Raw genomic sequence first — 70743 nt, forward strand, 5'->3', positions numbered from 1 at the left:
AAGCAGGCGCCGGCGGCGCGGCGCTCCTCATGGCACTGCTCCCGCTGCTGCTTGATCCCCTGCAAAACGCGGCAGTTCTGCACGTCATGGGTGGAGTTGCTGTGGATGGGGCAGTGGGGCTCGTCGCCCTGCTTCTCGCCAGACCCACCACCCGGCGAGGCCTTCTTCGCGGGTCTCGCGGCAGGAGCCCCTGAGTCCGCAACGAGGACTTGCTTCCCGCTGCGCTTGCGGGAACCTTTCTTCTGCGAGCCCTCGCCAGGGCTCGCGGCAGCCTTAGCGGCGAGCTCGGGCGCTAGGCGCTCTTCCTCGGCCATGGCGCATTTGTGCGCCAGGGCGTACAAGTCTTGCGTCACCCGGATCCGATGCGTGCTCAGCTTCTCGCGCATCTTGGGATCGCGGACGTTGATGGCGAAGGTGTTGATGATGGCGGCCGCCTTCGCCTCTGGGATGGAATAGGAGAGGTTAGAGAAGCGGTTGACGAAGGCCCGCAACGTCTCTCCCTGCTTCTGCACAATAGTGTGCAGCTCCTCCATGGTTCCCGGACGCTTATAGCCGCCCTGGAACGCGCTCACGAACTGCTCGCGCAGGTCCGCCCAAGTGGCGATGGACCCGGTGGGCAGGTTGAGTAACCAGGTTCGCGCTGATCCTTTTAGGACCATCGGGAACCAGTTTGCCCTAACCTTGTCGTCGGCATTGATGGCATGCGTGCCCAGCGTGTAGGTCAGGAGGAAATTCTTGTGGTTGGCGGTCCCGTCGTACGTACCAAGCACGGGCGCTCGGAACTTGCGGGGCCACGTCACCCGCCGCAACTCGCGTGTGAACGCGGTGCAGCCATCCTCGGGGCCCAGGGGAGCGTCTTCCTGCTCCGGTGGGCGCGGGCGCTCTACCTCATGCCTGCGCCGGCGCTCCAAGCGCGGGCGCATATCCTCCTACTGGCGGGCATTCAAGATGCCACGTGCATCGCTCCCCGGAACAGTGGGCGATGAGTTTGAGGACCCCTCCGGGCCCCCGTCTCCTTTGCCACCCTGCGGAGGGGGAGGGTTCTCCCCCTGTCGTGAGGCGGGTGGCGCGTCTCCGCGCTCCGGGTTCTGCCCGTGGCCGGAGCCTACCAGGGCCCTACTAGGCCGGCACGATGAAATGCTAGGGGTGCGTGCTAATTCAATAACAAACACACGCACATTTTTACCCAGGTTCGGGCCACCCGGAGGTGTAAAACCCTACGTCCTGCTTGTCTGCGCTGGTATTAGTTTAGAATCGAGTGTTTACAAGTTGCCGGGCAAGTTTCCGGGCTCTCTCTCACTAGCTAGGTATCCCTTACTACTCTTTGCTAGTGCTAGAAGCTAACTATGAGCTGGTCAAACTCAGCCAAACTGTCTACTGGAGCCAACTAATCTCCTGCGGAACCCTTGGACCGCTGGCGAGGGTCCTCCTTTTATACTCAAGGGGATGCCACAGGTGCCATGGTGCATGAGCTACAAGTGTCGGGCGGGGAGGCATACAACTCCCCCCGGTGAGCTGGTAGCGCGCATGGATGCCACCTCCGCCGCTAGGGGTCTAAAACCCCTAGAGTAGGTTTGGACAGCCACTGTTCCTTTGATCGGACGGGTAACGCCCCGTCGGTCGGCTCATTTAATGAGCCGTGCGCCTTACTCCTTGCCCTGGTGGGACCGCGCATCCCACGCCCGCCACACGTCCTCGTGGCACTGTAGATCTGGCTACTGGGCCCCGCGCCTGAGGAGGGGGCATGCGCCCAGGAACCCCCTTTCCCGGCAAGTCAACCCCAGGAAGCGCCCGGGCCCAACGCACCCGGGAACCGCCCCCCCCCCCCCCCCCCGGGAAGCCGCTTCCCGGGAGGTGCCCAGGCGGTGCCACTGGTGCGACACTTGGCCTATGGATATCATTCGTTACCTCAAGGATGGGACCCTTCCGGGTGCCGTAGCATGGGGCCCCGACACCGGGGATGCGTGGGCACCCCCTTTTAGGTTCGGCAGTGGGCGACGGGGATCGCTCCGGCGATCGCCGGCGAGGCCGATGCGAAGCATAAGAACACACGCAGAACGCATGCACACTCTTTTTACCCAGGTTCGGGCCACCTTGCGGTGTAAAACCCTACGTCCTGCTTGTTTGAGCTTGTATTACCAGGAGATTGTGCATTTACAAGTTGTCGGGGAAGGGTCCTCGGGTGCTCTCTATTTGGCTACGTGCTCCTTGCTATTCTGGGCTAGCGGCAGTGAACTGTGACTCAGTCCACCGAAAAGCGAATGAGCAAACCAAGCTAAGACCGAACTAACTAGAAAACCAACCGAAAAAAGAACCCTTTGACCATTGGCGGGGGTCCTCCTTTTATAGCCAAGGGGATACCACAGGTGCCACGGTGCATGGATTACAAGTGGCGAGCAAGGAGCTTGGCCAACTCCTCCTCGGTGCGCTGGCGTGCATGCGTGAGCGCCAACCCCGCGGCTAGGGGTCTAAGGCCTAACAGCTAGCCTTGGGCAGCCATTGTTTTCCCGACTAGACGAATAACACCCCTCCTGTCGGCTCATTGAATGCGCCGTGCGCCTCACTCCTTGTCCTGACGAAACTGGACACTGGGCGGCTGCCGCGCGCCCACGTGGCGCTGCTGCTCTATTTGCTCGGCCCCGCCCTCGCGGCGGAAACCTGTGCCCAGGAACGGTTCCTCCCGGCAAGCGCCTTCCCGGGAGGTGCCCAGGCAGGATTATTCCCCGAAGCCCCGCTAGCCCTGCCGGGCTGGTAGCTTGTCGGGCAGCCTGCACGTTGCCGCCCGGGGTGAGATCCTTCCGGGAACCCAGCGATGCGACCCACGCATCATGCAGCGGTGGACCCCCGGGTGCCACTGGTGCGACAGTAGCCCCGGGGCATGGGCCGGCAAAACCTGTTCCCGGGCGATCCCTTCCCTGGTCGATTGCCGTGCTACGCCCCAACCGACGCGTGGGTCCCAACTCGCCTCGGGCCCGCGTCTCTTCGCCGTCCCAAGGACCCCGCCATTACGGACGGAATAGTGGGTGCGAGATTTCCGCCGTAACCTCCCCCTTAAACAGGGAAGTTAAGGCCACTCTTCGCATTATCCCTCTGATTAGCAATTGCCCCAGCGCACCCACCGGGTGCGGAAACAGCCGTTACCGAACGGCCGAGTGTTATAAAGCTTTTACTGCTACGCTGAGGGGGAAACACTTAGGCCAACTTTTCCTCCAACTTTTCGCATCTTGCGCCCAAGAGCCTTGCTAGCTTCCGCCCTCGGTCCCCATGGCGCCCCCCACCACCAAGAAGGGAAAGGAAGGGAAGGCCCCAAAGAAACTGGCGGCCAGCAAGAGCGAGGCGGCCACCAAGCCCGCCGTAGACAAAGACCAGAAGAAGCAGGCGATGAGGGCCATGCTCGCCTTCTAACGGCCCGGCTACAATGGCGAGGCGCTGGCCAAGATCCGGCACGCCGTTGCCTTCGGGTTCAACGGGCATGGGGAGACCCTGGTCTTTCCCGCGGGCGCCGACCACCAGGAAAACGACTTCCGGGTGTTCGGGCGCTTCATCCTCACCGGGTTGGTGCCGCCGTTCTCCCTGTTCCTCCACGCGCTCATGGAGTCGTACCAGCTGTGGTGACGCAGCTCCACCCCATGTCCCTCTATCTCCTCGCCACCTTCCAGTTCCTCTGTGAAGCGTTCGTCGGGGTAATGCCATCGGTGGCACTGTTCCGGCACTATTTCTACCTCCCGATCGATAATGCGAATGCGATGTCGTCAGGGGTGGTCCGAGTTCATCGTCCGGTCAGAAAAGAAGATTGAGAAGGAACGGGGCGACTGGTGCTGGGTCCGGGTGGAAGACCCCGAGGAGTTCATCCTCTCGCCCACCGAGTTGCCGCAACCCAACGGCGGCTGGCGGCACCATTACCACCGTGACGCCGTCCTCCTCCGCATCATGGAGAAGATCAAAGCCTTGCGGCTAGCGGGGCTCACCGACGTTGATGTGGGGCGCACCTTCATCCGCCGGCGCGTCGCGCCGCTCCAACTACGCTCCCGCCCCGCGTGGATGTACACGGGTCCCGGGGACAGGGCACGCCTCCACCGCGAGGGCATGGACCGGGAATCTCTCCAGGTGTGGGTGAAGGGGATCTCTGGCGAAGACGTCCCCGCCACGGGGTTCCACGCCAGCGTTCCGGGGTTGAGTGACATCATCGCCTCCTTCCCGCCCTGCAACGAGTGGGGGCTGATGGACGACTCCCACACTCGGACCCCGCACGCTCCTCCACCTGCACCTCGCGGGAAGCAGGTGCTTGAAGAGAGCGGGGGCGAGTCGGAAGTCAGCTGGCCCTCCCTTCCATCCTCAGACGACGAGGCGGGCCAGCCTGCCGTGACCCGGGTAGTCGCCCCCATGGACGAGGAGGAGGAGGATAGCGACGACGCGCCCCTTATCGTGCGCAGATCAAGGGCGCACGCAGCGGCCGCGGCTCCCTCCACGGCAGCTGCGGCGGCATCCGCCCCTCCGGCGGCTCCTAGCTCCACGACGGCGGCTGCCCCGGCGGCGTCTGCCGGCACCTCAGCGGCGACCCGCCCCGCCGCAGTTTCCGGAGCCACGGCGGTGCCCCCCCGGTAGCGACCGCCAGCAACCGGGCGACGCCTACCTCAGCGGCCGTTGCCGGGGCCGCGGCGGCAGCCAGACAAGTGATGGCCCCCGATGCCGGGGCGGCCCCTTCAACGGTTCCCGCGACGACCCGGGCCGCGGCATCCCCACGAGCACCCACGGCCCCACCCGCTCGGGGGATCTTCCGGGGTTTCACGCTCCGGCGCAAGCCCCCGAAGGCCGATTCGTTGGCAAGCGCCGGCAAGAGGGAAAGGGACAATTCTCCGCCTGCCGCGCCGAGCAAGAAGGCGTGCACGGACACCAGCAGCGGCGCCGACCGAGCTGACACAGGGGCCTATGGCGCCGCCACCGCATCCGCCGGCGTCCTAGCCCCGATGGAGATGGCGCTGGCAACAGGTACGGCACCATCCCGCTTACTTACCTGCACTTTCATTTGCCAATTAATCCTGCAACTGTACCTTCCTTCTTTGCAGGCGACGCTCCGCCCGCAGCAAACCCCCTGAAGACCCCTGCCGGGACGGAGGAGGAGGGGGAGGTTCCCCACGCAAGCCCAGTGGCCCCGCAAGGTCCTCATCCTGAGCCCCCGCGTCTGCCTCCGGGCAACTTGTTTAGCTTCCTGCTTCTCATCCTTCTCGCTGTTGCAGGCCCAAGCACGCCCGCACCAGGAGCGGGCGCTACGGTGGTTAACTTCGACTTCGACGTCAAGGTTACGGCGACGACGGAGGAGCCGGAGGCAGTCCCCACGCCAAGCCCTGTCATGCCAGCCGCAGCGGCAGCGGCGACCACCGCCGCCACCGGGACGGCGTCCGGCGACACGCCAGTGGCCGCAGACGCTGCTGGCGCGGATTCTTCTGCCACCCAGCAGGGGGCGGTCCCTGCCAGGGGCGCGGCAACCTCACCAGCCCCGCAGTCCCCGGGTGCGGGTGAGGGGGAGGTTGCTGAGGAAGAGCAACAGGATGCTCCGCCGCAAGCGGACGACCCCCCGCCCAACTATACGGTGGCGGTGGGGGCTTCATCGTCGTCGGCCGCCACCTTCGACACCGACCTCGGCACCCTTGCCGGGGTGGCTTGGAATCCCATCACTTGGGATCCGAGCGTCTTCGACCGGGGGCACCGGTTCCTTGATGCTGTCAAGGACCAGCAGCTGGCCTTCGTCACCTCCTTCAACGAGGTGAGGGAGCACCACACGATCGCCAAGAGCCAGTTGGACGAGCTGCGGCTGGCCGTGGAGAAGGAGCGGGAGGAGCTCTCCCGGCTGCGGGAGGAGACGCGCCTCGCCAGGGAGGAGGCGTGCCTTGCCCGGGAAGCCTTGGAGGATGCCGACACACCGGTCGTCCCCGAACAGGAGCTCTACCGGCGGCTGGAGGCTCAGCGCGCCGAGCTCCAGGGAGCTCTGGACTTGCTAGCGGCGGCCCAGGCGGAAACCAAGAAGGAGCACGCTGAGGTGCTCGCTGCGGCCCAGGCTCGGATCGACGAGAAGGGCGGTCTAATCCCCAACTATCTCGGCGAGATCCAAGGCCTGTGCGTCAAGCTGGAGGTGCAGATCAAGGCCACCGCAAGTGCGGTGGACGCGTCAGTCCGACACGAGATCCAGCTCCACGCTGCCAAGGACAAAGCAGCCCGGCTCGAGACCGAGTTGGCCACTGTCCAGGAGGAGCTCGCCAAGGCCGGCGAGCCCAACGCGACCCAGGCCGTGCAGCTCGCGTTGCTGGCGAGCCGCCTCCACAAGGCCAAGAAGGCCACGCTTGACGCCCGGCTCCACCACGGCACGCTGATCGGGGAACGGCAGCTGGAGACCGAGAAGCTGCTCAAGATCGCCCAAGCGCTACACGACCGGCTGCACCGGATCGAGCTGCAGGCCGTGGAGGTGGACGGCACAGATGTCTCCACGCTGATCCCGTTCTTCTCCGACTTGGTGGGGAATTTCACGGTGCTCGACGTCTGGATCGCCAAGTTTGGCACTGATGAGGTTGCCAACTGCGCCCGGGAGGTTGCCGGGACGATCCTTCCGAGGGTGCACCTTCGAGACGCTGCTGGACGCCTGGTCGGACAGCGAGGACGAACCCACCCACACTCAAGCAGTGAGTGGGTTTGTCGACGAGATCCGTGCTTGAGCTCGAGGGGCAGCACCGCTTCTGCCCCGTAGACAAGGGCGAAAGGAGTTTCGCCCGTTGCGGGACTAGGTGTGGTCCTGATTGACCACAGCACGGGCTGGAGTTCTTCGACCCAGTGCTTCCCGTGGCCTTTGAACTTGTCAAAGGTTCTCGTCTTGAGCCCCCGCAGCACTTCCGCGTTGGCTCGCTCCGCCTGCCCGTTACTTCTTGGGTGAGCAACAGACGCGTGCCTGCAGTGTAATTTGGTGCCCATGCCCTCGCAGTAGTCCTGGAACACCGCGCTCGTGAATTGCGTGCCATTGTCGGTGATGATGCCGTTAGGCACACCAAACCGGCACACAATGTTCTTGAAGAACTTGATGGCCGCCTGGGCGGTCACCTTCCGCACTGGTTCCACTTCCACCCACTTGGAGAATTTGTCGATGGCCACGAGCAAGTACTCGTAGACACCAACTGCTCTCGGCAGCTGGCTAATGATGTCCAGCCCCCAGACCGCGAATGGCCACAAGGACGGGATGGCCTGCAGGGCCTGCGCCGGCTGGTTGCTCTTCTTCGCGTAGAACTGGCATGCCTCACACGTCTTCACCAGCTGCTCCGCGTTGGCCAGGGCCGTGGGTCAGTAGAAACCATGCCGAAACACCTTGCCGGCCAGCACCCGGGAGGCCACATTGTGGGAGCATGTGCCTCGATGTATCTCCTCCAACAGTGCGCGCCCTTCGTCTTGGGGCACGCAGAAGAGCTTGACTCCATTTGCACGCCTGCGATAGAGGTTCCCATCAACCACGGCGTACATTTTGGCTTGCCGGGCTACTCGCTCCACGGCAGCGTCGTCGTCCAGGAGGGCCTCTCCCTTCAGGTGGCGGGCGATTTCCACCGCCCAGGGAGGGGTCTCCCTGCCAACGCATGCCGCTACGTCAGCGGCATGGACCCCTGCTGTTGCGGGGTTTCCTTCGGTTGCCGGAGGGGCTTCCCCGGCAACCGGCTTGGGGGCGACTGAAGGCGCCGCCTGCTTGTGGCAGAACACCCCCGCCGGAGGCTTCCGGCGTTCTGCTGCCATCTTGGACAGCTCGTCCGCCGTGGAGTTGTCCTTCTGCTTGACGTGCTCGAATCGCAAACCCTTAAACTTGCGTTCTAGCTTGCATACTTCCTCTACGTACGGTGTCATCTGCGGGCAGTCGTAGTCCTTGTTAACCTGGTTGATCACGAGCTGGGAGTCCGTGAACGACCAGGCGCTTGATGTCCAGCGCGATTGCTGCCCGCAACCCGGCAAGCAAACCCTCGTACTCCGCCGCGTTGTTAGTGGAGCTAGGGAAATCGAGTTGGACAGCAAATTTCAACTGATCCCCCGTCGGTGACTCGATGACGGCCCCAGCGCCAGCTCCCTGGAGGCTGAACGCGCCGTCGAAGTACAAGATCCAGTGGCCTTCGTCCAGCTTGCCCAGCAGGCTGGTCTCCGGCTCATCCTCTTCTACACCCGTCGATGTCCACTCCGCGACGAAGTCCGCCAGGGCTGCACTCTTGATGCTCTTGGAGTTGGTGAAGTGCAGATCGAACTCTGACAGCTCCATCCTCCACTCGGCCACCCTCCCGGTGGCTTCAAGGTTGGTGAGGGCTCGCTCAAGGCAGAACCTCGACACCACCTTGACGCGGTGCACCTGGAAGTAGTGGCGCAGCTTGTGGGACGCGAGAAGAATCCCCAGGAGGAGCTTCTGCACCTGCGGGTACCTTGTGCGGGCGTCGGGCAGCACCGTGCTGACGAAGTACACCGTGTGCTGCACGACCCGCGTGCGCGGTGCCGACGTTGCCAGCTGGGGGGTGGTTTCTGGGTCCAAGGCAGTTGCCGGGGGCCGTTCAGCCCCCTGCCCCGCAGCCTTAGTTCCCGGAACGTCTTCTTCCCTCTCGACAACCAGCACCGAGCTGACCACCTGGTCAGTCGCTGCTAGGTAGAGTAGGAGCGGCTCGCCCGGCCTGGGGGCGACGAGGACGGGCGGCGACTTTAGGTACGGCTTGAGACCCTGGAACACCACCTCGGCCTCGGGGGTCCACTCTATCGGGCCCTTCTTCTTCATCACCTTGAAGAAGGTAGGGTGTGCTCGCCCAACCCTGAGATGAAGCGGCCCAGCGCGGCAACGCAGCTGTTGAGGCGCTGGACATCCTTCACCTTGCGGGGAGCCTCCATCCGTGCGACGCGTGGGTCGCATCGCTGGGTTCCCGGAAGGATCTCGCCACGGGCGGCAATGAGCAGGCTGCCCGGCAAGCTACCAGCCCGGCTGGGCAGGCGGGGCTTCTGGGAATAATTCCGCATGGGCACCTCCCGGGAAGGCACTCACTGGGAGGAGGCATTCCTGGGCGCAGGATTCCGCCGTGAGGGCGGGGCCGAGCGAACGGAGCAGCGGCGCCACGTGGGGGCGCGGCAGGGGCCTAGTGCGCAGTCTCGCCAGGACAAGGAGTGAGACGCACGGCGCATTTAATGACCCGACAGGAGGGGCGTTATCCGTAGTCAGGCGAACAATGGCTGTCCAGGCGTTGTTTCTAGGCCTTAGACCCCTAGACGCGGGGTTTGCGCTCATGCATGCATGCCACCACACCGAGGAGGAGCTGCCCAAGCTCCCTGCTAGCCACTTGTAATTCATGCACCATGGCTCCTGTGGTATCCCCTTGGATATAAAAGGAGGACCTCCGCCAACGGTCAAGGGGTTGGTTTTTTGGGAAGGTTCGGTTCGGTTGTTTTCGGTCAAACAACTCATGGTTCTATACTAGCGTTAACCAAAAGTAGCAAGGAGCACTTAGCGAAAAAGAGAGCACCCGTGGACCCTCCCCCGGGAACTTGTAAACCCTCTGTTTTACAATAATACCAGCTCAGACAAGCAGGACGTAGGGTTTTACACCTCCGGGTGGACCGAACCTGGGTAAAAAGGGTGTGCATGCGTAGTACACAATTGCTATGGATACATGAATCCTAGTAACGAGGATCAAGCGTTACAGACACCTTTGGAATTGCCGGTGGTCCCATGGAAAAATGAACACCGCAAGGCGTTTACTTGCCATAGAAACACGAAAGATGATGGCTGTAGCTTATGGTGAGAAAACCACGCTCAAAGATAAAACCACCAACATCAAGCAACTTGTTGGAAACGAGAACTAAGGTTTCTCAGGGTAAAACACATCCTTAGAGAAAAAACCGACGTCTATAGTAGCCAACAATCAACGCAGAGCATTCTATTGTCGTTCATGGGTGTGACCAAGCTAGAAATGCAGATTCTGGTTGATCCTACCTTCATCATGTGCAAACTTAGCTATGCTCAGATCGACTGATGATCCTTAAGCTTATTGCACCAAGTGAAGTAAAGTCCCACTTCATGAATGTATCCCCTAGGAATGCATTTTGAAAAGTGACTTCTCCATACTGAGGTACTTTGTACGCAGCAGGGTAAGGTAGATGTGGATGGCATTGGGCTACGATCTCAAATGATATTATCCAATGCCACAAAGACATGAAGTGGTGTTGCGTCAGACGACTCATCGTCTTAAGTGTAAACCACTACACGATACATCTCTTGGTTGAGATCAAGGTAATCTTCGTACATGACGTACTAAGATTCCCAACAAAATCCGATGTAATCCAAGGCAAAATGTAGCTGGATGACAAAAAATCTTGACTCAACGGACAAGGTAACAACATATGAATCAACCGACCTAGAAGAAGGCGATCCATGAAGTCGTTCAAAGGAAAGGCAAAAGCCAAGGTAGAAAAGCATGTTCTATAACAAATATAGAATGCCAGGAAGAGGAAGGAAAGAACAGATTGACGTACTCATTGCGTTACGCGGCATGGCCAAAAGACCAGCGTTGATCTTGCAGCGAGTCAAATCGGACAACCTGACGAAGCCAATTGAAAGAATGTGAAACCATCTGAAAGAAGGCAAGTCGGGGAGTCAAGAAGAAAAGAAAGAGACGAGCGAAAGAGAAGAAAAGCTTCGTCTATAACACATATAGAACCACCAGCTAGAAGAGAAAGAGAAGGTCTTCATCAGTCTTGAAGCAAAAGAAGAGACGAGAAAGACACCACCTGAGGTACTACGGAAAACCCACGAGATACTTAGTTTGCAAAACATAGGCGAGAGGGAACTTTTCATAAAACAAGAAGGGTGGGTGGGTGGGAAAGAAGAAAAATAGAGCCTATTTTCACGTTTTCAAATAGTTTAGAGGGACAAAATAGATTTCTAGACACAACTTCGACCAAAAGTAGCCAGGGAACCCTAGATTCAGTTTAGCTCTGATACCAAGTTGTAAGACCCCGGGACCGGAATTATACAATTTAGCCCCAAATTGCTAACCTTGCATAATTCAAGCCTCAGGTTCTTAACCTACAATAAACACTTCAATACGTACACACATTAATGTGCTCATCGCATGATTTTGCAACATGAATATCATTACCAAAACTGTACAGAAGAGAGCAATTACAAAGCTCATACAAGGAGCAGAAGAACAATTATTACAAAGAGAGGACACATGTCCCAACATTACATCATTACATCAGCGGAAGTCAAATTATGCCGAGTACGGACAAGAATATAGCATGGCCTGAAGAGGCTAAGAGCTGGAAGGAAACCCGCCACAAGTCTCAGAACCCTGATCTGGATCTCCTGGCTAAACATCGAATCCAACGTCGTGCTTCACGAAGAAGAAGCTAGCGGCTCACCTGCTCTGCTGGAACCTCTGAAGAAAACAACGTTGCAAAGCAACTGAGTACAAAGTACTCGCAAGACTTACGGGAAGATCTATGCTAGTATGCAACAAGTCTCAAAGGAGGTTATGCAGCAACAACAATATCTGGAGAGACACGGCCAAGCCCGCGCGGGCAGGGAGCGCCCTCCCCGGGGACGAGACAGGGCTCGTGCTGAGGAGCAGCGCGAGTCCGACTACACCGGCGGCGACGAGCCGGGCTTCGAGGAGCCTCGTGGCGTCGCCTGCATCCATGGGGGAGCTTATGCTCTCCCATCCCATGCCACGGTGAAGCGCCTCACCCGCAACGTGTGCGCGCTATTGCCGGACGCAGAGGCGCAGCAGCCGCTGAGGTGGTCGCATGTGTCGATCACCTTCAGGGCCGACGATCACCCAGCGCGACAGCTGGGTTCAGGGGTCATACCTTTTGTGGTTTCACCAATCATCAGCAACATGACGGTGACGAAGGTGTTGGTGGACAACGGAGCAGGGCTGAGCCTCCTGTCCGCCAGGTTGGTGGAGAAACTCCAGTTGCCGGTAGAGCAGCTGAAGCCCACCGACCCGTTCCGGGGAGTGAACCCCGGGATCGTGCGCCCCCCGGGGCGCATCACGCTGCCGGTGACCTTCGGGTCCCGGGAAGCGTTCAGGACCGAGCACATAGTGTTCAACGTGGCGCATACCCCGTTGCCCTACAACGGGATCCTTGGTCGGCCGGCGCTAATCAAGTTCATGGCGGCGACCCATTGCGCCTACGGCGTGATGAAGATGCCATCTGTGTACGGCGTCCTCTCCATCAGGTGCGATCTCAAGGACGCGGCCTGGTGTGTTCGCGAGGTCGTTAGGGCCGCCGCCGCGGCCGACGCCGGTGACGAAGACGTTGCCGGGGACGAAGGCTCGCTGGGCGACGGCCCGGCAACGAAGAAGACCCGCGCTGCCCCGTAAGAGCTTGCTGGGGGAAGCGCAGGCTCGAGCTCATGCCCCGGCAAGGGCCAGAAGTTCCGGGAGGAGGCCGCCAGGGTGAAGAGGCTGCCCCTCCTAGCCGGCAGCAAAGAGCACACCGTCACCTTCGGTGCAAACCTTACTGCCGAATAGGAAAGCGCCCTCATCACCTTCCTCCGGGAGAATGCCGACGTGTTTGCTTGGGAGCCGTCGGACCTTCCCAGAGTCCCTAGGGGGGTGATTGAGCATCGACTCACGGTGCGTCCGGACGCCCGCCTCGTCAAACAGAAGATCCACCGGCAAGCGCAGGAGCGGAAGGATTTCATCAAGCAAGAAGTGGACAAGCTCAAGGCTGCAGGGGCTATCAGGGAAGTTATGTACCCCACTTGGTTAGCTAACCCTGTAGTAGTACCCAAGGCGGGAAATAAGCTTCGCATGTGTGTAGATTTCACTGATCTTAACCGTGCATGTCGCAAGGATCCTTTCTCTGTACCCCGCATCGTTCAGATAGTTGATTGCACTGCTGGTTGCGATTTGTTGAGCTTTTTGGATGCTTTTTCCGGCTACCATCAAATTAAGATGGCAGTCGAAGACGAGGAGAAAACAGTGTTCATCACCCCGGTTGGCTGTTACTGTTACACGTGCATGCCTTTCGGGTTGAAGAACGCGGGCTCAACATTCCAGCGCACGCTGCGCGAGTGTTTGGGACCCCAGCTAGGCCGGAACGTGGAGGCCTACATGGACGATATTGTCATCAAATCGAAGCGCGGGGACTCACTGATTGATGACCTGCGGGAAACGTTTGATAACCTCCGCAGGATCAAACTTGCTGATTGAGAAGTGCACCTTCAGTGTAGACGCGGGCTAGCTTCTAGGTTTCTTGGTTTCGCACGGGGGGATACAAGCCAACCCACGCAAGATAGAAGCAATCGAGAAAATGGAGGCTCCCCACAAGGTGTAGGATGTCCAGTGCCTCAACGGCTGCGTTGCCGCGCTGGGCCGCTTCATCTCGAGGTTAGGCGAACACGCCCTACCCTTCTTCGAGGTCCAGTAACCGCACCCCCCGAGGCCGAGGCGGCGTTCCAGGATCTCAAGCAGTACCTGAGGTCGCCGCCCATTCTTGTAACATCCCAAAATTTTCAAATTTGGATGTTCGCACCTTTACATTTCTTATGCATATCACCTTGATCATATCTTAAAATATCAGTGTTCGTTATGATGCATTGTTAAAAGTGTTTGAAATGGTGTTTTGGAATGTGTTAGGTTGATAGAAATTGATTCGAGAATTTTCTAGAATTTAAAAATGCATTCTAGGATTTTATTTGGATTTATTTAAAGCTTAAAAACCTTAAAACTATTTTTAATAATTTAATTTTGAGTGGGAATTATTTTACAGAATTTTTGGGAATTTTTCTGAAGCCATTTGATATTTTAAATGATTTAAATGGAATTTCGGGTGAATTATGGGTCCTGAAAAGTATTTTATAATCTTTTTCTTTTATTCTTTTTCTTTTTCTTTGAAAATACGCTTTCTCAGCAGGAAAACGTATTCTCGGGGGAATACGCTTTCAGTCTCTCTCTCTCTCTCTCTCTGACAGGTGGGGCCCACCTGTCATCCCACACCTCTGCCGCCCCCCCGGCCGCGCCACCGCCGCCTGCCTGCTCGCCCGCGCCGCCGCCGCCCTGCGCCGCCCCCGGCCGCCCACGCCCGCCTGCCCGCGTCGCCGCTAGTCCGCGCGCGCTCGTGCATGCCCTGCGCCCCGCCCGCGCTCGCCAACCGCCACGCGCATGACCGCGCGCCCGACCCCGCGCACGCCCGCGTCCAAACCGCCGACGCCCATGACCTCCAACCCCGACCGCCTCCCCACACGCGCGCTATAAGTTGCCCCCGAACCCCTCTCTCACGCGCTCTCCCTTCCCTTCGCCGGCCGCGCTCTCTCTCTCGCCCGCGCCCCCAAACTCCGGCCAAAACTGCCGCCGCCGCAGCCCAACTCTGGCGAGAAATTGTCGGAGCTGCACTGCGCCGTTTGCCGAGCCGCCACCGCCCTAGTGATCCTTGCGACGCCTGAAGCTCCCCCAGCTCTTCATTTTCTTTCCCGAGTCCCGATTCGTCGAATCGTTCATCTCAAGTGAGATTTGGGTATGAACTTGTTCAAGTTCTCTGAAACTTAGGCTTTTCGGTTAGCTCTGTTCAAGCGTCGATTGTTAGCAGACCATTGATCATTATGTGCTCTAGTTTTCACCATTTTGTAGAGGGAATGTTTCTCTATAATTTCTCTGTAGACAGTAGCTGTAGACGGTTCATCTCGGGCATTGCATCGTCGTCGCAAAATGGTATTCTAATCAGCTTCTCTGCCGTATCTCTGCCGCGGCAGAAAGTTGCAGCACCTTCCTTAGTGGGTAGCCTTATTCGCAGTAGTTCTCGTTGTTGTCCGTAGCATCATTTTAGTTGTTTCTTTTTGTAGATTGAACTTTAGGAACACCCCTTCACAGCCATTTCATAGCTCCATAGTTAGTGAAACCAGTGCCATTTGAAAGAGTAGATCATATTCTTGGATTCCCTTTTTTAGTTCTATGTCATTGGAATAGTTTAGCACCAGTAGCTTTTCAGTAGAAGTTAGTATTCTTTCTCTGTCAGAATCTGACTAGCCACCTTTGCAAGCCAGTAACTTTTGACCTGTTTACCCAATTGACCTGAAACCTGTGGCGTTAGTTAGTACAACCCTAGAACTATACTGTAGCATATGTTTCATGCCATGCTCTGTACTTTAGTACCTATTACCTGTCAACCCTAGTTGCTATCTGTTAAAAGTAGCAGATTTATGAATCTTCAGTCTTAGCCACTCTAGCCTTAACCTTAGGCTTTAGAACTGGAATTGTTAATACTATGGTATTACTTAGATGACGTTTAGGTTCTGTTTTGTATGCTTGTGATACATCCTTTATCCGAAGTTCATTTGGAGTTATATTGGATTTTGAGAGATGTTTGGAACTATGCATTTATTGTCATTTCGTTCTACGTGTTAGATTATTCGGATTGCGATTGCGAAGAGTGCCAGGGAGTGGACGACCGCAACAACTTCTCTGATCCAGGCAAGTTACACTTACTGACCATGTAGAACCTATATTTTTGCTTATGCTATTTTGTTTACAACATCATAGGGATGCATGTTAGAGTTATTTCTTTATGAAGTATTTATCAAATGCGTTTTCAACATGTTTAGTTATTCCTAGTAGATTGCTTATAGGATTTATTGCCATGCCACCAAATACCATAGGTTATGTATATACATTTTTCCAAAGCATGCTATACTATTATAACGGGACGGGACCCAAACTAAATTGCAAAGTATTAAGTGCTCTTTATGAGTGAGTATGTTTTTGGAAAAATGTTTTCGAAATAAAACCAAAATGTTTTATCTGGATGGAGTGGTATGATGGAGGCCAGTTGGCTGTCGGCAAGTGTTGTAGCCCCGTAACGGGTACACGCTCAGGAGAAGGTGGGGACCGCTGTCCAGAAATCCAAGAGTTCAAACCTTCTCATGTACCCAAAGGCTTCATGTGCAACCACTTGCTATTATGGGCTCTGGCTTGGTCGACTAAGTAGCGGGAAACCCTTACCTAGGTATCGCCATCCGGAGAGGAGCCAATGTGCTCATATGGGGCGGGCGGTGCCAGAATTAGGTATCAGGGGGCTTCTAGTGAAAGACTTCGTCACAATCTTTACCTGTTGCGCACGCTTGTCGTCAGGCAACACTTTGGACTGATTGTGTCAAGTGGGTAAAGTGTACAAACCTCTCGAGAGTGTCAATCTAATCGATTAGCCATGCCCCTGGTTACGGGCGACTTTGAGTCATTAAGTCAGGAGAAGTGGAGATCTTCAAGTTTAATTTTGAAAAACCCCAAAACTGTTTGACTCGATGGAAGGTTCCACAGAATGAGTCAGGGAAAAGGGATGCTATGTGAGTGTCAGTTGACCCAGAGTGCATAGCTAGGTCGTGGAGTGAACATCCACAGAATGACCATACTATTGATCAAACCCTGTTTTATCAAAACTCTAGGATAGAGATTTTCAAAGGAAAATACTATGAGTATTTCGAAACCCCAAAGACAGCATTTTGCAAAAACAACCCTAGTAGCCAACTAGGAAATCCTTCATCATTTCCATGCATTACTCCTAACCACACAGGTGTGACTTGCAAGTACATTCAATGTACTGAGCTGAACCTATCATGTGCAGAGAGTGACGCATAAGAAGAAGACGCAGGGTCGCGAGTCTACGCTCAACTTGCTTGTGGCGTTGATGGGACTCCCTCTTTATCAGTGTGTTTTATTTGAACTTCCGCTTGCTTGTATTAAGTACTCTGGATTTGTTAATCGAACCGATGTAATAGACATGTGTATGGTATTTCATCAATGGAACAGTGTGTGCTAGCATTTGATCCAGGGACTAGCACAGTTTACACAGAGGTCCGGATCCTTACGGGTCTGTTGCCTGCAGGTCGTGACCCTAGTATTGGAAAAGCCATAAGGACTTATTTTAAGTAAATCAAGATGGATATATACCTATATTTATACTCGTATTCTTGTCTATCTAACATGAATTCCAATTCACTCTTCTCATCTTTGTTAAAAAATTGTGTAGATGGCTGCCAACGGAGAGTTTCACCAGGCTGGACAGGGCGACTTTCCTTTTGAGGCACAGCTACGTGATGTGACCACATACCTGCGCATGCCTTCACCAGAGTTCCGTGCTTACCGTTACGCGGACCGCCCAGGACACGTCGACATCAGCGCCAAGATCCGTGGACGTCAGGTTTACCCCGTCACCAGGGACGTCACCTTCACCGTGGAAGCAGATACCTGGGAGGCTGGCCTGATAAAGGCTATGCAGGAGGCTCTTGCCCGTATCTGCGGCGAGTACGCCTCTGAGCTCGTCTTCACTGCCTAAGAGGACTTCGGCAAGAAGACCCGATACGGGAATCTGTTTCCCCGTACTTACGACCTCACCCCCAGCGCCCAACAGTACGACGACCTCGAGCGTTACCTCGACAGTGTCCAGAGTCAGCATGAGGTCACTAGGATCATCTCAGATGCACACCTCCACGCCCGAGATGAGCTGAACCGGGAGTTAGCCCTGGCTGATGTCCAGATCGCCGCCCTCAAGCGGGAGAATGATCTGCTGAAGACCAAGGACATGGAGTCACAGCAGAAGGGTCAGGAACTGGAGGCCCTGAACAAAGACGCCAAGGACGAGTTGCAGCAGCTTCAGGAGACAGCTGTCATACAGCAAGAGGAGCTAGGGGAAGCAGTAGATGAGAAGGAGGAACTAAAGAATCAGATCAATAGCTTTGAGATGGAAGTGCACCTTCTCAAGGGAACCATTTCCACCCTCCGGGAAGAGCTGGAGGAGGCACGTGACAATGGAGAGGATGTTCAGGCTAAGGATGAGGCTTTCCTCAGCAATGACGAGGACTACGAGGAGGAGATGCAGTTCACAGTTGAGGTACAGAAGCTCCTCCTGGGGATTCTGCTCGCCTCCCGCAAACTGCGTCATTACTTCCAGGCAAACCACGTCACGGTAGTGTCGGGGTTCTGCCTTGAGCGAGCCCTCACCAACCGTGAAGCCACCGGGAGGGTGGCCAAATGGAGGATGGAGCTGTTGGAGTTCGATCTCCACTTCACCAACTCCAAGAGCATCAAGAGTGTGGCCCTGGCAGACTTCGTCGTGGAGTGGACGTCGAGGGGTGTAGAAGAGGAGGCGCCGGAGACCAGCCTGCCGGGCAGGCTGGACGAAGGCCATTGGATCCTGTACTTCGACGGCGCGTTCAGCCTCCAGGGAGCTGGCGCTGGGGTCTTCATCGAGTCACTGATGGGAGATCAGTTGAGATTTGCTGTCCAAGTTGATTTCCCGAACTCCAACAACACGGCGGAGCACGAGGGTTTGCTCGCCGGGTTGCGGGCAGCAATCGCCCTGGACATTATCGCCTGGTTGTTCGCGGGGACTCCCAGCTCGTGATCAACCAGGTTAACAAGGGCTACGACTGCCCGCAGATGGCACCGTACGTGGAGGAAGTCCGCAAGCTAGAACGCAAGTTCAAGGGTTTGCGATTCGAGCACGTCAAGCGGAAGGACAACTTCACGGCCGACGAGCTGTCCAAGATGGCAGCAGAACGCCGGAAGCCTCCGGCAGGGGTGGTCTGGCACAGGCAAGCTACGCCCTCAGTCGCCACCGAGCCGGTCGCCGGGGAAGCCCCTCCGGCAACCAAAGGAAACCCCGCGACAGCAGGTGTCCATGCTGCTGACGTAGCGGCATGCATTGGCAGGGAGACCCCTCCCTGGGCGGTGGAAATCGCCCGTTACCTGAAGGGGGAGGCTCTCTCGGAAGACGACGTCGCTGCGGAGCGAGTGGCTCGGCAAGCCAAGATGTACGCCGTGCAAATGAAGTCAAGCTCCACCGCAGGCATGCAAATGGAGTGAACCTCTACCGCAGGCATGCAAATGGAGTCAAGCTCCTCTGCGTGCCCCAAGATGAAGGGCGCGCACTGTTGGAGGAGATACATCGAGGCACATGCTCCCACCATGTGGCCTCCCGGGCGCTGGCCGGCAAGGCATTTTGGCACGATTTCTACTGGCCCACGGCCCTGGCCGACGTGGAACAGCTGGTGAAGACGTGTGAGGCGTGCCAGTTCCGCGCAAAGAAGAGCAATCAGCCGGCGCAGGCTCTGCAGGTCATCCCATCCTCGTGGCCATTCACAGTCTGGGGGCTGGACATCGTCGGCAAGCTGCCGAGAGCGGTTGGCGGCTACGAATACGTGCTCGTGGCCATCGACAAGTTTTCCAAGTGGGTGGAGGTGGAACCGGTGCGAAAGCTGACCGCCCAGGCGGCCATCAAGTTCTTCAAGAGCATTGTGTGCCGGTTTGGTATGCCTAACGGCATCATCACCGACAACGCACGCACTTCACGAGCACGGTGTTCCAGGCCTACTGCGAAAGCTTGGGCACCAGGATACACTTCGCGTCCGTTGCTCACCGAAGGAGAAACGGGCAGGCGGAGCGAGCCAATGCGGAAGTTCTGCGAGGGCTCAAGACAAGAACCTTTGACAAGTTCAAAGGCCACGGGAAACACTGGGTCGAAGAACTCCAGCCCGTGCTGTGGTCAATCAGGACCACACCTAACCGGGCAACGGGCGAAACCCCTTTCGCCCTTGTCTACGGGGCAGAAGCGGTGCTGCCCATCGAGCTCAAGCATGAATCTCCGCGAGTACGCGCGTACGGCAACTCCAGCCAACACGATCAAAGGGTTCACGATCTGAACTTCATCGAAGAGCTTCGATGCCGGGCTGCTATGCGAGCCGCGCGCTACCAGCAGCGACTCCGTCGTTATCACGATAGGCGAGTCCGTTCTCGGGTGCTCGAGAACGGTGACCTTGTCATGCGCCAGATACAAGGAACGAAGGCCGGGAACAAGTTGATTCCGAAATGGGAGGCCCCTTCCGGGTAGTGCAGGTGACCAGGCCGGGGGCTGTCCGGTTGGAAACCGAAGAAGGCTTGAGCACTTGCGCGAGTTCTACCCGTGAAGTGGCGGAGCCCGACCCTCAGGTCATGCCGCCGATGCATACCTCTCGAACTAGCGTAGCCGGGCAGCCCCCATGTGTAAACCACTAGTTACTGTGAATAAAGATTACTGTCGTTTCCTGAATGTTTAGTTGCCTCGTTTTATTTGCATGTTCCTTTCACTTCTGTCTCCTGCCCTAGGTGCACAGAAGTCTCTTCCCATACTTGGTTGTGAGCAGGGGGCTGCCGGAGCCTCAAAAACGTAAACCCGTTGTCGGATCCTTCCGGCACGGGGCATGCAGTTACCGGGCTTCCCGCAACGTGCATCACGGCATGCAGTTGCTGGGCTCCCCGCAACGTGCATCATGCACTCGCTGCGTCTGGGAAATAAAAGTGCTCACATTCAAGTTTGGTATCGACCCTTCTGTGCCCGGGGGCTGGGAGGCAGGAGAGTTATCCATACTGTTGCTTTGTGTTTTTCATGAATTTCGAAAAAAAATTGCAGCATCTCAAGCTTGGTAAGAATCTAATGTGCAGGGTAAAGGGGGAATCTTGCGCACTGTAATGCCCGCGGACCGCCCACGGGTCGGGCGTGTAGCAACGCCTTGTGTTGCGGAGCGACCGCACCACGAGGGACTCGCCGCACTTCGAGGCCCCTGATTCAGGAGGAAGCCGCCACGTGTGCCACAGCAACTTGACATGCAGAGTGGCGAGGACCGTACCGCACTCCAAGGGGTGGGGCACCACGTATGCTGCCTTGACCCGGCACGCGTGGTGGCAAGCCTCCCTCCCGCGCCTATAAAAAGAGCGTCCTGGCCATGGAACGGCTCAGAGTGAAGCCCAGGAAGAGGCTGCGAAGGCGAGCGGTGCCGCAAAGACACGATGGTAGTGCATGCCATCAGCGCCCAACACCGACGGGTGCACTGCCGTACCGCCCCTGCCGCATCCCTCCACCGAGCCCACCTGCGCTCGGCGCCGGTGGATGCACTGTCGCCGTGTCCCTGCCACACCTCCTCTAGTGAGCGGCTCCGGGGCGAGGGTTGCCGTGGAGACACTGGGGTGGTGCATTCCATCAGCGCTCAGCGCTGACGGGTGCACTACCGCAGTGCCCCTGCCGCATCCCTCCAGAGGGTATCTCCGCAAGGAGCGAGGGTTGCCGCGGAGACACTATGGGAGTGCATGCCATCCGCGCTCAGCACCGAGGGGTGCACTGCCATAGTGTCCATGCCGCACCCCTCCAGAGGGCGCCTCTAGAGGCGAGGGTCGTCGCGAGGACGCTGTGATGGTGCCGGTGCCGGCGTTCGCCGTCCGCTCCCCCCTCAGGTGCACTTCCCCCAAGCAGTGAGGGCTGCTGCGGGGACGCCGTGATGTCTTCGCCACCCGCATCTGCCGGTGGTGGCGAGGATGTCACGGTGTCCCTACTGCACCCTCGGGACGGGTTCCTGAGATAGCAAGGGCTTTTCCAAAGGCGAGGGTTGTTGCGGAGGCGCGGTGGCAGCATCGGCGTCGGTGCTTGCCGCCGGCGGCGATCCTGCCACGGCGTCCCTACCGCATCCCCCCAGTAGGCTCTCTCAAGGGAGACGTCCCAGGCGCACCCCTCCAGCAAGTGGACCGAGCACGAGGCCGAACGAAAAGCTAAGTACTTGAACCTGAACGATGAACTCTTTGAGAACTAAGCGTAACTGAAAGCTACCTCGCTAAGTGTGACTCCGAAACCTGCGTGTGGCTGGGGTGTTAGAAGGATGCCTGCGGGGGGAGTGCGCTCCCCGTATGGCTTCTAGGTCCGTCCCGGGAGGGCATGGCTTGGAGTAGTTACCCCGCAAGCGGAGTGACTCGCCACTGCTGCGTGACCCCAGGTCAGCACTGCGGGTCCGTCCCGGGTCCCTGGTCCGGTCAAGAGTGAGGCGCGCGAGTCCCCGGCAACAGAAAGCACAACACACAACGGCTGAGGGATCCACCCCGCGAGGCAGCCCTGGGAACAAGGAACGAGGATTAAGCAGAACTAAAAGCCGGATTAACAAAGTAACAAACGATTACATGAGCTAATGAATCAGTAATTGTTCAAACGGTGCCAAGCGCCGTGCTTGCAGGAACGAAAAAAAAAAGAAGGAAAACAAAGGAACGGCAAGGGCCGGCGGGAGACTGCGGCAACTAGTTGCTGGCGTCTTCCGTCTGGGCCTCTGGGGACGGCTCGGGGTCCGGCTTCCGCTGCATCCGCTCGACCACCTCATCGACAAACCCACTCACCGCCTGAGTGTGGGTGGGTTTGTCCTCGCTGTCCGACCAAGCATCCAGCAGCGTCTCGAAGGGAAACTCCGGGTCCCGGAGGTGTACCCTCAGAAGGATCGTCCCGGCAACCTCTCGGGCACAGTTGGCAACCTCGTTAGCGCCAAACGTGACGATTCAGATGTCGAGCGCCCCGAACTTCCCCACCAGGTCGGAGAAGAACGGGATCCGCGTTGAAACGTCCGTGCCGTCCACCTCCGCGGCCTGCAGCTCGAACCGAGGCAGCAGGTCACGCAGCACTCGGGCGATCTTGAGCAGCTTCTCGGTCTCCTACTGCTGTTGCCCGATCAACGTGCTGTGGGGGAGCCGGGCATCGAGCGTGGCTTCTTGGCCTTCCGGAGGCGGCTCGCCAGCGACGCGAGCTTCGTGGCCTTGGCCACATTGTCTTCGCCGGACTTGGCGAGCTCCTCCCGGACAGCGGCCAGCTCGGTCTCGAGGTGGACCTCATGCCGGGCTGCCGCGTCCACCGAGCTTTCGGTGGCCTTGGTCTGCACCTCCAGCTTGACACGCAGGCCTTGGATCTCGCCGCGATAGTTGGCGATCAGATTGCTCTTCTCGTCGATCTGGGCCTGGGCCACAGCGAGCACCTCAGCGTGCTCCTTCTTGGTTTCTGCCTGGGCCGCCAGCAGGGAATCTAGGGCTACCTGGAGCTCGGCGCGCTGAGCCTCCAGCCGCCGGTAGAGTTCCTCTTTTGGGACGACCGGTGTGGCAGCATCCTCCAAGGCTTCCTGGGCAAGGCGCGCCTCCTCCTTGGCGAGGTGCGTCTCCCCCCGCAGCCGGGAAAGCTCTTCTCGCTCCTTCTCCACGGCTTGCGGCAGCTCATCAAGCTGGCTCTTGGCGATCGCGTGGTGCTCCCTCACCTCGTTAAAGGAGGTGACGAAGGCCAGTTGCTGGTCCTTGACGGCGTCAAGGAACCGGTGCCCCTGATCGAAGACGCTCGGATCCCAGGTGATGGGATTCCAAGCCACCCCGGCAAGGGTGCCGAGGTCGGTGTCAAAGGTAGTGGCCGACGACGATGAGGCCCCCGCCGCTACCATATAGCTAGGCAGGGGCTCGTCCACTTGCGGCAGAGCGTCCTGCCGCTCCTGCCAGACAACCTCCCCCTCACCCGCGCCCAGGGACTGCGGGGCTGATGTGGTTGCCACGCCCCCGGCAGGGGCTGCCCCCTGCTGGGAGGCAACAGAATCTGTGCCGGCGACATCTATGGTCGCTGGCGCGCCCCCGGACGCCGTCCCTGTGGCGGCGGAGGTCGCCGCTGCCGCTGCGAACGGTGCAACAGAGCTTGGCGTGAGGTCTGCCTCCTGCTCCTCCGCCGTCCCCTTAACCTTGGCGCCGGAGTCGATGTCAACCACCGTAGCGCCCCCTTCAGGTGCAGGCGCGCTTGGGCCTACAGCAGCGAGAAGTGTGAGAAGTGGGAAGCTAAAGGAGTTGCCCGGAGGCAGGCGCGGGGGCTCAGAATGGTTACCTTGCAGGGTCGTTGGGCCTGCGGGGGGAGCCTCTCCCTCCTCCTCTGTCCCGGCAAGGGTCTCCTGGAGGCTTGCTGCGTGCGGAGCGTCGCCTACGTAAAGAGAAGGTACGGCTACATGGTTAACTGACAAATGAAAACGCAGGTAAGGAACCGGGAAAGAGCTGTACTTGTTGCTAGCGCCACCTCTGTCGGGGCTGAGTCGCCGACAGGCGCGGTGGCTATGCCGCGGGCTCCTGTGCCGGCCGGATCGACGACGCTGCCGGCGTCCGCGCGCGCCTTCTTGCTCGGCGCGACAGGCGGGGAGTCGTCCCTCCCCCTCTTGCTGGCGCTTGCCGATGAATCGGCCTTCAGGGGGTTGCGCCGGAGCACGAAACCCCGGAAGACCCCCCGAGCGGGCGGGGCCGTGGGTGCTCGTGGGGTTGCCGCGGCTCGGGGCACCGCGGGAATCGACGACGGGGCTGCCGCGACGTCGGGGGCCATCGCCGGTGGGGCTGCCGCGGTGCCCCGGGCAGCTGCTACGGGGGTAGCTGCCGCTGGGTCGCGGGCGGTCGTTGCCGGGATGGTCACCGCCGTGGCTCCGGCTACCGCTGCAGGTGTGGTTGATAGCCTCGAGGGTGTCCCGATCTTTCGATGAGATACCTAATTATCGATTTGGTAGGAGGTGACGTTGACGATCCGACTACAACCTAGGAGGCAGCGCCTTAGCGATCGATACACCAACTCCAGAAGGTTATTGATCCCGCGGGGGCACGATCAACCTGACCACGAAGGTCTTTGTTCCTGCAAGCAATCGAAGAACAAGCAAGAACAAGATGAAAAGCAATCTGAAATTGCGAATAGGAGATATGAAGGTTCACGAATCTGAATACTCAATATAGTTGGAGTCTTGATGACGGTAAAACAGGTGGTCTAACCGACACACGCGATTACACGAAAGTAGCAAAGGCTAAACTTTATCTAATCAAAACCCAAGGCTCCATGGGGGGGCTCATGGGGTATAAATAGGAGGGGAACTAGGTGGTTTTCGGACAGGTCCTTGAGGGACTCCGAAACGGCCTAGGAATCCTCCTAAAACACAACGAAAACATCTAAAAATTGGCTGGACCCTATTACATGGCCTTAGGCCCAATAAAGCAAGGTTATAACCCTCATCTTTGGCCCATAGATACCCATTGGAGGGAGAATCCTCCACTTGGCCGAAATCCCATTGATGAAGAGGATGCGGCCTTCTTCTCATCTCTCGTTATGGCGGTTTCAATGTTCTGAAATCATCACTTGAGCTAGCTCCCGCCACCTTGCTGCCACCTCCATGGTTTGCTGTCCAACGCTGATCCTTGAGGTGCAAGCTAGGTCCTTCATTCCTAAAACACATAAAAGAACCCATCTTAGGCAGCAGCATGTTCTCATTAATATTAAATGAAGTACCGAGGAACGAAAGTACCTGATAATTTAGTTGTCGTGCACGAGCTCTAGTAATTGGTCCATGTATCTCCGGTACTTGAGGTGTATGTGCTGTAGGGGCTGTGGTTGTATCATTAGTTGGGATGTCCTCATCATCCTCCCCTTCTTGAATCGAAGTCGTCCTCGACGGCAGTTCATCTTCTTCTCCCAAATAAGGCTTCAAATCTGCAATGTTAAACGTGGGACTAACCCCAAAATCTGCAGGTAGCTCAAGTTTATATGCATTATCATTAATTTTTGCTAACACCTTAAAGGGACCATCAGCTCGTGGCATTAACTTAGACTTGCGCAAATCAGGGAAACGATCTTTGCGCAAATGCAACCAAACAAGATCTCCAGGTTCAAACACAATTTGTTTTCTGCCCCTATCTCCCGCAAGTTTATACTTAGAATTCATGCGCTCAATGTTCTCTTTAGTCGTCTCATGCATTTTTATTATAAGTTCAGCACGTTCCTTAGCATCAAAGTTAACTTTTTCAGAAGTTGGCAAAGGTAACAAATCAATTGGTGCACGAGGCATAACCCCCGGCGGGAACCCCGTGGCGGGGACATCCTAGCCCGAGATCCAATTCACCCACACCTGGAGGGATTCCGGGTCCATGCCCTTGTGGTGGAGGCGTGTCCTGTCTCCAGACCCCGTGTACATCCACGTGGAGCGGGAGCGCAGTTGGAGCGGCGCGACTCGCCAGCTAATGAAGGTTCGCGCCACATCGACGTCGGTGAGCCCCGCCGGCCGCAATGCCTTGATCTTCTCCACGATGGGGAGGAGATCGGCGTCGCGGTGGTATCGGTCCTACCAGCCGCTGTTGGGTTGCGGCAGCTTGGTGGGCGAGAGGATGAACTCCTTGGGGTCTTGCACCCGGACCCAGCACCAGTCGCCCCGCCATTGCCTCTCGATCTTCTCCGACCGGACGATCAACTCGGACTTCATCCGGTCGCGGGCGTGGAACACCACCCGTGACGACATCGCGTTCGTGTTATCGATCCGGGGGTAGAAGTAATGCCGGAACAGTGCCACCGACGGCATTACCCCGACGAATGCTTTGCAGAGGAATTGGAAGGTGGCGAGGAGGTAGAGAGACATGGGGTGGAGCTGCGCCACCCGCAGCTGGTACGACTCCATGAGCGCGTGGAGGAATAGAGAGAAGGGCGGCACCAACCCGGTGAGGATGAAGCGCCTGAACACCCGGAAGTCGTTTTCCGGGTGGTCGGCTCCCACGGGGAAAATCAGGGTCTCCCCGTGCTCGTTGAATCCGGAGGCAACGGCGTGCCGGATCTTGGCCAGTAGAAGCTGAGCGTGGCCCTCATCACCCGCTTCTTCTGCTCTTTGTCGGCGGCGGCCTTGGCAGCCGCCTCGCTCTTGCTGGCCGCTGCTTTCTTTGGGGCCTTCCCTTCCTTTCCTTTCCTAGTGGTGAGGGGCGCCATGGGGAGCAGAGGCAGAGGCTAACAAGGTTCTCGGGCGCAAGATGCGAAAGGTAGGAGGAAGAAAGCTGGGGGGCTAAGTGTTTCCCCCATAGCGTAGCAGTAAAAGCCTTATAGCACCCTGCCGTTTGGTAACGGCCAGTTCCGCACCCTACAGGTGCGCTGGGATAATTGCTAATCAAGAGGATAATGTGAAGAGTGGCCTTAACTTCCCTGTTTAAGGGGAAGGTTATGGCGGAAATCTCATGCCCACTAGTCCGTCCATAATGGCGGAGTATGTGGGGCAACGAGGAGACGCGGGCCCAAGGTGAGTCGGGACCCACGCGTCAGTTGGGGCATAGCCTGGCAACCGACCAAGGAAAGGTTCGCCCGGGAACAGGTGTTGCCGGCCCACGCCCGGGGCCTACTGTCGCACCAGTGGCACCCGGGGTGCTCCCGCTGCGCGACGCGTGGGTCGCATCGCTGGGTTCCCGGAAGAATCTCGCCAAGGGCGACAACGCGCAGGCTGCCCGGCAAGCTACCAGCCCGGCAGGGCTGGCGGGGCTTCTGGGAATAATTCCGCCTGGGCACCTCCCGGGAAGGCACTCGCCGGGAGGAGGTGTTCCTGGGCGCAGGTTTCTGCTGTGAGGGCGGGGCCGAGCGAACGGAGCAGCGGCGCCACGTGGGCGCGCGGCAGGCGCCCAGTGCACAGTCTCGATAGGACAAGGAGTGAGGCGCACGGCACATTTAATGACCCGACAGGAGGGGCGTTATCCGTCTAGTCAGGCAAACAGTGGCTGTCCAGGCCTAGTTTTTAGGCCTTAGACCTCTAGCCGCGGGGTTGGCGCTCATGCATGCATGACAGCGCACCGAGGAGGAGCTGCACAAGCTCCCTGCTTGCCACTTGTAATTCATGCACCATGGCACCTGTGGTATCCCCTTGGCTATAAAAGGAGTACCTCCGTCAGCGGTCAAGGGGTTGGGTTTTTGGGAGGGTTCGGTTCGGTTGTTTTCGGTCAAACAACTCATGGTTCTATACTAGCCTTAGCCAAAAGTAGCAAGGAGCACTTAACCAAAAAGAGAGCACCCAGGGACCCTCCCCCGAGAACTTGTAAACCCTCTGTTTTACAATAATACAAGCTCAAACAAGTAGGACGTAGGGTTTTACACCTCCGGGTGGTCCGGACCTGGGTAAAAAGGGTGTGCATGCGTTCTTAGTGTCTTCGTAGGCTTTGCATTCGCCCCGCCGACGATCGCCGGAGCGATCCCCGTAGCCCACTGCCGAACCTAAAAGGGGGTGCCCGTGCACCCCCCGTGTCGGAGCCCCGCGCGACGACAGCCTCCACGTTCCGGCCTAACTAGGGTCCCAAACACTCGCACAACGCGCCCTGGAATGTTGAGCGCGCGTTCTTCAACCCGAAAGGCATGCACGTGTAACAATAGCAGCCAACTGAGGTGATGAACGCTGTTTTCTCCTCGTCTTCGACCGCCATCCTAATTTGATGGTAGCCGGAAAAAGCATCTAGAATGCTCAGCAAGTCACAACCGCGGTGGAATCAACTATTTGATCGATACGGGGCACAGGGAAAGGATCCTTGGCCAGCGGGTGGCCATGGCCACCGAGCTCCATTTTTGGAGCTCCAGCGGCCGGCGAGCTCTGATTCTTGACCCCGAAGCTTCCCTCTCCCTCCCGATCTATCTCTCTGTCGTCGCACGGGGCTCCGACACCGGGGATGCTCGGGCACCCCCTTTGAGGTTCGGCAGTGGGCGACGGGGATCGCCCTAGCGGTCGCCGGCGAGACCAATGCGAAGCGTAAAAAACTCAATGAACACGAGATTGTTTTACCCAGGTTCGGGCCACCCTGAGGTGTAAAACCCTACGTCCTGCTTCTGAGTTCGTTGTTAACAGAAGAACAAGGGGTTTTACAGGTTGCCGGGGGGAGTCCCCAGGTGCTCTCCTTTTTTGGCTAAGTGCTACTTGCTACTTGCTACTCCTGGCTAGAGCTAGTAGTGAACTGAACGTGACCGAGCCAACCCTTTGACAGTTGGCGGGGGTCGTCCCTTTATACTGAAGGGGATGCCACAGGTGCCACGGTGCATGGGTGACAAATGGCGAGCAGAGAGCTAACGCAGCTCATCCTCGGTGCGCTGGCTTGCATGCAGACTAGGTAGCCCTGCAGCTAGGGGTCTAGGCGCCTGAAATTTACCCCGGGCGGGTCACTATTGGCTGTAAGGACGGGCAATTCCCTTTTGGTCAGAGCATTTAATGCTGGCGTGTGCTTCACTCCTCCTCCTGACAAATCCTCCGCGCGGCGTGCCCGCTGAGCGGCCACGTGGTGCCGCTGTTGCTCTCGCTCGCTCCTGCTCTTGTAACGGCCGCTTGCGCCCAGGAACACCCTCCTGGCAAGTAAACTTCCGGGAATCACCCAGGCGGGATTTCTCCTGCTGCCCTGCAACGCAACCCCCGCAGCCCGACTAGCCCTGCCGGGCTGGCGACTTGCCGGGCAGCTTGTGCGGGGCTGCCCGGGGTGTGATCCTTCCGGGCAGCAAGCGAGGTGGCCCACGCGTCATGCAGCGGTGGTACCTCGGGTGCCACTGGTGCCGCAGTAGCCCCCGGGCGTGGGCCGGCAACACTTGTTCCCGGGTAGAACCATTCCTGGTCGGTTGCCGGGCGATGCCCTCAACCGATGCGTGGGTCCCGAGCCGCTTCGGGACCCTGATTACGCACTGCTTCAAGGGCTCTGCCGTTACGCGAAGAGTAGTGGGCGCGAGATTTCCACCTTAACCTCCCCAGTAAACACGGGTGGTTAAGGCCACGCCCTGCGTTATCCCCTCTTAGGGCGTAATTATCCCAGTGCACCCGTGGGGTGCGGATGCGACCATTGCTCGGCACCAGGGCGCTATAAGACCCCGCCGCTGAGCTAGGGAGCAAACACTTAGCCCCCAACTTTCTCCTTCGTCTCCAATCTTTTTCGCTCCCCTGCCTCCGGCCAGCTTTCGCCCAGATCCCTCATGGCACCCCCTGCTCCCAAGAAAGGGAAAGACTCCAAGAGGCCCGCAGCCGGCATGAGCGAGACGGCTTCCCAGAAGCCCGTCTCGGACAAGGACCAAAAGAGGAGGGAGCTGAGGGCCTCGTGCGCCTTCCTCCGGCCTAGCTACAACGGCGAGGCGCGGGACAAGGTTCGGCACACCGTTGCCTCACGCTTCAACGAGTACGGGGAGACCCTCATTTTCCCCGCCGGCGCCGACCACCAGGAAAACGACTTCTGGGTGTTCGCGCGCTTCATCCTTGCCGGGTTGGTACCTCTGTTCTCCCTATTCCTCCATGCGCTCATGGAGTCATACCAGCTCCGGGTGGTGCAGCTCCACCCTACCTCCCTCTTTCTCCTCGCCGTCTTCCAGTTTCTCTGCGAGGCGTTCGTCGGAGTAATGCCGTCGGTGGTGTTATTCCGGCACTACTTCTACCCCCGCATCGAGCAAGCCGGGGCGATGTCATCGGGGGTGGTGTTCCATGCCCGCGCCCGGATGAAATCAGAGTTCATCGTCCGGTCGGAGAAGAAGATAGAAAAGGAGTGGCGGGCGGACTGGTGCTGGGTCCGCATGCAGGAGCTCAAAGAGTTCATCTCCACGCCCACCGAGCTGCCGGTGCCCAACAACACCTGGCGGAACCGCTACCACCGCGACGCCGAGCTCCTCCCCATCGTCGCGAAGATCAAGGCTCTACGGCTAGCAGGGCTCACCGATCTCGACGTGGCACGCGCCTACATCAGCTTCACTCCCGCCCCGCGTGGATGTACACGGGTTCCGGGGACAGGACACGCCTTCATCACGGGGGCGTGGACCCAGAGGCCATGCAGGCGTGGGTGAAGGGGATCACCGGCGAGGACATCCTCGTCACGGAGCTGCCGCCGGGGGTTTTCTCCCTCCACGCCGGCTTGCCGGAGCTACACGATATCATCGCCGCCTATCCGCCCTATAACGAGTGGGGGCTGATGGTCGACTCCCCTGCTCAGACCCCGCGTCCCCCTCTGCCCGCACCCCGTGGGAAGCGGGTTCTCGAGGACAGCGGGGAAGAGTCGAAGGTCAGCTAGCCCGACGTCCCGTCCTCCGACGAGGAGGCGGGCCAGGTCTCCGGGACCCAGGCGGTCATCCCCGTGGTGGACGAGGAGGATGACGATGATGACGCGCCCCTGATCTTACGGAGGTCAAGGGCGCCTGCGGCAGCGGCCACCTCCGCAGTGGCCGCCGGCGCCGCGGCGGCCTCAGCGTCGCCCCGGGCTGTGGCACCCCCCGGGCGCCCTCGCCGCCCGCCGTGCCGAGCAAGCGGACGCGCACCCAGGCCGGGGCGGGGGCCGGCGGCGCCGCCAATGCGCCCAACACCGACCCGATTCCAGTAGAGCAGGAGCCGGCAGCAGGTACTAATCCCCTCCTTGATCCCATGGCATACGTTAATCCCGTTCGCTTACCTACAACTGCGCCACCTTCTAAACTCGCAGGCGAAGTCCAGCTCACGGCAGGCAACCCAGCGACAGGGGCTGGAGTTGGAGTGGAGAAGGCTCCTCCCGCAAGTTCGATGACTCCGCAAGGTACTCACTTGGAGCCCCCATTGCGTCCATCGTTGGGCAACCCATCTTTTTTCTAAATTCTAACCTCACTCTTTGTCGCAGTCCTGACTGTGCCTGCAGCAGGAGCGGGCGCCATGGTGGTTGACCTCGGCTCTGACGCCGAGGACGCAGGGACGAGAAAGGAGCCGGAAGGGGCTCCTGCACCTAGCTCCCCCGCGGCGGACACGGTGGTGGCGGCGCCCGCCGCGCTAGCCGGGGGCGCGGATCCCACGGCCACCCCGTAGGAGGCGCCTCCCGCCGGGGAAACGACAACTCCTCCATCCCCGCAACCCACAGGTGCGGGTGTGTAGGAGGCTGCGGCAAGGGAGCAACATGCTCCGCTGCAAGCGAATGACATGCTCCCCCACCAAATAGTGGCGGCGGGGGCCTTGTCGTCATCCGCTGCTAACTTCGTCCCGGATTCCGGCATACTCACCGGGCCAACTTGGGATCCAATCACCTGGGACCCAAGCGTCTACGACCAGGGGCACCAGCTCCTTGACACGATCAAGGAGCAGCAGCTGGCGTTCGTCACCTCCTTCAACTAGGTGAGGGAGCCACGAGCTTGCGAACGGCCAACTTGGCGAGGTGCGGCAGGCCGTCGAGAGGGAGCGGCAGGAACTCTCCCGACTGCGGGAGGAAGTACACCTGGCCCGGCCGGCCATGGACGAAGCCGCGACGCCGGTCATCCCAGAGGCGGAACTCCACCGGCAACTGGAGGCCCAGCGCGCCGAGCACCGGCAGGCTCTAGACTCGCTGGCTGAGACGCACGCGAAGGCCGGAAAGGAGCACGAGGAGGTGCTCGTTACGACTCAGGCTCGCCTCGACGAGAAGAGCGAGCTGGTCTGCACCTACCTCTCCCAACTACAGGGGCTGCGCACCAAGGTGGAGGAGCAGGCCAAGGCAGCGGAGGACGCGGCAGCGGCGGAGGTGCGGCGGGAGAAGAAGCTCAACTCCACCAAGGAGAAGAGCGCCCAGCTCGAATCCGCGTTGGCCGCCGCCCGGGAGGAGCTCGTCAAGGCTGGCGAGGACAATGTGGTCAAGGCCAAGGAGATCGCGCGGCAAGCGGACCTCCTCCACAAGTCCAAGCATGCTGTAGCGCTGGCGCGCGGTAACCTTGCCACGCTGGTGGAGCAGCGCCGGAGGGAGACCCTGAAGCTGCTCGAGATCGCCAAGGCGGTGCGCGATCTGCTGCCGCGACTCGAGTTGCAGGCCGCGCAGGTGGACGGCACGGACGTCAGCACGCTGATCCCGTTCTTCTTTGACCTGGTGGGGAAGCTCGGGGCGCTTGACGTGTGGATCTCCAAGTGCTGCGACCAGGAGATCGCACGTGTGCCAGGGACATCGCCGGGACGATCCTCCCCCGGGTACACCTCCACCACCCAGACTTCCCCTTCGAAACGCTGCTGGACGCCTTGTCCGACAGCGAGGACGGCCCTACCCACTGCCAGGCAGTGAGCAAGTTCATCGACGAGGTGGTAGACCGGATGCAGAGCCCCCAGCGGGAGACGCCGGCAACTAGTCGCCACAGCTCCCTGCCGGTCCTCGTTTTTTCCTTTAATTCCTGCCAGTGTAGCGCTTGGCACCGTTAAAACAATTAATGTTCTATTAGTTCAAGTAATTGTTCGCTGCCTTTAAGAATTTCGTTCTTTGGTTCTACTTAGTGCTTATTACTCGTTCCCGGGGTTGGCTCACGGGGTGGATCTCCCGGCCTTCGTGTGTTATGCCTTGTGTTGTCGGGGACTCGCGCGCCACGTACTTAACCGGACCAGGGACCCGGGACGGACGTGCAGTGCCGACCTGGGGTCGAGCGGCGGCGGCGGCGAGCCACTCCGCTTGTGGGGCAGCCACTCCCAAGCGTGCGCTCCCGAGACAGACCCGCAAGCCGCACGACGAGCGCACTCGCCCCGCAAGCATCCTTCTAACACCCCAGCCACATGGGGGGCCCGAGCCACGCCAGCGAGCCAATATTAAGCATCATAGAGCTCAGCATTCATGATTGAGTACTTAGCTGTTCGTTTTTTTGTGCTCGGAATGCCTGCCGGAGGGTGCGGCAAGGACGCTCCGGCAGTGCATCCTTGCCTCGACCCTCCTGTTTGAGGGATGCAGCAGGAACGTTGTGGCGCGGCCGACGCCGGCGCCAAGCACTGTTGGGGGCGCCACCACAGCGTCTCCGCGGCAGCCCTCGCCTCGGAACCACCTGTCGGAGGGGTGCGGCAAGGGCACGGCGGCCGTGCACCCATCAGCGTTGAACGCTGATGGCATGCACCTCCACCGTGCCTCCACGGCAACCCTCGCCTTGGAGCCGCCCTTTGGAGGGGTACGGCAGGAAGGCTGTGACGAGGCCGCCGCCGGTGCCACCACAGCCTCTCTGCAGCTACCCTCGCCTCGGAGTCGCTTGGTGGAGGGGTGCGACAAGGACGCGATGGCAGTGCACCCGTCGGCGCTGAGCGCGGATGGCATGCACCACCATCGCGTCTCTGTGGCCTCCCTTGCCTTTGCAGCCATCTTCCGGCTTCGCTCTGAGCCGCTCCATGGCCATCGCGCCCTTTTATAGGCGCGGTGGAGAATCTTGCCACCACGCGCGCCTAGTTACCGCGGCACCCGTGGTGCTACGCTCCTTGCAGTGCGGTACGGGCCCTGCCACCTTACGCGCCAAGTCGCCGCGGCACACATGGCGGCTCCCTCCGGCTGCAGGATCCTCAGAGTGCGTTGCGAATCTCGAAGTGCGGTTGCTACGCACAACCGGGCACCGCTAAACGACACCCCCCGTGAGCGACCCACGAGCATTACAGTTCGCACAACTCCGTCCTTGCCCTGCATGACAAATTCTTTTTGAGCCCAGGATGCTGCAATTTTTTTTTTCGAAATACACGAAAAAAGACGCGACAGATAAGTACAGGTAGTCCTCCTGCCTCGCAGCCCCCGGGCACAAAAGGGTCGATACCAAAATTTGGTGTGAGCACTTTTCTTTCCCAGGACGCAGCTCCGGCGTGATGCACATTGCGGGGAGCCCGGCAACGGCATGGCCCCGCGCCGGAGTAATCCGGCAACGGGCTTTTAGTTTTCGAGGCTCCGGCAGCCCCCTGCTCACAACCAAGGATGGAAAGAGAATTCTGTGCACCTAAAGCAAGAGACAGAAGGAGGAAAAACATGCGAATAATCGAGGCAACTTGAAATTGAGGGGAAAATACTTATCTTTATTCATAGAAACTAGCGGTTTACACTCGGGGGTTGCCCGGCTACACTAGTTCGAGAGGCATGCTACCGGAGCATCACCTGTGGGTCGGGCTCCACCGCTTCATGGGTAGAACTTGCGCAAGTGCTCAAGGTTCCAACTATTTTGCACCGGCAAGCCCTCTTCGGTTTCCAGCCGGACAGCCCCCGGCCTGGTCACCTGCACTACCCGGAAGGGCCCCTCCCACTTCGGAGCCAGCTTGTTCCCGACCTTCGTTGCTTGTATCCGGCGCGGGACAAGGTCTCCGATCTCGAGCTCCCGGGGACGGACCCGCCTGTCATAGTAACGGCGGAGCCCCTGTTGGTAGCTCGCAGCCCGCACAGCAGCCCGGCATCGAAGTTCTTCGCTGAAGTTTAGATCGCCAACCCTCTGCCCGTGTTGGCTTTGGTTGCCGTACACACGTACCCGAGGAGATCCATGCTGGAGCTCGAGGGGTAGCACCACTTCTGCCCCGTAGACAAGGGCGAAAGGAGTTCGTCCGTTGCCCGGCTAGGTGTGGTCCGGATCGACCACAGCACGGGCTGGAGTTCTTTGACCCAGTGCTTCCCGTGGCCTTTGAGCTTGTCAAAGGTTCTCGTCTTGAGCCCCCGCAGCACCTCTGCGCTAGCTCGCTCTGCCTGTCTGTTGCTCCTCGGGTGAGCAACAGAAGCGAAGTGGATCTTGGTGCCCATGTCCTCGCAGTAGGCTTGGAACACAGCACTCGTAAATTGTGTGCCATTGTCGGTGATGATGCCGTTGGGCACCCCAAACCAGCACATAATGCCCTTGAAGAATTTGATGGCTGCCTGTGCGGTTACCTTTCGCACTGGCTCCACTTCCACCCACTTGGAGAACTTGCCGATGGCCACGAGCAAGTACTCGTAGCCGCCAACCGCTCTTGGCAACTTGCCGACGATGTCCAGCCCCCAGACCGCGAACGGCCAGGAGGATGGAATGACTTGCAGGGCCTGCGCCGGCTGGTTGCTCTTCTTCACGTGGAATTGACATGCCTCGCACGTTCTGACCAGTTGCTCAGCGTCAGCTAGCGTCGTAGGCCCGTAGAAGCCGTGCTGAAACGCCTTGCCGGCTAGAGCCCGGGAGGCCACATGGTGTGAGCATGTGCCTCGGTGTACCTCCTCCAACAGCGCGCGCCCCTCGTCTTGGGGCCCGCAGAGAAGCTTCACTCTGTTAGCACGCCTCCGTTAGAGGTTCCCGTCCACCAGGGCGTACATCTTGGCTTGCCGGGCCAACCGCTCCGCGGCAACGTCATCTTCCGGGAGGGCTTCTCCCTTCAGGTAGCGGGCAATATCCACCGCCCAAGGTGGGGTTTCCCTTCTCATGCATGCCACTACACCAGCGGCATGGACCTCCGCTGCCGCGAGGTTTCCTTCGGTTGCCGGGGGGCTTCCCCGGCAGCCGGCTTGGGGGCGACCGAAGGCGTGGTCTGCCTGTGCCAGAACACCCCGCCGGAACCTTCCGGCGCTCCGCTGCCTAATTGGACAGCTCGTCAGCCGCGAAATTATCCTTGCGCTTGATGTGCTCAAATCGCAAACCCTTGAACTTGCGTTCCAGCTTGCGGACTTCGTCCACGTACACTGCCATCTGCGGGCAGTCGTAGTCCTTGTTAACCTGATTGATCACGAGTTGGGAGTCCCCGTGAACAACCAGGCGCTTGATATCTAGGGCGGTCACCGCCCGCATCCCGGCGAGCAACCCTTCATACTCGGCCGTGTTGTTGGTGGAGTTGGGGAAGTCGAGCTGGATGGCAAACTTCAACTGATCACCGGTGGGCGACTCGATGACGACTCTGGCGCCAACCCCCTGCAGGCTGAATGCACCGTTGAAGTACAGGACCCAGCGGCCTTCATCCAGCTTGCCGGACAGGCTGGTCTCCGGCTCCTCTTCTTCCACACCGGTTGAGGTCCACTCCGCAACGAAATCCGCCAGGGCCGCGCTCTTGATACTTTTGGTGTTGGAGAAGTGCAGATCGAACTCCAACAACTCCATCCTCCACTCGGCCACCCTCCCGGTGGCTTCACGATTGGTGAGTTCTCGCTCGAGACAAAACCCCGACACAACCGTGGCGCGGTGCGCCTGGAAATAGTGGCGCAGCTTGCGCGACGCAAGCAGGATCCCCAGCAAGAGTTTCTGCACTTGCGGGTATCATGTACGGGCGTCGCGCAGCACCGTGCTAACAAAGTACATCGGGTGCTGCACGAGCCGCTTGCGCGGTGCTAGCACCGTGGGCTCGACGACGATCCCTGGGCCCGTGGCGGTTGCCGGGGGCTGCTCAGCCCCCTGCCCCGCAACCTCAGCCCCCGGGTGGTCTTCTTCCCTATCGGCAACCAGCACCGAGCTGACCACCTGGTCAGTCGCTGCAAGGTAGAGTAGCAGCGGCTCGCTCGGCTTGGGGGCGACGAGGATGGGCGGCGACTTCAGGTACTGCTTGAGATCTTGGAGCACCACCTCAGCCTCGGGGGTCTCTTCGATCGGGCCCCTCTTCTTCATCACCTTGAAGAAGGGCAGGGCGCGTTCGCCCAGCCTCGAGATGAAGCGCCCCACGCTTTGATTTGATAGAAGGGCAGGGCGCTTGATCCTGCGGAGGTTATCAACCGTTTCCCGCAAGTCATCAATCAGTGAGTCCCCACGCTTTGATTTGATGACGATATCGTCCATGTAGGCCTCTACGTTTCGGCCTAGCTGGGGTCCCAAACACTCGTGCAATGCACGCTGGAATGTTGAACCCGCTTTCTTCAACCCGAAAGGCATGCACGTATAGCAGTAGCAGCCAACCGGGGTGATGAACGCTGTTTTCTCCTCATCTCCGACCACCATCTTAATTTGATGGTAGCCGGAAAAAGCATCCAAAAAACACAAGAAATCACAACCGGCAGTGGAAAAAGGATCTTTTGGACACGGACATTTAAGATCAGTAAAATCTACACACGTGCGAAGTTTATTCTCTCCCTTGGGTAGTACAACAGGATTAGCTAACCAAGTGGGGTACAATAATTCCCTGATAGCCCCTGCAGCTTTGAGCTTGTCCACTTCTTGCTTGATGAAATCTTTGCGCTCCTGTGCTTGCCGGCGGATCTTCTGCTTGACGGGGTGGGCGCCTAGGCACACCGCGAGTCGATGCTCGATCACCTCCCTAGGGACTCCGAGGAGGTCCGACGGTTCCCAAGCGAACACGTCGGCATTCTCCCGGAGGAAAGTGACAAGGGCACTTTCCTATTCGGCGGTGAGGTTCGCACCGACAGTGACGGTACGTTCCTCGTTGCCGGCTTGGAGGGGCAGGTTCTTCTTCTTGACGACCTCCTCCTTGAGCTTCTGGCCCTTGCCGGGCCATGAGCTCGAGCCTACGCCTGCCCCGGCAAGTCCTTGCGGGGTAGCGCGGGCCTTCTTCGCTGCGAGGGCGTCGCCCGGCAGCGAGCCTTCACTCCCGGCTACGTCTTCGGCACTGGAGTCGGCCGTGGCGGCGGCCCTGACAACCTAGCCAACACACCAGGCTGCGTCCTTGAGGTCGCACCCGATGGTAAGGACGCCATACGTGTACGGCATCTTCATCACGCCGTAGGCGCCATGGGTCGCCGCCATAAACTTGATCAGCGCCGGCCGACCAAGAATCCTGTTGTGAGGCAACGGGGTGTGCGCCACGTCGAACACCAGGTGCTCGGTCCTGAACGCTTCCCGGGACCCGAAGGTAACCGGCAGCATGATGCACCCCAAGGGGCGCACGATCCCGGGGTTCACTCCCCGGATCAGGTCAGTGGGCTTCAGCCGCTCCAGCGGTTTGAAGTTTCTCCATTAACCTGGCGGACAGGAGGTTCAGCCCCGCTCCGTTGTCCACCAGCACCTTGGTCACCATCACGTTATTAATGATCGGTGAGATCACAAAGGGTAGAGAACCCCTGAACCCAGCTGCCGGGCTGGGTGATCATCAGCACTGAAGGTGATCGGCATGTGCGACCACTTCAGCGGCTGCTGCGCCTCCGTGTCCGGCAACAGCGTGCACACCTCCCAGGTGAAGCGCTTCACCGGGGCGTGAGATGAGAGAGCGTAAGCTCCCCCATGGATGCAGGCGACGCTGCAGGGCTCCTGGAAGCCGGGCTCGTCGCCCGCGCTGCAATCAGACTCACGCCGCTCCTCAGTGCGAGCCTTGTCTCGTCCCCGGGGAGGACGCTCCCTGCCGGCACGGGCCTGGCCGCGTCCTCCCTGGGCTTCCTCCCTGCCGACGCCCCCACCGGCAGGCTTCGGCCCAGCTCTGGCGTCATTCGGGAATTCCCGGGAGAGGTGCCTGATGTCGCCGCAGTTGAAGCAGGCGCCGGCCGCTCGGCGCTCCTCGTGGCGCTGCGTGCGCCTCTGCTTGATACCCTGCAGGATGCGGCAATGCTGTGCGTTGTGGGTGGCGTTAGCGTGGATGGGGCACTGGGGCGCGTCGCCCGGCTTGCCGCCGGACCCGCCACCGGGTGAGGCCTTTTTTGCAGGCCTCGCGGTAGCCCCCGACTCCGCAGCGAAGACTTGCATCCCGCTACGCTTCCGGGAGCCCTTCTTCTGCGAGCCTTTGGCTGGGCTCGCGGCAACCTTAGCTGCAAGCTCGGGCGCCAAGCGCCCTTCCTCGGCCATGGAACACTTGTGCGCCAAGGCGTAGAGGTCCTGTGTCGTCCGGATCCGATGCGTGCTCAGCTTCTCCCACATCTTGGGGTCGCGGATGTTGATGGCAAAGGTGTTGACGATGGTAGCAGCCTCTGCCTCCGGGATGAAGTAGGAGAGGCTGGAGAAGCGGTTGATGAAGCTCCGCAGCATCTCTCCCGGCTTCTGCACCACAATGTGCAGCTCCGCCATGGTTTCCGGACGCTTGTAGCTGCCCTGGAACGCGCTCACGAACTGCTCGCGCAGGTCCACCCAAGTGGCTATGGACCCGGCAGGCAGGTTGAGCAGCCACGTTCTCGCTGATTCCTTGAGGACCATCGGGAACCAGTTAGCCCTAACCTTGTCGTCGGCGCTGATGGCGTGCATCCCCAACGTGTAGGTCAGAAGGAAATCCTTCGGGTTCATGGTCCCGTCGTACGTCCCAAGCGCTGGCGCGCGGAACTTGCGGGGCCATGTTACCCGGCGCAGCTCGCGGGTGAACGCGGTGCAGCCATCCTTGGCACCCGTGGGAGCATCCTACTGCTCCTCCGAGCACTGGCGCTCTACCTCGCACCGGCGCCAGTGCTCCAGGCGCTGGCGGAGATTCTTCTGTTGGCGGGCGTTCAGAACGGCGCGCGTGTCACCCCGTGTGACGGTTGGTGACGAATCCGAGGACCCCTCAGGATCCCTGCCTCCTTGCCCTCCCTGCGGGGGAGGATTTTCTCCCTGTCGCGAGGCCCGGGGCGCGACTCCGCGCCGCTGGTTCTGCCCGTGGGCTGAGCCTGCCGGGGCACCCTCGCCTTGCGGCCCCTGCGCAGCGAGCGCGAGGAGTGCATCAGACTCCGCGCTCCATGCTTCGTGTGCCGGCATGCCCTGCTACGGCTCGTACCGCACCATGACTCGCGCAGCAATGATGGCTTCTGCCGGGGTTTGGGCCGGGGGCAGTCCATTCTCTGACCGGCTGCCCTCCGCCCTATCCCCCGGCGCACCCGGGTGAGTGGGGCGCCACCCCGTCGGCGTCGCTCGCGACGCGGTGTGCTTATGGCGCAGCTGCCGCTGCGCGTCTTCGGCCCGCGAGTTGAATCGTTGGCCGGCGCGGGCAGCACCGTGGCCACTCGCGCGACTGGCTCCGGCGCTGGGAGCCACCGGCCCCCTTAGCCGGTTGTCCGCCGACGGCCGAGGAGGCGGGGGTGGCAGCTGCGACTGCTGCGCCCTAGAGGGCTCAGGAGAACCCTGAGCCCGTGACGCGGGCTGCGCGTCGTGCTATCGCGTGTGTGCCGCTAGGGCTTCATGCGGATCGATCCGGGAGTCAACAGCCCGCTTAGGAGGCATGGTGACTGGCTCCGCTGTTGGAGTAGATGAGGCCGATGCTGCCGTTGACAATGGCGCCGGCGGACACCAGAGAACTCTCCTCGCGTTCCCCCTACCTGGCACGCCAGATGTCGTCGCACGGAGCTTCGACACCGGGGATGCTCGGGCACCCCCTTTGAGGTTCGGCAGTGGGCGACGGGGATCACCTCGGTGGTCGCCGGCGAGATCAATACGAAGCGTAAAAAACTCAATGAACACGAGATCGTTTTACCTAGGTTCGTGCCACCCTAAGGTGTAAAACCCTACGTCCTGCTTCTGAGTTCGTTGTTAACCGATGAGCAAGGGGTTTTACAGGTTGACAGGGGGAGTCCCCAGGTGCTCTCTTTTTTTGGGAAGTGCTACTTGCTACTTGCTACTCCTGGCTAGAGCTAGTAGTGAACTGAACGTGAACCGAGCCAACCCTTTGACCGTTGATGGGGGTCCTCCTTTTATACTGAAGGAGATGCCACAGGTGCCACGGTGCATGGGTGACAAATGGCGAGCAGAGAGCTAAGGCAGCTCCTCCTTGGTGCGCTGGCTTGCATGCAGTCTAGGTAGCCTTGCAGCTTGGGGTCTAGGCGCCTGAAATTTACCCCAGGCGGGTCACTGTTGGCTGGAAGGACGGGGAATCCCCTTTTGGTCGGAGCATTTAATGCTGGCGTGTGCTTCACTCCTCGTCCTGACGAATCCTGCGCGAGGCGTGCCCGCTAAGCGGCCACGTGGTGCCTCTGTTGCTCCCGCTCGCTCCTGCTCTTGTAACGGCCGCTTGCGCCCAGGAACACCCTCCCGGCAAGTAAACTTCCCGGGAAGCGCCCAGGCGGGATTTCTCCTGCTGCCCTGCAATGCAACTCCCGCAGCCCGGCTAGCCCTGCCGGGCTGGCGACTTGCTGGGCAGCTTGTGCGGGGCTGCCACGGGTGTGATCCTTCCGGGGGGCAAGTGAGGTGGCCCACGCTTCATGCAGCGGTGACACCCCGGGTGGCACTGGTGCGACACTCTCGCTCCCGATCTCTCTCCCCGGCCTCCAATTTCTCTCCGAAGTTCCCAAATTTCAAATGTTTGAGCTCTGTGGCCACCGGCCAAAATGCGGCCTCCTCGTCGTAGCCCAGAGCTTCCCTCTCGCTTGCGAGCTCTCTCTCCCTCCCGATCTGTCTCGCCGGCCTCCAATTTCTCTCCGAATGTCTCTAATTTCAAATTTTTAGTTAGCTCCGGTTAATTAACATCTTAATTCCCTTGTCAATGATTAGGCTAATTATTTTGCTTTGTTTGTTTTCTTGTGTATTGTGTTGTAGATCGAAGCACCGTTCTTGGATGTACGCCAAGGAAAAAATCAATGCTCGATGGATAACCGAATGGACGGTCTTTTTTGGAGTCGCGAAAGGTGATATGGAACGAAAAGGACTTTTGATGATGCGTTGTCCATGTCGCAAATGTGGAAACACATGCATGATGAAGCCTAAAGATGTTTACATGCATGTGCTGGCATCGGGTTTTTTGGAAGGTTATTCTCGCTGGACTTGTCACGGGGAGGATGCGGTTGATGTCGGTAGCGGTAGCGAAGATGTTGATGTCCTGCGGTATGATCTGGCGAATGATTCCGAGGAAGAAACAAGGGTCGATGAGGAGGCTAATGTGGAAGGACGGGACCAGCTGGAGGAACCTGAAGATGAGGCAGAGTCTGCTCAGTTCAAAAAATTGTTGGAGGACGCAAACACACCCTTGTATGATGGAGCTGGCGAAGAAAACAACGTGCTCGAAGTGACGCTCGAACTTTTGAGGCTGAAGGCAGCATCATGCTGGTCAGACAAGGGCTTCACGAACTTGTTGAGTTACCTTGCTTCGGTTTATCCATAGCCAAACAAGTTGCCCAAGAGCACATACGAGGCGAACAAGATTACATGCCCGCTTGGATTAGATTGCGTGAAACATCATTCATGTCCAAACGATTGCATGGTATACATTGGAGAGTACGAGAACCATGAGAGCTGCCACATATGCGGTGCATCGAGATACAAGAAGAAAAACGCCAGAGCTGGCGAAGATGATGGGGAAGAAGTGATGAAGGGCAGGCCGGCAAAGACTATTTGGTATCTTACGGCAGGTGGCCGGGTTGAGCGTTGGATGCAGAACGTTAAGGACGCGAGGTATCTCGTCTATCACGATCTGGCGCAGGCTGCATTCGATCCTGACGGGCACTACCTTGTGGAGGAAGCTGGGGTTCTAAGACACCCTGCCGTTGGGACTCAGTGGAGGAACTTCGACATGGCATTTCCAGATTTCGGGGCAGAGCCGAGAAACCTGAGGCTCGTTCTCAGCACTGACGGGATAAATCCTTTCGGAAATATGAACAACAAGCACAGCACATGGCCAGTGATCTTGTTTATCTACAACCTTCCTCCATTGTTAATCATGAAGAGAAAGTACATCCACATGTGCATGCTCATACAGGGTCCAAAGCAGCCGGGAGCTGACCTAAATGTGTATCTCCAGCTAGTGAAGGATGAGCTGAAACAGCTTTCGAACCCTGGGAGAGTGGTTTGGGATGCAAACAGGAGGGAGCACGTGATACGGGTGCGGGTAGCCCGATCTTTCGATGAGATTGATAACTCTCGATTTGGGTAGGAGGTAACGTTGACGATCCGACTACGGCCTAAGAGGCAGCGCCTTAGCAATCGATACACCAACTCCAGAGGGTTATTGATCACACGGGGGAACGATCAACCTGACCACGAAGGTCTTTGTTCCTGCAAGCAATCGAAGAACAAGTAAGAACAAGATAAATAGCGGATGCAATCTAAAATTGCGAGTATACTATATCAAACCAATGTCTCAACGAGACGATAAGTTGGAGTCTTGACGACGGTAAAACAGGTGGTCTAACCGATACACGCGATTACACGAAAGTAGCAAAGATAGCTAAACTTTTATCTAATCAAAACCCAAGGCTCCCTAGGGGGGGCTCATGGGGTATATAAAGGAGTAGGGAGAGATATTTTCGTCCACCTTGAGTAAGGAGGCCGAAATCCAACTCTATCTCTAACTTTCCTAACAAACTACAACTCTTTAGGAAACAGAAAAACAGATCCGTCAGCTTGTTTTGTCCGTCACGGTCAGCACGAGTTGGATCTCTTGATGGGGCCAAATCCGTTGGAAAGTTCTTGTAATTATCTTTCCAACAAGTACTTGTTTGCTTGATTTGGACTCCGGATGCGGCCTGGGTGATTAAAACAAATTCGGGTCTCCTGGCAGCTCGGACCCGAATCGGACTCAACTTTAATTCGTGATATCTTTCTCTAGCAAGCTCCGAATCATGTGCCGTTTGATTTGTTGGAAAGTACACTTGAAATCCTTCCCTCTCAGCTGTATGAATGCTTGATTCTTGTTGGCCCTCCCGTTTGCCTCCATCGTATCTCATCTTGACCATGGAGTTGAAAAGCTCGACAAGATGCCTACGTAATAAAACGAGACAAGATAGTAGTAGCTCCGCCTCTTCACAAATATGACAATGAAAACAATTACTACTTGAATTCACCTGATTATAAATCTTGTCAAATATTATAGAATTGAGGGTACCAAAGGTCGTATCCATGGTTAGCATGTCCATATCATCCTCCCTTTCTTGAAAGAAAAGCCGTCCTCGGCGTCGTTTGTGCTGTAAAGAGACTGACAAAATAGACAAAGTGTGTGCATGGTATATGTGTATGTCATCCATCTTTATACATCTCCTTTCTTGCACAATTAATCTTTTATAACAAAGTCTCATGAGATAATTAGTAAAACAATCATGATGAATAACATTCCAGCAAGAAGATTGACAATATTGTTTGCATTTATAAGCGAAACGATTTCTTGTATTTGGTTTGCACCCCTCACCATTACACCATCCCAACATTGGAGAATAATAATGAATAGAATCCAAATTAGTTACTACAATGTGCTGAAATTTAGAGCAAGTCAAAGCAGTAATATTCAAACAAGCATGTAAATAACTATTTGGCAAATAATCAACACCTATATTGGAGGTCCTATCAAAATGATTAAGCATGTGCAAAAATTTCTTTTCTCCCAAGAGAGGAAAATTATCACAAGTAATGCAAATCTCATGCACCAAAATGTTATTTTTCACATCATGTTGTCCAATTAAATGAATTGTGTATCCATGAACAGCAAAAGATTTCGAAATTGTTAACTCACAAAGTTTATCCATTGCATGCGACAAATACATGGGACTATCAAGTGCAATATAACACAAAGAATTAATAGGTGGATCGTTCTCAATCACTCCATGTGTAATTAAGTCGACACAACCTAAACCAAATTTATCTATATCACATGTTTCTCCCAAAACATTAGTTCCTCACATGATTCATTCTCATCAATATCAAAATTAATATGTGCACTCAAATCATTAGAAGAATTAATTTCAGCAATAGGTACACTCAAATCAGCATGTAAATCAACAATTTCACATGGTGCAGAAAATTCAACGGGTATCTCATTTATTTCTTCACATGTCATATTTTGTTCAGCAACACAATCATCTTTATCATTACCTTGTAGGCTCAACACGTTTCTTGTACACCTTCTCTCCAATTTCCTCTCTGCTACACGAGCAAGATTAAGCAAACACAATAGAGAGTCGTATTTTCCGTATTCAATTATGTAAGAAATATCAAAGTTAAGCCCACAATAAAACCTATCCATTTTTCTTTGTTCGGTTTCATCTAAACCAGATCGCGAGGTTAAAATTTGGAACTCATGGTAGTAATCATCAACAGTTTTATCATCTTGTGTCAAACGTCGTAATTTGGAACGCAACTCATAAGCATAACTTGGAGGAACATATTTTTCTCTCATGATTTTCTTCATATCAATCCAAGTGTGAGGTATTTTGTTTTCTCTAACTATCTCACACCACCATGATAATGCATCAAAACGAAATTTACTACTAGTAATTTGGACCTTACGACTATCTAGTACATGAAAGCATGTGAATTGTTCAGTTAAAGCTAGCTCCCAATCTATATACGTTTCAGCATCATTTCCCCCCTCAAAGAAAGGTACACACAATTTAATTGTATTAGAAGGATTGTTTTGTACCGTTGCCGTGGCATTATCAACAAGAGACGTGGATGATGGCCGTGGTGAAAAGCACTCATCGCGGTCACGGGATAGCATCGGTCTAGTTGCCATGCTTCGTGTAAGTCCTGTCATGGTTAGTAGAAAACAAGAAACAAATCACAGTAATATGTTCCTATCAACTACTAGGATGTGGCTACAAGTCGCTCAACTCTCAAGCTAAAAATCAAGTTCTTACAAGTTCTTACCGTGCAAAACAGGAAGGTGATGGCCAGCGGTGTGACCAAGCCCTCCGAATATTAAATGTATCGATGCCTCGGTAACAAACCAACCTAGGTGTAGAATCTGTGGAGCTTGGAGGCTTTTGTGAGTAGCAAGGAATAGCAAATAATCAAATCAGCAATGCAAAGTTGAAAATATGCTCAATAATGCTAGTCCTAGCTGCTGGAGTCGATAAGAACGAATTACAGAAATAATCTAAGCCTAAATACTGAAGAAGGTAGGATAGAAAGATGGCACAACAAGTAAATCCCTGGGATTTTTTTTCTTTTTTTTTCTTTGTGTGGCCTTCTGTTTGGCTTCTTATTCTTTTCTTCTTCTTTTTTTCTTTTTTTCTTTTTTAACCCCAGAAACTCACGCAAAAGAAGGACCGGAAAACTGTAAGTCGGTCTGTCGAAGATCAGCAAAGGCTGCAGTAAGAAAAATTCAGAAAAATATGGAAAAATATAGGTTAGAAGGGTATCGACACAAGCTTTCCAGCAAGGGCAAGATCACTCAAAACGGATGTCGGACGGTGGAGAAAACTGAGAAACACCGGGCTGCAGCGACGCCGGAAAACGGATGCAGAAACTTGGAAGCTCCAAAAGTCCACCTTACAAACCGAATTTGAGGGTCAAAGTGCAGGGCGACTCCCTGGATATTTCCTGATGCGCCTCATCGTGAGCTTTCCAAAAAGTCCAAGAACGTCCAAATCCGAGTTGGTACGCAAAAGATACGCCCGTTTTACTGAACACGGGTCAAACCCACCCGAAACTAAATTTCTACACGGACTCGGGTCCGAAACTGACTCGAACTCTTTCTCTTTTTTTTTCGTTTTTTTTCTTTCTTTCTTTCCTTTTTTTTTCTTTCCTTTCTTTTTTTTTCAACTTTCCAAACAACTTGATCTCTAAACAAAATTCGATCTATGATGAAACACTTTCCAAAAGCACTCCTTCTTGGACTCGGACTTGAACTCGCGGCTGAAAACTATTACTTGCCGACTCGTTGTAGAACTCGAAGAGGGACTCGGTGTAGGACTCGAAGAGGGACTCGGTGGAAGATATGGTGGCGGCGGGAGAATATGGCGGTGGTGTGGCAGGAAGTTTGGCGGCGGAAGATTGATGAAGGAAACCTGCGTCACACGAAGAACAAGAAAACCAAAAACAAGTTCGATCTAGTAGAAAAAATCTGAAAAACGATCCAATCTAATCCAGCAACTCGACACGATTAATGCAGCAAAGATTCAACAATGCAAATACTAAAGTGAAAATTGTAAGGCTCAGATTGATTCTAGGACAACGTAACTAATTCTAATTTTTATTTGGCTTTTTCTGGACGATAGGTAAAAACAGATCTAAACTACGGATAAACTGGAAAAATCTCACCGAGCAACCATAAGCTCTGATACCACGTGATACGGGTGTGGGTGGCCCGATCTTTCGATGAGATTGATAAATCTCGATTTGGGTAGGAGGTGACGTTGACGATCCGACTACGGCCTAGGAGGCAGCGCCTTAGCAATCGATACACCAACTCCAGAGGGTTATTGATCCTGCGGGGGCACGATCAACCTGACCACGAAGGTCTTTGTTCCTGCAAGCAATCGAAGAACAAGCAAGAACAAGATAAATAGCGGATGCAATCTAAAATTGCGAGTATACTATATCAAACCAATGTCTCAACGAGACGATAAGTTGGAGTCTTGACGACGGTAAAACAGGTGGTCTAACCGACACACGCGATTACACGAAAGTAGCAAAGATGGCTAAACTTTATCTAATCAAAACCCAAGGCTCCTTAGGGGGGCTCATGGGGTATATATAGGAGGAGAGAGAGATATTTTCGTCCACCTTGAGTAAGGAGGCCGAAATCCAACTCTATCTCTAACTTTCCTAACAAACTACAACTCTTTAGGAAACAGAAAAACAGATCCGTCAGCTTGTTTTGTGCGTCACGGTGAGCAAGAGTCGAATCTCTTGATCGGGCCAGATCCGTTGGAAAGGTCTTGGAATTACCTTTCCAACAAGTACTTGTTTGCTTGATTTGGACTCCGGATGCGGCCTGGGTGATTAAAACAAATTCGGGTCACCTGGCAGCTCGGACCCGAATTGGATTCAACTTTAATTCGTGATATCGAATCATGTGCCGTTTGATTTGTTGGAAAGTACATTTGAAATCCTTCTCTCTCAGCTGTATGAATGCTTGATTCTTGTTGGCCCTCCCGTTTGTCTCAATCGTATCTCATCTTGACCTTGAACTTGAAAAGCTCGACAAGATGCCTACGTAATAAAACAAGACAAGATAGTAGTAGTTCCGCCTCTTCATAAATATGACAATGAAAACAATTACTACTTGAATTCACCTGATTATAAATCTTGTCAAATATTATAGAATTGAGGGTACCAAAGGTCGTATCCATGGTTAGCAACGAGACGATAAGTTGGAGTCTTGACGACGGTAAAACAGGTGGTCTAACCGACACACGCGATTACACGAAAGTAGCAAAGATGGCTAAACTTTATCTAATCAAAACCCAAGGCTCCTTAGGGGGGCTCATGGGGTATATAAAGGAGGAGGGAGAGATATTTTCGTCCACCTTGTGTAAGGAGGCCGAAATCCAACTCTATCTCTAACTTTCCTAACAAACTACAACTTTTTAGGAAACAGAAAAACAGATCCGTCAGCTTGTTTTGTCCGTCATGGTCAGCACGAGTCGAATCTCTTGATGGGACCAGATCCGTTGGAAAGGCCTTGTAATTACCTTTCCAACAAGTACTTGTTTGCTTGATTTGGAGTCCGGATGCGGCCTGGGTAATTAAAACAAATCCGGGTCTCCTGGCAGCTCGGACCCGAATCGGATTCAACTTTAATTAGTGATATCTTTCTGTAGCAAGCTCCGAATCATGTGCCATTTGATTTGTTAGAAAGTACACTTGAAATCCTTCCCTCTCAGCTGTATGAATGCTTGATTTTTGTTGGCCCTCCCGTTTGCCTCCATCGTATCTCATCTTGACCTTGGAGTTGAAAAACTCGACAAGATGCCTACGTAATAAAACGAGACAAGATAGTAGTAGCTCCGCCTCTTCATAAATATGACAATGAAAACAATTACTACTTGAATTCACCTGATTATAAATCTTGTCAAATATTATAGAATTGAGGGTACCAAAGGTCGTATCCATGGTTAGCATGTCCATATCAGGAGTACTTCACGATGAGAGCAACGCTTCTGACCTATGTGCATGACTACCCCGCGAATGGAAAGGTTCAATGGGAAGACAGAGCACGGGACAACGCTGAAGGAGAAGTCTGGTATGCAAATCCTCGAAATTGTGAACGATCTTGAGGTTGTCCTCGGAAAGATTGCTGCGAAGAAATATAAGGAATCTGAAGGCGTCGTGTGGAAAAGGAGGTCCATATTCTGGGACCTGGAGTACTGGGCACATTTAGAATGCCGCCACGGCATAGATGTCATGCACGTGGAAAAAAATGTATGCGACAGCATGCTGGGGTTGCTGATGAACATTCCTGAGAAGACGAAAGATGGACCCAATGCACAGAAGGACCTGTAACTCATGTCTATCAGGAAAGACTTGTGGGGAAAAGATCAAGTGTCGGCAGCCGACAAGAATGGTTTCGTGACGGTGACCACGCGGTGCCGTCTTGCATGTTACAACCTATACAAAGACGAGTTGCATAGGATGTGCCAGTGCCTGCAGGGCATTAAAGTCCCATCGAACTACTCGTCGAGCATCAAGCATCTAGTTGACATGAAGAATCACAAGCTATCTGACATGAAGTCTCACGACAACCATGTCATACTCACTCAGTTACTTCCAGTCGCAATCAGAGGTATCATGGAGCCGCACGTAAGGGAGACAATCATGAAGCTTTCTGACTTCTTTGACAGCATCTCGCAGAAGTCAATCACCATTAGACGATGCCAGATACTGAAGGATAGTATGATACAGATTCTGTGCGAGCTCGAGATGTTCTTCCCTCCATCATTCTTCGATATCATGGTACATCTAATGATCCACATATGCGATAAGATCTTGTCCCTAGGGCCCTCATTCCTGCATAACATGTATGGCCCTGAATGATACAACGGGGTTCTGAAGCGGTACGTTCGTAACAGATCGCGTCCGGAAGGTAGCATCGTGGAAGGCTTTAGGGCAGAAGAGTGCATCGAGTTCTGCACGGATTGGTTGGCCGATCAGAAATCAATAGGTGTTCCCGAATCACGGCACAAGGGCAAGCTCGATGGTGAAGGTGGCCTTGGACATACATACCTTAATGTTTGTGGAAGAGGAAGGGAAGCTGACTTTGAAAGAGCACATTTGGTTGTGTTGCAAACTGTCGATTGCTGTCGGCCTTATCAGGAAATGCACATCGAACAACTGCGAACTGAAAACCCTAAAAGAGGAGAAGTCTGGATCCACTGGGAGCACAATTAAACATTCGCAGCGTGGCTGAAGAATTATTGGTACAGCAGGGAGACGACCAATGTATCAGAAGAGACGGTTACATGTTTATGTCGGGAACCTGCTTACCACGTCTCTACTTGGCAATCATATGCGATCAATGGCTATAACTTCTACACTGCGTCTCAGGACCGTAAAAGCACGTATCAAAATAGTGGTGTAGTCATGACTTCTGAGACCGCGACCGACGACAACAGCAAAACCAAAGCGTTCTTGGGCGTTATCGAGGAGATCTGAGAATTGGAGTACTCGATCACAAAGATCCCAATGTTCCGTGTAAGATGGACCAAAGGTGACAAAGAAGAAAGTCACAGGTTCACGACGATGGTGCTACCTCCTGAGATTCCTCGTGAACAAGTTGACGTGAGAAAAATCCCGGCAAGAGAGGAACCATGGGTCTTTGCTAAACAATGCAAGCAGGTATTCTACGTAGACGACCAGGCAAATAAAGGCCGCGTCGTAGTAAGAAGAGGGAAAAGAAGCATTGTTGGAGTGGACGGAGTTACTTCAGAAGAAGAGTGCTAAACTCTAGCCTCATGCCTAGAGACTCATGTAGCTGTCCCCAAAATCTTGATGTAAACTGAGTACCTCTGTCTGAAACGATCTTCTTAGGGACTCCATGTAGACACACAATTCTAGACATGTAGCGTTTGGCTAACTGAGCACCTGTATAAGTGTCTTCACAGGTATGAAGTGAGCAACTTTGGTCAAACGGTCGACTACTACCCATATCGAATCATAGCCAGACTTTGTCCTCGGCAATCCGGTGATGAAGTCCATGCCCACTTTGTCCTATTTCCAGTCTGGCACTGGCAGCGGTTGTAATAGTCCAGTTGGTTTCTGATGTTCAGCCTTGACTCTGTTACAAACATCACACAGAGCAATATATTTTGCGATATCTCGCTTCAATCCAGTCCACCAACTTTCCTTCAGATCCATGTACATTTTTGTGTTCACGGGGTGAATGGAGTATGGTGAATCGTGAGCCTCTTGAAATATCAGTTTTCTGATCTCAGGGTCCTGGGGTACACAAATACGCTTCTTAAACCAAATAGTTCCTTGTTCATCCTCATGAAATCCTTTAACTTTGTTTTCGGCCATATTAGCTTTTATTTGTGCAATCTTTGTATCAGTTTTCTGGGCTTCTCTAATCTTGTCCAACAGTGTGGGTTGTACCTCTAGGTTAGCTAGGTAACCTTCCGGGACTATCTCCAATCTGAGTTCCTTGAATTGTTCGCACAATTCAGAGGGTAACACTCCTGCTGTAAGTCCATTGACGTAGCCCTTGTGGCTCAACGCGTCGGCCACGTTAGCCTTGCCTGGGTGGTATTGTAGATTCAAATTATAGTCCTTGATTAGTTCCAACCACCTTCTTTCTCTCATGTTCAGCTCCTTCTGCGTGAATATATATATTTCAAGCTCTTGTGGTCTGTGAATAATTCACAATGCTTTCCCACGAGATACTGCCTCCAGGTCTGAGTGCGTGCACTACCGATGCTAATTCCAAATCATGAGTGGGGTAATTCTTTTCGTGGCTCTTAAGTTGTCACGAGGCATATGCCAGAACTCTCCCTCCTTGCATCAATACACAGCCCAACCCTAGACACGAGGAGGCGTCACAATACACTTGGAAATCTTCTTGTATATTGGGCAAACACAGAACTGGTGCAGACACTAGTATTTTCTTCAATTCTTGAAAACTTTCTTCACATTTATCCGTCCACTCAAATTTCTTCTCCTTCTTCAAGAGTTTCGTCATGGGCCTTGCTATCTAGGAAAAGTTCTCGATGAACCTCCTGTAGTATCCGGCAAGTCCTAAGAAACTGCGAACATCACCGACGTTCTTAGGGGTTTCCTATTCTATTACCGCTGCTACTTTAGCTGGGTCGACAGCAACTCCTGCTCCTGACACAATGTGTCCTAGGAAACTGACTTCCGACAGCCAAAATTCACACTTGCTGAATTTGGCATACAGCTTGTGCTCTCTAAGCTTCTCTAAAATCAATCGCAGATGTTGCTCATGTTCTTCTTTGCTCTTGGAGTAAATCAAAATATCATCGATGAACACCATGACAAACTTGTCCAAATATTCCATGAATACCTTGTTCATCATATTCATGAAGTACGCTGGAGCATTGGTTAATCTAAATGGCATCACTGTGTACTCATACAACCCATATCTAGTGGTGAAGGCTATTTTGGTATGTCTGCTTCTCGGATTTTCAGCTAAAAGTACCCTGATCAAAGATCGATCTTAGAAAAGACACAAGCTCCCTCCAATTGATCGAATAGATCATTGATTATAGGTAAGGGGTACTTGTTCTTTATCGTCACCTCATTTAGTAAACGATAATCTATGCACATCCGTTGGCTCTTGTCCTTCTTTTTTAAAAATAGAATAGGTGCTCCCCAAGGTGATGAACTAGGGCGAATAAAACCTTTAGCCAGTTGCTCTGCGAGTTGCTTCTTTAATTTCTTCAACTCATCTACAGCCATCTTGTACGTTCTCTTGGCTATAGGTCCACTTCCTGGCATTAACTCAATAAGGAACTCCACATCACGGTCAGGTGGCATGCCAGGTAGTTCCTCTGGGAACACATCTGGATATTCTTTCACTATCGGTACATCCTTTAGGCTAACCCCCTTAAGAGAATTTACCTTGGGTCTCTTAAGTTCATAGGTTGACTTGAAGCGGATTCGCTTCTTTTCTGGGGTGGTAAGGGTAATTGTCCTCCTGACACAACCTATGATCCCCTCATATTTGGCTAACCAGTCCATCCCTAGGATGACGTCCAATCCTTGTGTTTCTAACACGACAAGGTCGGTGGGGAAAATATGCTTCCCAATATCTAAGGACAATAGGCGGCATCCATAAGCCGCTATCATGGCTCCCCCAGGTGATTTCACTCTCATGGGGTCGGTCAAGGTACTGGTAGGTAGCTTATGCTTGCTGACAAACAGTCTTGATATGAAGGAATGTGATGCACCGGTATCGAAAAGTATGAGTTCTTGAAAGGTATTTACGGAAAATGTACCGATCACCATACCTTTTTCCTCGGTGATCTCTTCCACGTCAATGTGGTTCACGTGTCCTTTCTGAAAGTTTTTTTTGGCTTGTGGACATTCCCATCAATTCCTTTCGGGCAGTCGTTGGAGTAGTGTCCAAGTTTGTGGCACTTGTAGCACTCCACTTTGCTGATGTCGCGCTTGGGGCAGTTATCGCTGCGGTTCTGTCCTGGGTTGCCTCCACTGCTTTGGCCATTGCCATTTCCATTGTTGTTCCTCAGACGTGAATGCTGGTGCTGGTGCCGGTTGCCATTGTTTCCCTGGTGGTTGTGTCCATGTCCTCCATGGCGATGGTGATGTCCATGTCCCCCATGGTGATTGTGGATGTGGTTCCCATGCTTGATCATTGAAGAGCTACCACTACCCTCATAGGAGGTGCGTGGCCTTTGGTGTGGACCAGTGTGGGTGCTTCCTTGGTGAGGCCTCTTCCTGCGGTTCTCCATCTGGTTCTGCTTGTTCTCCAGGATGATGGCCTTGTCCATCAGGGACTGATAAGTAGGAATGTAGACGACTGCCAACTGAACGGCAAGCTCGTCGTTCAATCCATTCAAAAACCTTCATGATGCTTGGCATCAGTGTTGACATCATCAGGAGCATAGTGAGACAGTTTGTTGAATGCCTCAATATACTCAGACACTGTGCAGTTCCCCTACCTCAGCTTATGGAACTCCCTCTTCTTCAGGCTCAGCACGCCCGCAGAGATGTGGGCGGTGCGAAAGGCGTCCTGGAACATCTCCCACGTGACCTCTTCCATGGGAGTGGTGATCTGGTAGGTCTCCCACCATGCTGCGGCGGGTCCTTCGAGTAAGTGAGCAGCAAACCTCACTTTTTCTGCCTCAGTGCAGCCCACAGTTACTAAGCACTTGTTCACCGAGCGAAGCTAGTCATCCGATACTATTGGCTCAGGGAGCTCGTGAAAGTAGGTGGGCGTAGTCTCAGAAAGCGAGTTAACATGTCAACCTGGGGTGGCAGGTTGTGGTGCTGATTGTTGTTGTTGTTCTGGTTGATGTTTTTCTGGTTGTTGTTCAACTGTTGGGTGAGTGCTTGTAGGATCTGAGTCTGGGCTGCCAACAGTTGTTGCATAGTGGCGGCATTGTTGTCTTGCTCCTCATTGTTGTCAGCAGCATTGCGGCGAGGTTCACGTCTCGGCGGCATCTGTTTTGGAACAGTATAGATGAGGATAATAGATAGACAGGTGTCGCACCAGTGGCACCCAGGGTACCACCGCTGCTTGACGCGTGGGTTGCCTCACCTGCTCCCCGCAAGGATAGCACCCCCGGCAGCACCGCACAAGCTGCCCCGTGAGTCACCAGCCCGGCAGGGCTAGCCGGGCTGCGGGGGTTACCCTCGGAGGCAACGAGAGAATTCCTGCCTGGGCGCCCCCGGGAAGGTCACTTGCCAGGGAGGGCGTTCCCGGGCGCAGGCACCTACAACAGGGACGGTACGCAGCAGGCAGACCATTGATGCCACATGGCCGCCCGGCAGGCTCCCTGTGCGCAGGGTTGGTCAGAGCGAGGAGTGTGGCACCAGCAAGCATTTAATGTTCCGACAGAAAGGTGATTCCCCGTCCAGTCGCCCACAGTGAATGGCCCGCAGAGAATCTAGGGCACGTACCGTCCTAGTTGCCGCGCTATGCACCGAGCATGCAAGCCAGCGCAGTAAGGGCAAGCTGCCTAGGGTCTTTGCTCAACACTTGTCACCCATGCACCAAGGCACCAGTGGCATCCCCTTGAGTATAAAAGGAGGACCATCACCAACGATCAAAGGGTTCGGTTCTTACTAGCTTTAGCCCAGAAATAGCAAGTAACGCTTAGCAGGAAAGGAAAGAGCGCCCGGGGACTCCCCCGGCAACTTGTAAACCCTAGTTAATTGGCTAATACAAGCTCAGAAGCAGGACGTAGGGTTTTACACCTCAGGGTGGTCCGAACCTGGGTAAAACGGTCTTGTGCATGTTCACGCTTGACATTGGCCTTGCCGGCGATCGCCGGAGCAATCCCATACGCCCACTGCCGAACCAATAAGGGGTGCCTCGCATCCCCGGTGTGTAAGCCCCAGGCTACGACATCTGGTGTGCTAGGTAGGGGGCGTGTGTGGAGAGCTCGCCAGTCACCGCCGGCGCCGTCGTCTGCAGGTATGTCAGCTTCGTCCACTCCAACGACAGAACCCGTCCCCATGCCTCCCAAGCGGGCTGGCAACTCTCGAATCAACCCGCGTGGTGCCCCAGTGGCGCACACGCGGTCACACGACGGGCAACCCGCGTCGCAGGGTCTAGAGAACCCTGAGCCCTCTCGGGTGCAGCAGCAGCAGTCGCAGCTGCCACCCCCACCTCCTCGGCCGTTAGCGGACAACCGGCTGAGGGGGCCAGCGGCTCCCAGCGCCGGAGCTAGTCGCGCGAGCGGCCACAACGCCGCCCGCGCCAGCCCGCGAGTCCACTCACGGGCCGAAGACGCGCAGCGGCGGCTGCGCCACAAGCATACCGCGTCGCGTGCGACACCGTCGTGATCTCGCCCTACTCACCCAGGGGCACCGGGGGACAGGGCGGAGGGCGGCCGGTCGGGGAATCGGCAGCCTCCCGCTCAAACCCCGGTGGAGGCCATCATCGCCGTGCGTGTCATGGTGTGCTACGAGCCACCGGAAGGCACGCCGGCGCACGAGGCATGGAGTGCAGAGCTAGGCGCGCTCCTTGCGCTCGCCGCACAGCAGCCCGCAAGGCAAGGGCGCCCCGGCCGGTTCAGGCCGAGGGCAGAACTCGGGACGCGGAGACGCGCCCCGCGTCTCGGGGCAGGGAGAAAACCCTCCCCCGCAGGGAGGGCAAGGAGGCGAGGATCCTGAGGGGTCCTCGGATTCGTCACCGACCGTCACACGGGGTGAGGCGAGGATCTTGAACGCCCACCAGCAAGAAGACCTCCGCCAGCGCTTGGAGCGCCGGCGCCGGCGTGAGGCAGAACGTCGACGCCCAAAGGAGTAGGAGGATGCTCCCATGGGCACCGAGGACGGCTGCACCGCGTTCACCCGCGAGCTGCACCGAGTGACATGGCCCCGCAAGTTCCGAGCACCGGCGCTTGGAACGTACGACGGGACCGTGAACCCCAAGGATTTCCTCCTGACCTACACGTTGGGGATGCATGCCATCGGAACCGACCACAAGGTCAGGGCCAACTGGTTCCCGATGGTTCTTAAAGGATCAGCAAGGACCTGGTTGCACAACCTGCCCGCCAGGTCCATAGCCTCCCGGGCTGACCTGCGCGAGCATTTTGTGAGCGCGTTCCAAGGCGGCTACAAGCGCCCGGGAACCATGGCGGAGCTGCACACCATTGTGCAGAAGCCAGGGGAGATGTTGCGGAGCTTCGTCCACCGCTTCTCCAGTCTCTCCTACTCTATTTCTGAGGCGGAGGTTGCCGCCATCATCAACACCTTTGCCATCAACGTCCGTGACTTTTTTTTTTACTCCCCTCCTCTTTCCTTGCGGCCGAAACTTTCCGGACTTATATCAACTTACAGATCGGATCGGAATCTCTTCGTATGGGAAGCAAACTCTAAAAAGGAAAACAAAATAAACCTGATTTGATACGGTATGTGAAATCGACAACGATACGGATATGGATATGGTGGCAGAATTGGTGGTGGCGGAAGATGGTAAGTGGAACCGAAATTGATACGGTTATGGATATGTGGTGGCGGAATTGATGGTGGCGGAAGATGGTAAGTGGAACCGAAATTGATACGGTTAGGGATATGTGGTGGCGTGGAAGATCGGCGAGCGAGGTGAGGCCGTGTGACGGCGGCATGACGGCTATGAACAGAACTCGAAACTCTAAAGGTCTAGACTTTAAAACCAGCACTCGACAGGACGATGCAGACTAAAATTCAACAATGCACGTACTGAAAGAAAAGATGAAAAGGCTCGAAATTGTTTGTAGGACAAGATCTAACCCTAATTTTTTTTTGGCTTTTTCGTGGACTGTAGGAATAAATCAGATGCAACTAAACTAGGAAAACAGTAAGATCTCACCGAGAAACCTGAAATCTGATACCACTTCATAGGAGAAAAGGTGCCCGATCTTTCGATGAGAAGATAGCTATCGATTTCTGGGTGGATGTCGACGTTGACGAACCGGCTACAAACGTGCGAGACGTTGCGCCTTAGCAATCACTACACCAACTTCTGAGGTTATTGACCACGCCGGAGCTAGATCAACCTGATCACGAAGGATCAATCCCTACATGCAACCGAAGAACAAGCAAGAATTACAGATGCAATCAAGATATTGCAAATAAAGGTGAAGCTTTATTGATGGGATTCTGCAAGCGCGTAGTATAGAAGGTCGATTTGACACTTGTGCCTATGGCGAAGAGTAGCAAATAGCTAAGTCTTAAACTAAACAAAATCTCAGTCTAAACAAAGACCTAACGGGGGTATGTCGTCGCTCGGTGCTTCGACACCGGGGGCGTGCGGCCACGTCCCCCTTTTAGGTTTGGTAGGGGCGTCTGGGGTGGAGACCCGGTGATCGCCGGCACGGCCGATGAGGCCCTACGGGGCCGGTGAGACAAAGTGCTAAGGGTGCGCGCTAGTCCAAGAACAGGTGCATGCACGTTTTTTACCCAGGTTCGGGTCACCCGGAGGTGTAAAACCCTACGTCCTGCCTGTCTGAGCTGATATTGATTATGGATCAAATGTTTTACAAGTTGCCGGGCAAGTTCCCAGGCATGCAACCCCCCCCGGTGAGCTGGCGGCGTGCATGGGTGCCACCTCCGCTGCTAGGGACCTAAGACCCTAGGGTAGGATTAGACAACCACTGTTCCTTGGATCGGACAGGTAACTACCCGTCGGTTGGCTCGTTTACTGAGCCGCGCGCCTTGCTCCTTGCCTTGGTGGGACCGGGCGTCCCGTGCCCGCCACGCGCCCACGTGGCGCTGTCAACTGGGCCCCATGCCCGAGGCGGGGGCACGCGTCCGGGAACCCCCAGTCCCAACAAGTCGACCCCGGGAAGCACCCGGGCCAAACGCACCCGGGAACCCCCTCCCGGGAAGCCGCTTCCCGGGAGGTGCCCAGGCGGGAATATTCCCCGAAGCCCCGCTAGCCCCTTTCGGGCTGGTAGCTTGCCGGGGAGCTCATAGGCGCTCCCCGGGATGAGACCTTCCCGGGAACCCAGGAAAGGGGCCTGCGCGTCGCGCAGCGGTGGTACCCCGGGTGCCACCAGTGCGAGAGTAGCCCCCGGGCGTGGGCCGGCATCACCTGTTCCCGGGAGGCTCTTCCCCTGGTCGGTTGCCGGGCTACGCCCTTAACCGACACGTGGGCCCCGATCAGTCGCGGGCCCGCATCCCTTCGCTGCCTCGTGTACGGCGCCGTTACAAGCGGAGCAGTGGACGCACGATCTCCGCCCTAACTCCCCCCCCCTCTAGATAGGGTAGTTAAGGCCCCTCCGCGCATTATTCCCAGTGATTAGGAATTATCCCCGCGCACCCGTAGGGTACGTAATCGGCCGTTACCAAACGGCCGGGCGTCATAAAGCCTCTACTGTTGCCAAAAGGGGAACAACACTTTGCCGTTGTTCGCCTTCGATAGCTCCAGCCATCGCCGATCCTCATGCTTCTCAGTGCTGCAGGCACAGGTGCGCCCCTGCCAGGAACAGGCGCACCCGTGGTCGACCCCGACTCGGTCGTCGAGGCCGCGGGGGCGGAGGGGGAGGCGGAACCAGCTCTCAGGTCCGGCCCCGCTCCGATGGACACAGCGGCAGCGGAGGATACCGCCGCCGCCGTGACGGCTCCTGGTGGCGCGCCCGAAGCCGCGGACATGGTCAGCACGGGCTCACCTGTCGCCCAACAGGAGGCAACCCCCGCCGGAGGCATGGAGTCTTCTCCAACCCCGGGGTCCCTGAGCGCAGGCGCGGGGGAAGTTGCCGGGGAAGGACGGCAAGACTGCCGGGAGCAAGTTGGCGACCCCGCGCCTAGCCCCACTTCGGCAGCAGGGGCTTCATCATCCTCGGGGGCTCCCCCCGGCACCGACCTCGGCACCCTCCCCGGGGTCGCTTGGAACCCCCTTACCTGGGATCCGAGCGTCTTTGAGCGGGGGCACCGGTTCCTGGACGCCGTCCGGGACCAGCAATTTGCCTTCGTCACCTCCTACAACGAGGTGAGGGAGCACCACACCGCTGCCAAGAATCAACTCGGCGAGGTGCGGGAGGCCGTGGAGAGAGAGCGGCGCGAACTCTCCCGGCTGCGCGAGGAGGCGCGCCTCGCCGAAGAGGAGGCACGGCTGGCCCGGCAAGCCCTAGAGGCCGCTCGGGAGCCGGTAGTCCCGGAGACCGAGCTCCGTTGTTCGCCTTTGATAGCTCCAAGGAAGGCTCGACACGATGGCTGCAACTCTCGAAACGGGCCGGAAGGAGCATGCGGAGGTGCTCGCGACGGCCCAGACGCGGCTGGATGAGAAGAGCGAGCTGATCGCCAATTACCGCGGCAAAATCCAAGGCCTCCGCGTCCTGCTGGAGGTGCAGGTCAAGGATGCCGAGGATGCGGCGAGAGTGGCGGCTCGGCACGAAGCCGAGCTCAACTCCGCCAAAGACAGAGCGGCCGGGCTTGAGGACGAGTTGGCCGCTGTCCGGAAGGAGCTCGCCAAGGCCGGCGAGGCCAACGCGACCAACGCCGCAGAGCTTGCGAAGCTGGAGGGCCGCGTCAGCAGGGCGAAGAAGGCCGCGCAAGATGCCCGACTCCATCACGGCACGCTGATCGGGCAACGGCAGCTCGAGACGGAGAAGCTGACGAAGATCGCCCAGTCGTTGCGTGACCTACTACCCAAGTTTGAGCTGGAGGCGGTTGAGGAGGACGGCACGGACGTCACGACGCTGATCCCCTTCTTCTCCGACTTGGTGGGGAAGCTCGGGGCGCTCGATGTCTAGATCGCCAGGTATGGCGCCAACGAAGTCGTCAACTGCGCTCGGGAGGTTGCCGGGACAATCCTCCCGCGGATTCATCTCCGGGACCCAGAGTTCCCCTTCGAGTCCCTGCTGGACGCTTGGTCCGACAGCGAGGACGAGCCCACGCACACCCAAGCAATGCGCGAGTTCGTCGACGAGGTCGTCGAGCGGATGCAGATGAAGCCGGAGCCTGAACTCCCCGCCGACCCCCCGGCCGAAGAGGGCGACAACTAGTTGCCGCAGTCTCCAGCCACGCTCGTTACCTCCACTGTACCTTCTTCTGTTTGCTTTCCCTGCAAGTATGGCGCTTAGCGCCGTTTGAACAATCACCTTTTGATTAGTCCATGTAATCATTCGGCACTTAGTCAATCAAGTTTTTAATTTGCTCAATTTTTGTCTCTTGTTCCCGAGGCTGCCTCGCGGGATGGTTCCCTTAGCCTTTGCGTGTTACGCCTTGTAATGCCGGGGACTCGCACGCCCCAGCCTTGACCAGACCAGGGACCCGGGACGGACCCGTGGTGTCGACCTGGGGCCAAGCGGTAGGCGGCGAGCCACTCCACTTGCGGGGTAACTACTCCAAGCCATGCCCTCCCGGGACGGACCCGGGAGGGCACATGGGGAGCGCACTCCCCCCGCAAGCGTCCTCCTCACACCCCGGCCACGCGCCGGTTCCGAGACAACACTCGGCGAAGCAGCGTTAACTTTTAGTTGAGTAAACTTTTCGACAAGTTCGTTTGTTCCTGATGCTGTCTAGCGAGGTGGCCCCTTTTAGCCTTTGCGTATTTTGCCTTGTGTTGTGGGGGACTCGCGCGCGCCTCACCCTTGACCAGACCAGGGACCCAGGACGGACCCGTGGTGCCGACCTGGGGCCAAGCGGTAGCGGGGAGCCACTCCCCTTGCGGGGTAACTACTCCAAGCCGTGCCCCTCCGGGAAGCCACACGGGGAGCACACTCCCCCCGCAAGCGTCCCTTTTAACACTCCGGCTACGCGCGGGACCCGGGTCGCACCCAGCGAGACAACGCTCAGTTTCGTTCAGCTCTTAGCGAATTCAGCATTCATGTTCAGACACTTGGCTTTTCCGTTCGGCCCAATGCTTCGTGACGCTCGGCGGTAGAGTGTAGCTGGGGCACCGCCTTGGTAGGGACCCTCCCAGGGTACCTGTTTAAGGGAAACGATTTCTGAGGGATGCGGCAGGAGCGCGGGGGCCGGATCACCACCCCCGGCAACCGCCGCCAACGATGCTACCACCACGCCCATGCGGCAACCCTCGCCTTCAGGGACAGACCCTGGCCTTCAGGGAGGAACCTTGGCTTTCAGGGAGGAACCCTGGCTTAGGAGGACTCCGCCCCGGGAGCAGCCGCAAGACGGCTATAACGTCCTCGCCGCCGGCTTCGCCCCACCCCGAACGGCAGGCACGGGTGGCGAGGAAGTTATAGCCTCCCAGCGACGGCCCCCGCAACTGGGGAAACCTGGTTTTTTTTGGGGAACTCGTCCCAAGGGGTGTGACGGCCCTTGTTGCCCAGGAGCAAAACTGCTCGAGGGCCGCGGCTAGGACGTGGTGATGGGCCGGAACGGGCGATGAGCGCCGGCACCGGCGCCATCACAGCGTCCTCGTAACGACCCGCGCCCGAAAAGGCTCCCTCAAAGGGAATGCGGCCGGGTCTCTATGATAGCGCACCCGTCGGCACAAGGCACGGATGGCATGCATTACCATAAAGTCTCCGCGGCAGCCCCTGCTCCTTGCGGAGGTGTCCTATGGAGAGGGGCGACAAAGGCACTGTGGCAATGCACCCTGTCAGCGCCGGACGCTGATGGGATGCACCACCACAGTGCCTCTGCGGCGACCCTCGCACGGGAGCCGCCCCCTTGAGGCAGCGTGGCAGGGGCACAACAGCAGTGCACCCGTCGGCGCAGGACGCCCATGGCATGCACTACCATCGTGCCTCGGTGGCGTCCCTCGGGGCGGGCTCGATGGGGGGAAGCAGCACGGGCGCGATGGCAGCGCACCCGCCCGCGCTAGGCGCCGGCAGGAAGCACCCCCTCTGCGCCTCCATGGCACCTCCCGCCATAACGGCCCCGAACCCGGCTTCGCTCTGAGCCGTTTCATGGTTGGGGCGCGCCTTTTATAAGCGCGGGAAGGGGGTTTGCCACCGCGCGCGATGGACCCGCGCAGCACCGTGGCGCCCTTCCCTCGAACGCTGCGCAGTTTCCGCCGCCATGGTTACCAGGCAACCGTGGCACACGTGGCGGCAACCTGTCAACTCAGAAGCCTCAGAGTGCGGTGAGCCCCTTGTGTTGCGGTCCTCTCGCACCACAAGGCACCGGTGTATGTTGCGACCCGTGGGCAGCTCACGGGCACCACAGTGTACAAGATTCCACCCTTTCCTGCAGGTTAGACTCTTACCAGGCCCGAGGCGCTGCAACTTTTTTTTCGAGACTTACGAAAATAAGAGAAAATAAGCAACACCGACAAACCCCTCCTGCCTCGCAGCCCCCGAGCACAAAGGGGCCGATGCTAAACTTGGATGTGAGCATTTCCTTTCCCAGGCGCAGCGACTGCGCGGTGCAAGCTGCGGGAGGCCCGGCAACGGCGCGTCTAGTGATGCACGTTGCGGGAAGCAGCCAACGGCATGTCCAGTGATGCACGTTGCGGGAAGCCCCGCCAACGGCATGTCAAGTGATGCATGTTGCGGGAAGCCCCGCCAACGGCATGTCCCGTGCCGGAACGATCCGGCAACGGGTTTACGTTTCGAGGTCACGACAGCCCCCTGCTCACAACCAAGTATGGAAAGACACCTTTGTGCACTTAAAGCAGGAAACAGAAGAAAAAACACGCGAATGAACAAAGCAAATCCAAAGCTCAGGGGCGAAACACTTATCTTTATTCACGATTAACTAGCGGTTTACACGCGGGGGCTGCCCGGTTACACTAGTTCGAGAGGTATGCATCGGAGGCATCACCTGAAGGTCGGGCTCCGCCGCTTCACGGGTAGAACTTGCGCAGGTGCTCAATATTCCAGCTATTGGGCACCGGCAAGCCGTCTTCGGTTTCCAGGCGGACAGCCCCCGGCCTGGTCACCTGCACTACCCGGAAGGGCCCCTTCCATTTCGGAGTCAACTTGTTCCCGTCCTTCGTTCCTTGTATCCGGCGCAAGACAAGGTCTCCGTTCTCGAGCCCCCGGGGATGGACTCGCCTGTCGTGATAACGACAGAGTCCCTGCTGGTAGCGCGTGGCTCGCACAGCAGCCCGGCATCGAAGCTCTTCGATAAAGTTTAGATCGTCGACCCTTTGCGCGTGTTGGCTGGTGTCGCCATACGCGCGTACTCGGGGAGATCCATACTTGAGCTCGAGGGGCAGCACCGCTTCTGCCCCGTAGACAAGGGCGAAAGGAGTTTCGCCCGTTGCCCGACTAGGTGTGGTCCAGATGGACCACAGCACGGGCTGGAGTTCTTCGATCTAGTGCTTCCCGTGGCCTTTGAGCTTCTCAAAGGTTCTCGTCTTGAGCCCCCGCAGCACCTCTGTGTTGGCTCGCTCCGCCTGTCCGTTACTCCTCGGGGGAGCAACGGACGCGAAGCGCAGCTTAGTGCCCATGTCTTCGCAGTAGGCTTGAAACGCCACGCTCGTGAATTGCGTGTCGTTGTCGGTGATGATGCTGTTAGGAACACCAAACCGGCACACAATGCTCTTGAAGAACTTGATGGCCGCCTGGGCGGTCACCTTCCGCACTGGTTCCACCTCCACCCATTTGGAGAACTTGTCGATGGCCACGAACAAATATTCGTAACCGCCAACCGCCCTTGGTAGCTTGCCGACGATGTCCAGCCCCCAGACCGCGAACGGCCATGAGGCCGGGATGACATGTAGGGCCTGCGCCGGTTGGTTGCTCTTCTTTGCGTGGAACTGGCAAGCCTCGCATGTCTTCACAAGTCGTTCCGCATCGGCCAGGGCCGTGGGCCAGTAGAAGCCATGCCGAAACGCCTTGCCGACTAGAGCCCAGGAGGCCACATGGTGCGAACATGTGCCTCGATGTATGTCTTCCAACAGTGCGCACCCTTTTCCCTGTGGCACGCAGATGAGTTTGACACCGTTCGCACGCCTGCAGTAGATGTTACCATCTACCTCAGTGTACATCCTGGCTTGCCGCGCTACATGCTCCGCGGCGACGTCATCCTCCGGGAGAGCCTCCCCTTTCAAATAGCGGGCGATTTCTTCCGCCCAGGGGGGAATCTCCCTGCTAACGCATGCCGCCATATCAGCGGCATGAACCCTCGCTGCTGCAGGGGTTCCTTCGGTTGCCGGAGGGGCGTCCCCGGCAGCCGGCTGGGGGGCGACTGAAGGAGCCACTTGCTTCTGACAGAACACCCCCGCCGGAGGCTTCCGGCGCTCTGCTGCCATCTTGGCCAGCTCGTCAGCAGCGAAGTTATCCTTCCGCTTGACGTGCTCGAAGCGCAAACCTTTGAACTTTCGTCCCAGCTTGCGGACCTCCTCCACGTACGGCTTCATGTGAGGGCAATCGTAGTCCTTGTTCACCTGGTTGATCACGAGCTGGGAATCGCCGCGAACAACCAGGCGCTTAATGTTGAGGGCGATGGCTGCCCGCGACCTGGCAAGCAGGCCCTCGTACTGCGCCGTGTTGTTGGTGGAGTTAGCGAAGTCGAGTTGAACAGCGAACCTCAACTGATCCCCTGTTGGTGACTCGATGACGACCCCGGGCCCTGCTCCCTGAAGACTGAACGCACCGTCGAAGATGAGGACCCAGTGGTCCTCTATCCAGCTTGCGGGAAGGCTGGTCTCCGGCTCACTTCTTCTACGCCCGTGGACGTCCATTCCGCGACGAAGTCTGCTAGGGCCGTGCTCTTAATGCTTTTGGAGTTGGTGAAGCGGAGATCGAACTCCGACAGCTCCATCCTCCATTCGGCCACCCTCCCGGTGGCTTCACGGTTGGTGAGGGCTCACTCAAGGCAGAACCCGGACACCACTGTGACGCGGTGCGCCTCGAAGTAATGGCGCAGCTTGCGGGATGCAAGGAGAATCCCTAGAAGGAGCTTCTGTACTTGCGGGTACCTTGTCCGCACGTCGCGTAGCACCGTACTCACGAAGTACACTGGGTGCTGCACCAACCGCTTCCGCGGCGCCGAGGTTGTTGGCTCGGGGGCGGTCCCCGGGTCTGAGGCGGTTGCCGGGGGCCGCCCTGCCCCCTGCCCCGTCGCCCCAGTCCCCGGGACGTCCTTCTCCCTCTCGGCAACCAGCACCGAGCTGACCACCTGGTCAGTCGCCGCTAGGTAGAGTAGCAACGGCTCACCCAGCTTGGGAGCGACTAGGATGGGTAGCGACCTCAGGTACTGCTTGAATTCCTGGAACGCCGCCTCGGCCTCGGGGGTCTAGTCGACTGGGCCCTTCTTCTTCATCACCCTGAAGAAAGGCAAGGCACGCTCGCCCAGCCTGGAGATGAAACGTCCCAGCGCGGCAACACAGCCGTTGAGGCGCTGGACATCTTTCACCTTGCGGGGGGCCTCCATCTTCTCGATGGCTTCTATCTTGGTCGGGTTGGCCTGTATCCCCCGGTGTGAAACCAAGAAACCCAGAAGCTGCCCGGAGTTGACACCGAAGGTGCACTTATCGGGGTTCAGCTTGAGCTTGATCCTGCGGAGGTTGTCGAACGTCTCCCGCAGGTCATCAACCAGCCAGTCCCCACGCTTTGATTTGATGACGATGTCGTCCATGTAGGCCTCCGTGTTGCGGCCTAGCTGGGGCCCCAAACATTCGCGCAGGGCGCGCACGGGAGCAGCGCCACGAGGAGCAATTCTGCAAGGGATCAATTGTGGCGACATCGGGCATCTCTCCCGAGATTGCCCGAATGACCCCAGAGCGGGTCCGAGGCCGGCCGACGGTGGTGCCGGCAGGGGTGAACCCCAAGGGGGGCGCGGCCAGCCCCTTGCTGGGCGAGAATCCCCTCCTCGGGGACGCGACAGGGCGCGCGCTGTGGAGCAGCACGAGTCCGACTATACGGGCGGCAACGAACCGGGCTTCCAGGAGCCTCGTGGCGTCGCCTGCATTCATGGGGGAGCTTATGCTCTCCCGTCCCTCGCCGCGGTGAAGCGCCTCACCCGCGACGTGTGCGCGCTGCTGCCGGATGCGGAGCCGCAACAGCCGCTGAGGTGGTCGCACGTGCCTATCACCTTCAGCGCCGACGATCACCCAGCGCGACAGTTGGGTTCTGGGGTAATACCCTTCGTCGTCTCGCCGATCATTAGCAATATGACGGTGACCAAGGTGCTAGTGGACAACGGAGCGGGGCTTAACCTCCTGTCCGCCAGGCTGGTGGAAAAGCTCCAGCTGCCGATGGAGCAGCTGCAGCCCACCAAACCGTTCCGGGGGGTGAACCCCGGGATCGTGCGCCCGCTGGGACGCATCACGCTCACGGTCACCTTCGGGTCCCGGGAAGCGTTCAGGACCTTCCCGGAGTCCCCAGGGAGGTGATTGAGCATCGGCTTGCGGTGTGCCCGGATGCGCACCCCGTTAAGCAGAAGATCCGGCGGCAAGCACAAGAGCGAAAAGATTTCATCAAGCAAGAGGTGGGCAAGCTTAGGGCTGCCGGGGCAATCAGGGATGTTTTGTACCCCACTTGGCTGGCTAACCCTGTAGTAGTGCCTAAAGCAGGGAATAAGCTTCGCATGTGCGTAGATTTTACCGATCTTAATCGTGCATGCCCCAAGGATCCCTTCCCTGTACCCCGTATCGACCAGATAGTTGATTCTACCGCTGGTTGTGATTTGCTGAGTTTTCTGGATGCTTTCTCCGGCTACCATCAAATCAAGATGGCGGTTGAGGATGAGGAAAAGACAGCGTTTATCACCCCGGTTGGCTGCTATTGCTATACATGCATGCCTTTCGGGTTGAAGAACGCGGGCTCCACATTCCTGCGCGCCCTGCGCGAATGTTTGGGGCCCCAGCTAGGCCGCAACACGGAGGCCTACATGGACAACATCGTCATCAAATCAAAGCGTGGGGACTCGCTGGTTGATGACCTGCGGGAGACGTTCGACAACCTCCGCAGGATCAAGCTCAAGCTGAACCCCGATAAGTGCACCTTCGGTGTCAACTCCGGGCAGCTTCTAGGTTTCTTGATTTCACACCGGGGGATACAGGCCAACCCGACCAAGATAGAAGCCATCGAGAAGATGGAGGGCCCCCGCAAGGTGAAATATGTCCAGCGCCTCAACGGCTGTGTTGCCGCGCTGGGACGTTTCATCTCCAGGCTAGGCGAGCGTGCCTTGCCTTTCTTCAGGGTGATGAAGAAGAAGGGTCCGGTCGACTGGACCCCCGTGGCCGAGGCGGCGTTCCAGGAACTCAAGCAGTACCTGAGGTCGCCACCCATCCTCGTCGCCCCCAAGCTGGGCGAGCCGCTGCTACTCTACCTAGCGGCGACTGACCGGGTGGTCAGCTCGGTGCTGGTTGCCGAGAGGGAGGAGGACGTCCCGGGGACGGGGGGCTGAGCGGCCTCCGGCAACCGCCTCAGACCCGGGGACCGTCCCCCAGCTGGCAACCTCGGCACCGCGGAAGCGGTTGGTGCAGCACCCGGTGTACTTCGTTAGTACGGTGCTGCGCGACGCGCGGACAAGGTACCCGCAAGTACAGAAGCTCCTTCTGGGGATTCTCCTTGCATCCCGCAAGCTGCGTCACTACTTCCAGGCGCACCGCATCACGGTGGTATCCGGGTTCTGCCTCGAGCGTGCCCTCACCAACCGTGAAGCCACCGGGAGGGTGGCCGAATGGAGGATGGAGTTGTCGGAGTTCGACCTCCGCTTTGCCAACTCCAAAAGCATTAAGAGCATGGCCCTGGCGGACTTCGTCGCGGAATGGACATCCACGGGCGTAAAAGAAAGTGAGCCGGAGACCAGCCTTCCCGGCAAGCTGGATGAGGACCACTGGGTCCTCTACTTCGATGGTGCGTTCAGTCTTCAGGGAGCAGGGGCCGGGGTCGTCATCGAGTCACCAACAGGGGACCAGTTGAGGTTCGCTGTTCAACTCGACTTCGCTAACTCCACCAACAACACGGCGGAGTACGAGGGCCTGCTTGCCGGGTTGCGGGCAGCCATCGCCCTCGACATTAAGCGCCTGGTTGTTCGCGGCGATTCCCAGAGCTCGTGATCAACCAGGTGAACAAGGACTATGATCTCCCTCAAATGGTGCCGTACGTGGAGGAGGTCCGCAAGCTGGAACGAAAGTTCAAAGGTTTACGCTTCGAGCACGTCAAGCGGAAGGATAACTTCGCGCCGTAAGCCTTCGACGGGGGTGTTCTGTCAGAAGCAAGTGGCTCCTTCAGTCGTCCCCTAGTCGGCTGCCGGGGGTCCAGGCCGCTGATATGGCGGCATGCGTTAGCAGGGAGATTCCCCCCTGGGCGGAAGAAATCGCCCGCTATTTGAAATGGGAGGCTCTCCCGGAAGATGATGTCGCCGCGGAGCGTGTAGCGCAGCAGGCCAAGATGTACACTGTGGTAGATGGTAGCATCTACCGCAGGCACGCGAACGGTATCAAACTCATCTGCGTGCCGTAGGATAAAGGGTGCGCACTGTTGGAAGACATACATCGAAGCACATGTTCACACCATGTGGCCTCCCGGGCTCTAGCCGGCAAGGCGTTTCGGCATGGCTTCTACTGGCCCACGGCCTTGGCCGATGCGGAGCGACTTGTGAAGACGTGCGAGGCCTGCCAGTTCCACGCAAAGAAGAGCAACCAACCGGCGCAAGCCCTGCATGTCATCCCGTCATCATGGCCGTTCGCGATCTGGGGGCTGGACATCGTCGGCAAGCTACCCAGGGTGGTGGGCGGTTATGAATATTTGTTCGTGGCCATCGACAAGTTCACCAAATGGGTGGAGGTGGATCCAGTGCGGAAGGTGACCGCGCAGGCAGCCATCAAGTTCTTCAAGGGCATTATGTGCCGGTTTGGTGTTCCTAACAGCATCATCACCGACAACGGCACGCAATTCACGAGCGCGGCGTTTCAAGCCTACTGCGAAGACATGGGCACTAAGCTGCGCTTCGCGTCCGTTGCTTACCCGAGGAGTAAGGGACAGGCGGAGCGAGCCAACGTAGAGGTGTTGCGGGGGCTCAAGACGAGAACCTTTGACAAGCTCAAAGGCCACGGCAAGCATTGGATCGAAGAACTCCAGCCCGTGCTGTGGTCCATCCGGACCACACCTACTCGGGCATCGGGCGAAACTCTTTTCGCCCTTGTCTACAGGGCAGAAGCGGTGCTGCCCCTCGAGCTCAAGTACGGATCTCCCCGAGTACGCGCGTACGGCGACACCAGCCAACATGAGCAAAGGGTCGACGATCTAAACTTCATTGAAGAGCTTCGATGCCGGGCTGCTGTGCGAGCCGCGCGCTACCAGCAGGGACTCCGTCGTTATCACGACAGGCGAGTCCGTCCCCGGGGGCTCGCGAACGGAGACCTTGTCCTGCGCTGGATACAAGGAACGAAGGCCGGGAATAAGTTGACTCCGAAATGGGAGGGCCCCTTCCGGGTAGTGCAGGTGACCAGGCTGGGGGCTGTCCGCCTGGACACCGAAGACGGCTTGCCGGTGCCCAATAGCTAGAATATTGAGCACTTGCGCAAGTTCTACCCCTCAGGTGATGCCTCCGATGCATGCCTCTCGAACTAGTGTAACCGGGCAGCCCCCGTGTGTAAACCGCTAGTTAATCGTGAATAAAGATAAGTGTTTCGCCCCTGAGCTTTGGATTTGCCTTGTTCATTCGCGTGTTTCTCTCTCTTCTATCTCCTGCTTTAAGTGCACAAAGGTGTCTTTCCATACTTGGTTGTGAGCAGGGGGCTGTTGTGACCTCGAAACGTAAACCCGTTGCCGGATCGTTCCAGCACAGGTCATGCCGTTGGCGGGCGTCCCGCAACGTGCATCACTGGACATGCCGTTGGCGGGGCCTCCCGCAACGGGCATCACTAGACATGCCGTTGGTGGGCTTCCCGCAGCGTGCATCACTGGAGGCGCAGTTGCCGGGCCTCCCGCAGCTTGCACCGCGCAGTCTCTGCGCCTGGGAAAGGAAATGCTCACATCCAAGTTTAGCATCGATCCCTTTGTGCCCGAGGGCTGGGAAGCAGGAGGGATTTGGCTGTGTTGCTTATTTTCTCTTATTTTCGTAAGTTTCGAAAAAAATTGCAGCACCTCGGGCCTGGTAAGAGTCTAACCTGCAGGAAAAGGTGGAATCTTGTACACTGTGGTGCCCATGAGCTGCCCACGGGTCGCACCATACACCGGTGCCTTGTGGTGCGAGAGGACCGCAACACAAGGGGCTCACCGCACTTCGAGGCTTCTGAGTTGACAGGTTGCTGCCACGTGTGCCACGGTTGCCCGGTAAACATGACGGTGGAAACCGCGCCGCGTTCGAGGGAAGGGCGCCACTGATATGGACATGCTAACCATGGATACGACCTTTGGTGCCCTCAATTCTATAATATTTGACAAGATTTATAATCAGGTGAATTCAAGTAGTAATTGTTTTCATTGTCATATTTATGAAGAGGCGGAGCTACTACTATCTTGTCTCGTTTTATTACGTAGGCATCTTGTCGAG

At 56.9% G+C, this 70743-nt stretch overlaps 1 protein-coding gene across 1 annotated transcript; it reads left to right on the forward strand.

Moving 5' to 3' along the window:
- Window positions 1-4676: 4676 nt before the first annotated feature.
- LOC106866387 lies at window positions 4677-31396 on the forward strand. Its single transcript, XM_014900492.1, has 7 exons — window positions 4677-4989; window positions 5238-5464; window positions 5939-6331; window positions 6452-6583; window positions 17020-17294; window positions 17391-17926; window positions 31215-31396. The coding sequence occupies exons 1-7, from the start codon at window positions 4677-4679 to the stop codon at window positions 31394-31396; spliced, it is 2058 nt and encodes a 685-aa protein (XP_014755978.1).
- The last annotated feature ends 39347 nt before the right edge of the window (window positions 31397-70743 follow it).

Source organism: Brachypodium distachyon, chromosome 3 (genome assembly GCF_000005505.3).
Source record: "Brachypodium distachyon strain Bd21 chromosome 3, Brachypodium_distachyon_v3.0, whole genome shotgun sequence".
In the NCBI taxonomy this organism is placed as follows: domain Eukaryota; kingdom Viridiplantae; phylum Streptophyta; class Magnoliopsida; order Poales; family Poaceae; genus Brachypodium; species Brachypodium distachyon.

Bases quoted from the DNA above. Each gene is read 5' to 3' on its own strand.
- LOC106866387 (XM_014900492.1), top strand. From the start codon at position 4,677: ATGGCCCCCGATGCCGGGGCGGCCCCTTCAACGGTTCCCGCGACGACC. The intron at 4,990-5,237 runs GTACGGCACCAT...TCGCTGTTGCAG, and splicing joins GGAGATGGCGCTGGCAACAG to GCCCAAGCACGCCCGCACCA. The intron at 6,332-6,451 runs GCCACGCTTGAC...ATCGAGCTGCAG, and splicing joins GCCTCCACAAGGCCAAGAAG to GCCGTGGAGGTGGACGGCAC.